The sequence below is a fragment of the Acanthopagrus latus genome, chromosome 2 (assembly GCF_904848185.1).
Source record: "Acanthopagrus latus isolate v.2019 chromosome 2, fAcaLat1.1, whole genome shotgun sequence".
In the NCBI taxonomy this organism is placed as follows: Eukaryota; Metazoa; Chordata; class Actinopteri; order Spariformes; family Sparidae; genus Acanthopagrus; species Acanthopagrus latus.
The window spans coordinates 23,641,154-23,713,242 of record NC_051040.1 but is presented as its reverse complement, the minus strand read 5'-3'; the positions used below and the strand labels follow the sequence as shown (position 1 = coordinate 23,713,242).

The window sequence follows — 72,089 nt, the reverse complement described above, 5'->3', positions numbered from 1 at the left end:
CATTTTCCTCTCCTCGCTCTCTAGCAAACACACTGACTTCATTATTTGTGTTCCATTATGGAGGACAGAGGAGGGAAACCAAGCTCTCACTGAGAATAATCTCCACTGAAGACACGACTCCCTTCATTATCATACAGGATCTTTCTCTTTCTGTGCCTCCCTCTCAGGGATTGTCCCCATTTTAGTAGCATGATTCTAACTCCTCCACTTGTCGCTTCATATTACATCTGATCTCCATCCTCTTCATTTATCCTGCTGCTGGCTGCTGTAGCACCGTTAATCTGCCTTGTGACCTCACAGATCTCCCAGCAGGAGGTTATGATGCAGCATACTGGGCTCTGATCACAGTCACACCAGCAGATCCGCCCTGCTGACAGCAACCACAGCCAGAAGCTAAACATGATCAGTGTGGAGCAAGTTACTTCTAAAAGGTAATGTATTACATATTACTAGTTACTGTGAGTTGAATGTGGTGAAGTTTTTATACAGTATTTTTTTTTTTTCAGGACTACTTCAGTCCTCCTTGTGTTTGTGACAATGTACATAATAAAAAGTAGCCTCATTTGATAATAAAACATATAGCGGCAGTCTAGATTTAAAAACAGTAAAAGTGAAAAAAAAAAAAAAAAAAAACAGGACAGTTTCAATTCTAATTTGACTAAAGTCCATTTCAGAGTGAGTTCTTCTTTTATCCTCAGACACATACAGCATTCAACCCTTGGGCTTGAACATAAAACACAATGATATTATTATATAATTCTATGTGTGGAGGCTCCACATCTTTACTGCCGCAGAACGTAAGAATCACTGTTGTTCATCTCCATGTGAAATGTCAAAGCCACAGGGAGGCGATGCAGAGGGACAAAAGAGCTGCAGGTCTCTCCTGGTCCAGACAGTTGAGTCTAAGCACTTTCTCACTGACAGCTGCCCATTCAAAATGTATCTGTGCAAATGGTTTTCACATTACCAAGCAGCAAACCTATCAACACTGCTGCTGCAGGCACAGCTTGATGGCTCATGTCTAAAGCAAACAGCACACACAACATACTGCAGCCCGATCATGACAGCATGTCAGAGCTACATTCAGAGGTGGTCCAGACCTTTCATATGAGCCACTGTTTGTCAGGGCAATAACACACACACACATGATAACAGTCCTTTCTATCCTCTCTCACAGTCTGCCCCTCTCTCTCTCTCTCTCTCTCTCTCTCTCTCTCTCTCTCTCCCCCTCTCTCTCTCTCTCTCTCTCTCTCTCTCTCTCTCTCTCTCTCTCTCTCTCTCTCCCTCTCTCTCTCTCTCTCTCTCTCTCCCTCTCTCTCTCTCTCCCTCCCTCCCTCCCTCAGCTTGGCTCTCCTTCACTGGTTCTCATCATGTGGCTCGCAGCCCGGCTCGTATCAGAGGAGCTGCTGATTATAAAGGACGGTCAGACCTGAAGAGATGGAGCCCAGTGGAGCAGCATTTCACACTGCAGTGGCTCCACAAGAGGCTGATGGGCAGCTTTCAATGGAAATGTTAAATCTGTGACATGATTTCTGCTTGAGAGCAACAGTTTAACATTCACTGCAGCTCAGCTGGAGGCCTCAGAGCTTTCTTTAAAACATGTCTGAGGAAAATAACCAAACTGCTTCAGTGCTCTGTTCTTATTGGTCACACCAGATTTCATCTCCATTTCAATGAGTGGATGTAACACATGACAGTGTCTGAGTGTCATCCAGTCATATAATAATAATTCAAATGATTCAGTGTCAGTACTGTTCCCATGATAACACTTTCTATCAAGCTGCTCTGTTTGTTACAGAAATGATCCAAACTGTGTTTGTCTACAGAAAGTGCAGCGCTTGCAGAACAGGAACAACTGGCAGTCGGGGACCTCCAAGAAGAAACTCATTCACAATGTCCAACAAACCAGAAGCCTGAGCAAACACTTCCTGCTCTGAATGTGAATCGGTTTCTGTCACTGTGGCACAATCAGTGTTTACTCAGACCCAGAACCAAAAGTGATGAACTCAGTATTTCACGATGAAAGTTACAGTGATGCTCTTTCATGTACTTATGAATTGTGGCAGATATTACTGTGTTAGACAAGAACAAACTGTGTCTTTTAGTTTTATTGTCCTGTTACAAACTGTGAGGTGACAGGATGAGTATCTAACATGAAGCGTGTTGCTGATGTATCTGCTGATCTGCCTCATGCTGGTGATGATCTCACTGCTTCAACACAGCAGACTGTAAATCTCTGCTCACAGCAGATTTAACAACAGATGTCTGATGGCCTGAGCTCATAAGAGATGGAGAGTGAACACTTCTTGTTTACTGACTGAATGCTGCATTAAACTATTGATCCTGTTTGTTTCTTTATATAACTGTAGTTTAACTGTACTGTTCATCCCAACAAGGACTTTATTAAGAGGGAGCCGGAACAAGAGTGTGACGTCCAAACAGTCCCAAGAAAAGTCCATCTCTTCTGCACCTACTAACTCTCACCCATTCTATTCTCCAAGTGATGTTTAGTCAAAACAAAATCTGATTATTTAAATGTCCTCATAAATATTCCTTGTTGAGGTGTGAGGGAGTTCTACTCCTTCCTTCCTGCCCCTGAAAATTATACAAAACAACACCTGAATAACACATATTTGCAGAAAATGAAGGCGACAGTGAATCTCGTAGGACAAAACCCACAACATCCAGACAGGACGAGGCACATCTGAAGCTACGTGTCAGTCCTGGTCTCTGCTGTCAGAGACAGAGGGGTCCTGCAGGCATGTTAAAGGTTTGCTTTTCCTCCATCTCAACACTTCAGCACTGGGTCTGCATCCCCACCTGTCCACAGCTGGACCAGAGACACTGAAGTATTGTGTTTGTTTGCAGATTATTGATGATCACCCATGTGATCACATGATGTGGTGAACAAAACAAAGTCACTGTGTGATGATGGAGGCAGAAAAGTAGCCAGAGTGAAAACAATGTTGGGACCGAACATTTCATGAGTCCTACAGTTGGAGCTCAGCATGGAGCTTCATCACGCCTCTCTGTCTGATCTCATAACAACTGATACTCAAATAAAATCACAATATAAGAGTGGACACATGTTCCTGCTGATGACTAATGTGCAAACATCCCAAACAACAAGTACAGCTCCACAGAATCAGCACGTTAGTTTACAGCACTGCAGTGAATATTAAACTGTCAAACATCACACATAGAGCATCTTCTGTTTTTTGACTATTTGCCAAATATGATGATGTTTCCCTGAGAAATGCAGCATGACATCATGTCCTTATTAAAGTGGAATCAGTGAATCAGGCCGTCTGGCAGCGTTACCTCCCTGAAGGCTCAGAGAGGGAAATGATGCGCTGACTGAGAGGACGACTCTTGTGTACATAAACAAAACCTGCTTGATGTCCTGATTCAGATCAACCTGCTTCAGTAGATACAAATCTGTGTTACTGCCTGTGTGTCTCAGCTGGACAGAAGAAACTAAAAGAGAAAACAACGTGAACACGTAGCAGAAACCTGCAGGAGGACTGGTTTGTTTTTGTTCAGTTTTCTTTTTTTGAAAGTCTTTTGTTTTTTTGTTTTTTTTTCTTTCCTCTTTGTTAAAAACTAATAAGGTTTAAAATCTAGAATTCAGTTCTAATTGATCTCCAATCAGAGGAGGATGATCCTGGTTATATACATGAATTAGTGTGTTTCTGGAATCAGTCGCAATGCAAAAAAAAACACTTTTCCACACATTTAACCTTGAATATAAAAATAATAAATCAAGTCAGTTTAGAAAAATGATAAAAGTGTTTGTGTTTGTACCAAAATCAGTCAAGACACTTAAAGAACGTATGATCACCTTAATGTGGTTTCTCAAGTTACACTTGAAGTCCTGTCAGTGAGAGCTCCTCAGTGTTCTGAGCATCACAGTCTTATAATCAAACACAAAGTCATTAGCAAGGCTGAACAAATCTAAACCCTTCAACAAAGTTTTAGAAACAGCAAAACGCCACGAGAAGATCAGTGTTTGTCTCAGAGCTGTCCGTCATCCTTCAGGCAGGAAGCCAGAGGCTCTCAGAGCATGTAGACAGAATGGAGGACAGTGATCACAGCACAGTAAAGGCTCATCTGTAAGACCTCTGCACAGAGCTGAATAAAACATACTGGATCACCTTTTGTGTGTCTCTCTCTCTCTCCCTCCCTCTCTCTCTCCCTCGTCCAGCCAGTCTGTCTCCTCTGGGACTGAGTCTGGTCCACAGTACCAGGTTGTCTTGTTAAACCTCCATCTCTGCCTGTGTCAGTCTTGTGTCCCTCCTTTGGGACAGATTATGTCTCTTTGCTCCCTCACTGTTCCCACCCTGTCCTCTCCTGCTGTGACCAGCTGCTCCTTGTCCTCTGCCTGTCTTCAGCCTGTTAATGCCAGTCGGTTGCTTCAGCAGTAGAAATCTTTCTTCCGGCCAGCTGAGTAACCTCTGGCAGTGTGGCAGTGTGTGTCTCTGGCAGTGGATTGTATGTGTTGCTCTCTCTCTCTCTCCTGGCCTCCTGCCTGCTGTGTCTCTCTTCACCTCTTTGTGGGTTACGTCCACTGACAATGTCAGCATGACACATGACATTACAACTACAGAGCCTGAAGCCAAACCACCTGTGGTGAGTGAAGCCTGAGTCAGTGTGTCTGCAGCCCTGTCACTGTGTCAGAACACAGAAACATGTGGAATGTAACGTGTCACCATGTGAAAACAAAGTCCCCGTTATAAATAAACTGCTACGGTCGATCAAACGGCTGGAAGCTGATGTCATTTGTGGGCCTTATGGGTGGGCCACAGTGCACCGCCTCAGATAATCATCAGACAGTAAAGATAAGTGAGCATGGCCGTCCCTCTGACATTATCTCTGCTGGGACGCTCCAGTTGACGGGCGTCCTAACAGAGATAATGTCCAACACCGCTGACAAATGTGTGTTTGGACTCACACTCGTGTTACAACGCTGCCAGAATACTTAACTGGAGTTTTGAGGCCAGTTCTCCTCCACTTTTAAACTACCAATTCATCATAGCTGTTCACTTGAGCTGTTACTGGGAGGACAGAAGAGAAACATCACAGACAGACGGCCAGTGAAGAGACTTGGAACGGGCTGTTTTTAGATGTTTATGTGACTGTAGTTGAACCACTTCAGTCTGTGCTGAGTGCAACATTTCCATACCAAGAGAGGCATTAGTCTGATGATCACCTGTCACTGAAATCACAGGGAGGTTTAGACTGCATTGATTAATGCAGGAGGCCAGTGATAATCATACATGTATATAAGCAAAGTCGAGCAGTCTGCAGCACTTCAGCTGCTGAGGGACGTCAGAAATGTTCAGTGAACCTCTAAAGCTCAGGTGCAGGTTTGATCCTCTCAGTGATTTACTCCCAGACACACTGTGACATTTAGAGAAGACAGCTGAGAGATGGAGCAGCCTGCCAAACAGTCCTTCCCACAAATATCAAAAACTGAACATAAGTTGAAACATTTAATGTTTCATTGTCATTATTGGCCCACACCTGTAGATGAGATGTTTAAGTACAGTGTGGACAGAAAGAGGCTATCTGATCTGAACTGTGCTACATATCGACTAATAACATAATCAATGTGAGCTGATATTCCTCTGTTTAATAAAGAGACATAAACAATGAGCTGAGCAGACAAAACAGACCTCTGAACAACACAAATCTTCAATAAGGAGGTCGTGGTCTGAGGTCACCTGTTGATGGTGAGCTGGTCAGATGTTGTTCTGCTTATTTGATGACAGGATGTGAGGCACCGTCAAAATAAGACTCTTGGAGTTGAGTGAAACCTTAAGTGAAATCGTTCTGCAGTAATGAGACAGAGAAGATGAAAACACTGTGGTCCAGCACCTCGGACAGCTCCTCACATGAGAGGGGAACAGAAGCACACAGCTGTGAGGCCGGAGCCACACACTGTTCACATGTGGACAGTTCACTGATGAACACTGTCCTGCAGGTTGATGACGTGTTGATGACTGATGGATTAATCGAGTAATTGATCATGTATGGGTGCTGAAACAGTGCAGAGCTACAGGCTGGAGGACAGGGGACACAAACAAACACAGAGCAAATGTCATCCTCATTCAACTGAAACTCAGCAACAATGGTGCAGTACGTGATGAAAAAACCTTCTTCTTGTGTGTGTGGGTGCCCACCCACAGCCCAAAGACATGTGGGTCAGCTGCAGCCAGGCGTCACCAGGGAGGACATCTTTGTGAGGTTATTAAAGGTCGTGTGTCTTATGAATGGTGACGCATCATCAGGAGGGCATCAAAGGTAGCAGCATATTACTGTGCAACTGTTGCATTTCACCCACATGTGACGTGTCAGTGATGAATCTGCTCCTCTGACTGTCTCCTCTGGAACTTAAAATCATTTTGCTCAATATTTGATATTTTAAAGCCTTGAGGAATCCCCAGTTGATGAAAAGGGTAATATGCAGATATGATGGTAATGTGGTCCTGACTGTATGGCAGGTAGACTGAAAGTTTCTTGAATGCTGCACAGAGAGAGTCAGCTTTAAACTAAATGTCTAATACGCAGCTGAGAGCCAACAACCTGACTGCTCATGACAGATGTGCCACCTTCAGTGTGTCTGACAGCAGGGACAGAAGAGCAGCACAGAAGAGAAATGTTTTAGTTGAGCAGCTCGTATCCTGCCTGAACGTTACACAAGGTCAGTGTGAGACAGCCACACACACACACACACACACACACACACACACACACACACACACACACACACACACACACACACACACACACACACACACACACACACACACACACACAGAGACAAAGTATCTCATTTCTGTTCTACTAAACTGTGGCTACTCTGATGTGTGATGTGTTTCTTTGGTGAATTACCATATAAATAACTGCCACTGCTTATCAAGGTTCATTTTAAAAAGCCTGTGGTGAGAACGAGAGAGAGAGAAAGTGTACGTGGCTCCTGTTAGAGGGAGGCATTCAAATCTATTCCCCTCCATCACATTAGTCAGTCTCTCTCTCTTTATCTGTCTCTGTGTCTCTGTCCTTCTCTCTCACAGCTTCCTCTCCACTCTAAAGGCAACAAATCAGTCCAGCAGTTTGTCGCCTCAGTAAATCATTAACACACTGACAGACTGGAAAACCTTAACGAGCCTGTGAGTACGAGACAGAGGACGAAAGAAGGAAGGACTGGACACAGCAGGATGACAAACAGGAACAAAGTGGACCAAAGTGTCCTCGCTTCATCTGATTGGTCAGTCGAGTCCTGGATGTTTTCCTCTGAGCTGATCTGCTCCATCACAGTGTTTCTTTAATTCACAACACTTCCTCACACACTTTGATTACTGCTGACTGACCAAATCCATCCTCAGTATTCCTCTCTGGCTGTCCTCATCTGCTGTAATAAAGTTTGTCACTGAACTTATTCCATTGTTTGACAAAATGAATGATGGTGAATGGAAAGTGATCGTCTGTAACTACTGAATTACCTCCGTAAAACTTAATGTTATTGTGTAAAAGTTAGTGGAGTTTTAATGAGGCGCAGAGACTTTAGTATAAAATGAAAATGTGCTGCAAGAGCACATTTCAGTTTCTCCAGTAGATAAGAAATCAATGATTCATGCAGTTGGAGCTGATTGGTCTCTGCTGTCTTTGTGTTCTGCTCAGCTCAGCTCTCAAGTCTCAGAGGTCAGAATCACAACAGGCTGGACTTTTCACAAACACACACTGAACTGAAAGAAACGTCTCGCTGGATCGTTTGTGTTCTTACTGCAGCAGAACTGACACTGACGCCGACGTGTACAAGAGCTTTGCTAACAATGTGATAACAGGCAGCGCAGCATCATCTCACATGAGACTCGATGCTTCAGGTGTTTGTCATGAGGAGATGTGGGCCTACAGTGGAGGTCCTGCTGCCGTCTGTCTCCACTGCTGTGTGAGATGGAACTGCTGCAGTCACACTCATTCTTCTCTCTTCACAGGTTTACAGCCACACAGCAGCTGCCACAGTGTCTCACTGGTTCTTATCAGCCTCATCCCTGCAGCAGGAGTCACAGCACATCGCTCGGATGTGATCACGCTCAGCCACAGAAACTCAGGAAACGTGTGGAATGTTCCTCAGTGCAGAGACTGATGTCTGACACATGTCGAAGCAGCGACAGATGATTCGTCTGGCTTCTTATTTCTAAATAAACTTAGTGAAAGATGTTTAGCACAGAGAAACATCTTCATCTCATACATGATGACAGATGGAATCACCTGGTGGGAGAATGCTGCAATGTTCTACAGATAATGGAGCAGTTTAATTAACTGATGAAACATGAAACATGCTGTTTGATAAGAGAGTGATTCAGCTGACTTGCTTCAAATAAAAAGGAGTTGAAGAGAGAAGAGAGGATGAAGAGAGGATGAAGAGAGGAGGAGAAGTTTCCATCATGGCAGCAGATGATGTGACTCACCTGAAGCACATTAAGTCTCGTCTGTCTCAGTGATCCTTTCACATGACTGTGTTCTACAGTGTACAAACATATCGGAGAGACAACTGTCACACTTTATAAATCATTAACTGATCAGGGCGGCCATGTTTAACACAGTCAGCAGAGTTACATGTGGACGTTTGCTTTGACCAGACAGCTTCAGGTGGACGCTACCAAAGTGTAAAACTGTGCAGACAGAACAGACAGACTTCAGAGTTTGAACTGTTCCAGTAAACAGAGGTTTCATTTACTGAACCTTTAGATAAAAAGGAGACAGACGTTCACTGGTGTCAGTGCGGTTCATCAGAGAGGAGCTGATGGAAGATGTCCCAGCATGCACCTGCAGGGGGTTCAACACGTTGTGCTCATCACTCCCCAATATGTCCATGTGAACACACCTGTGGGGAGAGATGAGGGCGGAGCCAAACTCTAAACATGATTTGCTGCTGAAACATTTAAAAAGTCAGTTTGTCAGTTGATTGAAATTCCTGTTGTGTTGATGCTTCCAGGATGATTTTCAGCTGCAGGTCTTGTTTCTTTCTCGGGACATTTTCTCTGCTGCTTCCCTCCGGACAGGCAGGACAATATGGAGGCACAGCACTGCTCCTTAATTACACAGCTACAGGGAATTTTTATTAGTGTTCACTGTCTGTCTTCTTCAGAACCCTCACAAGCAAAATGAAACAGATGTTGCAGATGTTCGTCCCTTCCAGACCTCACGGCTGACGTAGGTCTGATTCCCCTCCTCTCTCTCCAGCTTCGCTGCAGCTCTCTGGAGAGCCTGGTGCTTAAACACCTGCCTGCTTCCCCTGAAATGTAATCCAATCTGTAACCGTGAAGCAGCCGCCTGCACAGCAGTTTCGGACAATTCTCTGGATTTAAACCTCTCAGAGAGCTTGTTCTCAGCTCAGTCTGCTCTGTGGGTCAAACAGGAGAACAGTCTGTGGTGGACAGTTCTATTAAAATACGTACAGTTATATCAACTCAGAACTAAAAACAGATGAAGCCTTTGTGTCAAACAGGACTTAAATCTTCCAGTCAGTGAGAGTCTCAGGATAAAATGTGTCTTTTTGCAGCGTGGAGCTCTGATCCCACAGGAATCAGGCTTATCTCAGCTCCTGACTCTGTAATTCCTTCTTTCTACTTCCCTTTCTCTGCTGCACCTTCCTTCTGTGTGTGAAGAGCAACGCAGCAGTTAATACAACAGCTCCATAACACACTGACATTAACAGGCAGGTTCAAATACAATCTTTAAACCTCAATGTAGACTTTTTAGACAAACACCAAGTTCATTCCAGAGACAATTTGATGCTTTGATTTTATTCATCTGTTTTTATTCTGTGTGCAAACAAGATACTTGATGCTGCTTCAGCCCTAAAAGCTGTTCAGCCTTTTCCAGGATGAGTGAGACTGTTGAGAGATTTCCATCAAATATATTCAGAGCACTTCTCTGATGTCATTACACAACAAATCTGTACTCAGAGCTGCTGTCTTCCTACACACTGAATCCCTCTGTGATCAGTTCAGAGTCATAGTTTTAACATCAGATAGAAAACTGACTGTTTTCCACAGAAACACATCCAGAACCTTCCAGGACACATTCAGCTCTGTGTGACCATGAACATCTGATCATTACTGTTGAAGAGGAAGCAGCCTGTTCCCATGCAGACACCGTCTCATGACACAGAGCACACAAGAGAAGCTGAGAGCTGCAGAACAAGCAGATTCAGGTAAGACTGAACCCACAGTCATTCCTCTGCTCACACATCACACACACCGTCTGTTTATCATCCAAGTGTCTGAGTGATGGAGCTGCTTCTATCAGAGACTCTTACTGTGACCTGTGAGATCAGGCCGTCATCTATGAGCTCATGTTTCAAGGTGGAACCCTGAATGCAAGCTGCTTTCTTTATGGTTTAAATCCTCTCTACAGAAAGGAGTGATGGCTGTCCTCAGAGCCAGTTCAAACAGTGTTACAGTGTCGAGGCTGAACACTTCTCACCATGACACAGAGAGGAAGACCCTCTGCACCTCCTGATGATGTTCAAGTGGTTGTGTAAATTCAAGCTGCTGCAACTAAAGGAAAGTATTGCTCCTCCAGTCTGAACTTCTGACTGTCACTGAGGTGTTTTTCCTGTCATTAGTTCAGCAGCTCTCTAGTGTCAATGTTCCTCTTTTGGTTTATTTTCAGGGATTTCTCTAAATAATTGGCTCATCTTGCTCATCTTAGTCCAAAAAAATTTTTTTCTAAAAAAGTTTTCTTCACCTTTCTTTGTCCTTTTCTCTCAATGTCTCACTGCCTCAGCTGTTTTTTTTCTTTTCACTGTGACTCTTGAGTATTTTTGACTTTGCTTTGAATGTCTCTGTTTTGACGGCTCTCTGATAGTTATCCCCATGTCTTTCACTGTGTCACTTTAGGTAAAGTCCCAACATTTCAATTGTTAGACTGACACATCAGATCACTTATTCAACAACTATTCCATTTCTAACAACAAACACCAAGGAGGTCTTCAGAGAAATCTTCATCATTTTTCTCTCTTGTGTTTTGTGGTAATAATGACTCTGACTGATAAAACTGTACAGTCAGTGTATCTGATCAGTGTTTACTGGTTGATCCCACATCGTGAAGTCGGTGCCTGAAGGAGAGAGGCAACATCATTCAGTTTAAACATCATTCACTACTTTCCATTTTGGTTTGTCCTTTGACTTCCAGCACAGAGCTCCCACTGGGACGACGGTTTGTGTTCGGCTACAAGAAAGAAGAAATAAGTGACGGCAGACTGCTGCTCGATTGTTTCTGGCAGTGGGAAGTTTTCACTGTTCAGACGATGACGTTGGATCCAGAACAAACATTTCTAAGCATTGTTTTTTTTCTCTCAGTCCAATTATACACTGACCTTCTGCTGCTTTTGTGTTGCTGTCCTACAGTCTCTATTCCTGCTGTGTACTTCTATAAAGGGAAATGCAGATAACAATGTAAAACTGAGCCTCATTATACAATTTACTGTATCTGCTGCTTCATGTTGATCTCAGCTGTGGATCTAAATGAGGTTCTGCTGTTAATGACGTAGCTTGTTTTCTTCTCATGGAAGATGATTTCAACAGAAGCTTTTTAAGACCTCACTTTAAAGGATGGTCATCAAATGTAAGCCCGTATGGATACAACCTGCTGCATTAAAGCAGCTCTTTAAAGAGTAAAGTTCCAGTTTAGAAAATGAGCCTCCCTCGCTGACATCTTTATATTGTCAAAGGCTCTCAGAGGTTGCGGTTGAATCCCTGACAGCTGAAACATGTCGGACTCAGTGAAGCGCAGCCTGTACAGCACTTCACCTGTTTAAAGCTGCAGTCAGAGAAAGGAAGACAAGGATGCTCTCATCCTCCACGCTGGGATGTAAAAACTACAACCAGTCATTAAATATCACTTGAGTCCTCACCTCAGAGGAGCTGAGAGCTTCAAATACGTGTTGAATCTGATCTCTGACACACTGATGCTGCTTCACCGTCTCTGTATGTGGCTGGATGGTGCAGGTGAAATATCACTGCCAGGATCAGGACGGCAGAGAAAGTCAGAGTCTTTCCATCCGTCTCCCCCTTCGTACTGTCTCCCACAGTCTGCCCCTCTCTCTCTCTCTCTCTCTCTCTCTCTCTCTCTCTCTCTCTCTCTCCCTCCCCCACCTGGCGCTTCACACCATCCAGGCTGCCTGCCAGCATCAGAGTGGTGTTAAAGTGAATCCAATATGCTTGGTCAGGGTGCTCGCTGCTCTAGGTGGTGTGTTCCTGTGGGAGACAGAAGCAGCTCATTGATTCAACTCTCAGCTCCCTGAGACGGGCCGGATCATCTCTATTAGTGCAGTCATGGTCGGACTGTAGAGACATCTGACGGGTCACAACATGGAAATGAACGCAGAAGAGATTCAGTCTAGACTAAATAAGTCTGTCGGCTATTTTAATGACGGCTAACGTGTTGCTGGATGCTGTTACAGCAGTCACACACAAAAGGCAACACATCGATAACTGGATTCCTGGCCGTCACAGTTACGTTCTCATCTTAGCTTTGCAACCAAGCACAATCTATTGTTGATGATGCTATAAACTTCTCCTCCTCCAAAACAATAAAATCTATGAGGTTTGTATCTCCAGCTCACTGAGCGCTGGCAGTCAGAATCTCACAATAATGCCTGCATCAATCTCACCACACTCCCAACATTTCTCTAACAAACCACATTACTACACGTATGAATGCTTAAAAGAGGAAAGTGACACAGAGGATCCAATCAGTTCTGTCCAGAAACAGTGGCTGACAGTGTTTCATCAGAAATGGTCTCTGAACGCAGGTCACTGTCCACATGCAGTTTATTATGTCTGAAGGTAAAGAGCTCTCCTCTGGAGAGAACGTCACACTGCTCACATTTATTATTTACACTCGCTTCAGAGCTGTGGGGAAATTAAAGCCTTCATCTTGGTAACTCATATCAAGCCCCAGTGAAACATTTTGCAATAGCTCCCATAATCAAATAGTCATTAATAAATACCAAATGATTTGTAACCCATGAATAATTAAAGTGGGCCTGTGTTGTCGAGCACTGTTTACCATTGTGTGAGACAGTTTGGGGGGTTGTCGGGCACCAGAACAGTTTCTCTGCTTCCTGTCGATGATCTCTGGGGCTCCGCTGCTTTACAGACGGCGTTGTGGTTACAGCAAGCAGCGACCTGGAAACTGTTCATAGCAGCTCTGCAGATGTCAGAGCGTCAACCCAGAAAATACTTCATCACCACCAGGTCAACACTTAACGTGTGATCTCCGACATCCAGAACAATGGTCCTTGTTGATAAAAAGACTTCCTGTTTGGGTGTTTGCCAACGGCACCAAATTTTGTTTTTATTATTACATTCTTATTTTCATATGTGCAAAATATAGTCAGGGTGTGAGAGATCTTACCATGAGGTTAAACAATAAAACAAACAGTGTTCAACACGTGTTGTGTTTAGCACAGAGCTTTGTCACAGCATGTTCTGACTCGTCACAGGTGGAACTAATAACACTAACGATGTCCCCGTGTCAGTGAGCCAGCATGCACAGCTCAGTGTCTGTAATCACTGGGATTAATTACACCTGTGCTGTCCACATGGAGACGGTCTCCATCGGATGATGATGATGATGATGATGATGATGATGATGATGATGATCATGATCATGATGATGATTCACAGTTAATATGAGTCAAACAAAAGAAAATGACACAACTTTGTTTTCATCATGTAAATCTGTACAGTGTTGTTTCCCATTAGAATTAGTATATTTCCATGTTTCTTCTGTCACCTGTCCATTGAAACAATAATGAGGACGGCTGTGTGAGCTCACTGTGTGCAGTCTGGTGTCTGTGTGAATGCAACACTGATGATGTTTCAGATATTATTCTCCTCTGCCTCGGTCTGTCTCTAACACTCTCCTCCTCCTCCTGTCCGTCTCGTATAGCTCTGACAGATGTGTGACTGTGAAAGCTTAAAGTGCAGCTCTGAGGCTGCACAGCAGAAACATTTTAACTTTATTAAAGTGTCACACCACAGTTCTTCATGCAGCTCACAGACATCGTGGGTTTGAAGATGGCAGCTGGAGGACTAAATCTCTCCCTGTCTCGCTTCACCTCGTCTCCCTTCCTGTGTCATGTGATCTCTCTCATGTGGCCTGTTAAACTTTACTGCATGTATTAAACACCATGAACACGTCACACACCATCTTCAGTATACTTATAGCATTAAAGACATTTTTAAGAATCAGTGATTTAAACTTTCTGGCGCTCATCTCAGCAGGAGTTAATGATTCAGAATATGAAGTCAGTTTATTGGATAACTGCTGATGTGATTCCTGTTTATTTTACTATTAATTACTTGTGAATAGACACATCTGACACCCTGACAGTGTCGCCCTACTTCTCACTGACTTTCTACAGAGAGAAAGTTTCTTCTGAAGGCAGCATGAAGAAAAGATCCAGCATCAACTATTCACAGAAAGTCAAATGTCTGTTTTTGTGACACTAAATGTTTCTGACAGACTCGGGACGCTTTAGATTGTCTCCTCGTGTTGAAGTTGGCAGTAAAGCTGTGATGGTGTTTCCTCATGCTGTGGTGTGTCAGAGGGGAGAAAGACACAGTGAATCACTAGAAACAGAAGGACAGAGGAGTGGTATGAGCGGGGTTGTATAGAGGTGTGTGTGTGTGTGTGTGTGTGTGTGTGTGTGTTTGCCTACAACATGGACACAGTCCTGTGATGAGGTTGTGTTTAAGGCCACAGACAGAGTGTAACATCTCTGGGCTTCCCAACATGAACGGCTCCTGGTTCTCTGAGGCAGAAATCACACACAGGTACCTGAGTCTCTGAAGAACTTCTGACACTGGATTCAAATCAAACTGCTGACTTCTCCTGAGCAGATGTGACACCTGACACATCTGCTTTGTTAGTTATTGACTGCATCTGTCAGTGAGCTGCAGGGTCGCTGCTACGTCCTGTCTGCTGTGAATGTGGATCTGTCAGGTTGGAGTCCCTGAAGCGTTGACACAAAAGAAGATCTGTAACCTTCCTGTTAGAGAGCAAACTGACAAACTGATCATCTCTCATTCTGTTCTTCAGCTGGTCCTCTAACATGTGTCTGAACACCAGTCATAGTCGGACCTTCTCTAATGTTTCCCTCCACCTCCACACCGGGTCGGTCTCGTCTCTCTCTCTCCTGCATCCAGCTGCTGGATTCAGCTGAATGTCCTGAACTGACTGAACAGAGAGCAGAGACCTCAGCTGCTCTCCTGACGATTCTCCTGCTGAGTCTCTGCAGACTTGTTAGCTCGTTCACGTCCACACTTCCTGTCAGAACAAGTCCTCCCTCCAGATTAAGAGCACCGACCGTGTTGGCCCTGTCGGCCATGTCCAACTGTGTTTCTGATGCTTTATCTGGTTAACATACTGCCATCTTCTCAACTCTTTTTTAAAATATTCTTTTATTTCATCATTTGGATGTGAACAGATGGCACATCAGGATAACAAAATCCCAGTGGTGTGTCACAGGATTTTGTCACAACCATAGATTATTATTGCATCATACAAATATACAATAAGGGATGAATGAGTGTTTGATTTGTTATGTCAGTCCTTTGTACACATTCGTTTCATAATACAGAGGCAAATTTATACCCTAAAAACATCCTTTAAGACCTTTCAAGGAGCCAAAACTAAACATGTACAGAGTGACCAGATAACACGTTATAGTAGCTAGTTTGCAAGGATAACAATAAAGGTGTGCTTTATGATTTTGACTCACCCTTTAGTATGCTTTAGGCACAACACGTTTGAAACCCCTGGATTAAAGGATTAAAGTCTAATCCATTAAAATACATGAGAGGAGTGCATGGACTCTGCCACAACACAGATGCTGAGAGTGAGAAAATGTTGTCAGACTACCTGCCTGTTCACTCTCTTAGCTGGATACTGTGACCTCAGGTTGGTCCACATTTCAGCCTATGAATAAATCTGTAGGCAGCGATGATTTCCAGTGAACCTAAAGAGCTCCGCTTGTTTTACATTTGAGGATGAGATAATGCAGATAAAACACACTGTCAGCCCTCAGACAGAGAAAAACATCATGAACGTCCATTCATCACACAGCAGAGTTTCAGAGCATGGCACAAACACACATCAGTATCTCCCTCTGCAGACTGCTCTGCATTCACACAGCAGCTTGTTATACATGAGCCACACTGCTGTGAAGAATTAAAGAGGCCTCCTGACCAACATTCAAAAAGTCACAGTGAGGCCAAATGTGACCTCCTCTAATGAATAATGAGGAGCTGCTGCTGCTTCTCCTTTGACTTCAGCCCACCTGCAGCAGGAAACACAGGACCCTGCACACACACCTCTTAGCATTGTGACAATGAGCTCTGCTCTGCAGCCGATATTATACACAATCTTTGGGTTTCTGCTGTGAGCCGTTCTGCCAGCAGAGCAGCTGAACCTGACCAATGCAATCCATCACACAAACACAAACTAACCATATGGCCGTCACAACATGGGGGGAGAGAACACAAACAAGCAGCAACTGGTCAAAGTCCACACAGTCCAGTGAGGAAGCTGGGAGGACTGGAACGATCCAGCTACAGGAAACAACCTTTTTAATTCACTGTTCTCCTTCAGAACAACACCGAGAAATCGAACACACATGCAGCCTCTTGTGTCATCTACATAACAACCAGTTGTGTTTTACCTGCATTGAAGATCCACAGATGGACGTTCAGGATGGAGCAGATCAGGAGACAGCATCCCGAAAAAAACAGAGAGAAAAAGACAAATAATTAGCTAACAAACAGGAAACATGAGCACACTCTTATGAGACAATCATGAAACAAAACCCTGACTGAGTCCGTCTCCCTCTCGTCTCCTCTCTTTTCTCTCTCTGTCCTCCTTTGTTCTCTGCAGCTCTACAGTCAGTGGACTGAGCGCTCGTCACCTGGAGGAACTGTACATTTGTCATTTCAAGAAGGGAAACACTTTCCCGTCTTCAGCTACTGAGGAGACAGAATGCAAATGATGTTCTCACACAGCTGCACCAACACAGAGAGAACAACATCATGAGCGGTGATTCATCACATCAGTGTGTTGTCTGATGTGTTCCACTGTTTAAAGGAGGAGAGTGAAGTTTGTGGAGGATTAGAAAACAGCCTCAACTCAATGGTGACAAATGCAGCTCTCAGAAAAGTCAAAGCTGATAATGAAACAAGTTTTTCATCCCCGGTACTGAAGCTGTGCGGGCGTTTGTGAGTGCTGAGAGTTTTTACTGCCTTGAAATATCAGAGAAGCTGAAAAACACTTTTTCTGTGAAAATCTGATCATCTGTGGGCTGTTTGCTTCAGGAAATCCACATCATGCCGACATTCATCTGAATGAAACACTGTTCATGAAAGTATACAGTGTCCACAGTGTTAAATCTGCTGTCAGTGAAGCAGTGTCAGCCACTCAGTTCCAACAGTGCTGTTCACTACAACATTCATCCTCAGTACAGACGGAGAGAATCACAAACAGTCATATTTGGAGGGAGGGTGAAAGAGCTCATGGTGAATATTGTGGAGAAAAGACATTTTCCTTTCCATTCTCTCACTACATTACAGTCTCGTGGGCCATTGAGCCACAGTCACATCATAATCAAACACCATAATCATGGTCAGCAGCTATAAAAAGATCAGGGAGGACATAAAGCTTCTCTTTTTTCTCTCTCTGTTTCCATAATGCATCATTTTTTCTTCCTTTCTAATCCAAGAAACTGACATTTCAGACTCTCTTACAGATGTGAACTAATCCTGCGATCATTTGATCTAATCTGGCATCATGTCTATCTGGTGTGACAGTGTCACAGCCTACATATGATTATCATAGGATTTAAAATGTCACATTTACATTTCCTCATCTCATCTCAGACTGGCTCCCATCTACAGTACAGGGTCTGCTGTCTGAATACATCTAGTGATCTGATTCCATTTATCTGAAGAGATAATCAAACCCATGATGTCTCACACATAACGTATGAACACGATTATGTTCATAGTGGCCTGAAGCTAAATACATGTGAGCTGCTGTGTGAAATCAAACTCACACTAAACTTTCTTTCAGAGACTAAATCTGTATGTGGTTGTTACAGACGTACATGTAGCCTGTGTAGTAAAACACCTCCATCATCCTGACTGACCTGCTTAACTCTGTCTGTGTGCTGTCTGCCTGAGGAGACTCAGATCAAGCTTGCAGATGATGTTTGTATAATTTCCTCTGCTCAGAGTTCTGATCTGATCTCCCGTCAGTATCAATCAACACAGAACAGGTTTTCTCTCAGCAGAGGACTGAACCAATGAAGTAGTGAGATGAGAGGATAAACAGTGTGTGACTGACTCTCAGTGTAATACCACTGCTGTCACTCTGACTGGTGTTTCAATGATCTTCCTCCAACATTCAAATCATCCAGCGACACTGATCTGAGTTCAGCTGATTCAGAAGATGGTCAGCTGGTTACTCAGTCAAAGCAGAGGAATCACAGAAAAATGGAGGGCTGAAGCAACATTATTGTGTTATACTTCATCCAGATACATCTGGCTTCTCTTCACCTTCATGTCCACACACTCAGATTAAGTCCTCTGCAATTCTTGATTGGTGAAGTTTTTAATGTGGACATTTAATTGATGTCTCATTGTAGTGAGTCTTTACTGAGAGGATCAAGTGAATGAAAGAACCGATTAGAGAGGACAGACAGGAAGTGAGAGTTCAGGTGAACAAGGAGACATGCAGCAGGGTTTCACTGAGACACCAAAGACAAAATTACCAACAAAAATAAACTTAAAAATAAATACAATACTTAAAAATAAAAATGTCTGTATTTCCACTCATACACCCTGAGCAGCCCCTGCAGCTCCTTCCTCCTCTTCACTCGTATTGTGTGTTAAACCAACACTGGCAGCTTCCCAGAGCTCCCAGCAGGATGTCATTATGCAACATACTGGGTCCAGTTGACAGTCAGAGCTGGTAGATCTGCCCTGCTGACAACAAACCAGAGGCAGAAGCCCAAAATAATCACCACTAACAGTCGGAGGGAAACAGTCTGACTATAAAGGAGAGATGAGAGCAGTCAGAGCAGATATTCACCAGCATGACAACTGATTACACATGAAGGGTACTGCACCGAGAGGAGGGGAAATAAACAGGCAGTTTACCAATAAGTGACTTTGACAGACAGGAAGTTATCCATCCAGCAGCTGCTCTGTGTCAAGTAATTCATCATCAGCTGCACAGAAATCTATCAGTGACAGAGATTATATGAGAACAAAGAAATGATTCAACATCTACAATCTTGATGTGAACTCACATGTTGCAAAATAGACTTGCTGTATTTTAAAAGATCAACTTGAATCAAAAAATTCAGGAGTAAAATGAAGCTGAATGAAGTTTTGAGTCAAATCTACAAAGGAGTTTATGGATGGATGAACAGCAGCGCTGTCTGAAGCCATCTGCTCTCACTTCATTTCATTAGAATCTGTTGTACAGGTTTTGGGATTTCATCATCCTGGGAGTTAAACCAAGAGAGGAGGAACAAAATCTAAGTTAATGAGAAGAAGAAGAGGAAGACACTCTGTGGGGAGAGAGATCAGACGCTGGACAGCAGAGAGAAGAAGAACAGAGCGACTGTTTGAAACAGACGATGAACAGGATCCTCTGAGGTGGAGAGAAGACCAGCGGCTGATCTGAGTTAGTCAGCCATGAAGCTTTATCCACCACACACACACACACACACACACACACACACACACACACACACACACACACACACACACACACACACACACACACACACACACACACACAGACCACAAAACACACCTGGAGAACACTTGTTGTGTATTTTCTAGCCAGCAGCTCATTAAGCACGTGTCTCTCTCCAAAGTCCAACCTGCTCCAGTGTTTCAGTCGGAGGGTTTCTGTGTAAAACATGAACCTCCAGCATCGACTGCAGCCTGAAAACAAACACACGAAACAAAGTTCCTCTTGACCACCTCAACAGTGAGACAATGTGCTTGTCGTTTCCTGCTTGTCAGTGCTCAGAAATAGTTGCATCATGCAGTGAAATCTTTACACTTCATTTACTTGACTAAGTTTCCTGCATCAGCTGTGGAGCCGATTTTCAATTGTGCAAAGCGATCACCAATTTGTGCCATAAACAGTTGGTGATGTTACTGATGCAGAACACGTTTGAAGGAAGTGCAGCCCACGAGGATGTTACAATGCCTCCTGGTGTGATGCCATGTGTGTGTTTATCAATGTGTTGGACAATCATCCTGCAGAAACAGGTGGTGGAGTAAAAGAAGGAACAAAGTGTAAATGTTCAACAGAAGCTGATCCAGACGACTATTAGTGATGCTCGCCAAGAATTAAAGACTAAGGTAACTTTTTATTATTCCTAAGATTTAACTTTTTCAAATAAAGCAGTGATTTTTGCACAAAGCTTGTGTTGGGGTTTTTGTTGATGTAGGTTTTTAAAGTCCAACAAGACATGGTACAGTACGACTCGACTGTTTCCACACTGTAGCCCTCCAGGTGGCAGAGGTCCAACACCAGTCAGTGTATCAGCAGAACTGACTCATTAACTGAGCTCTGCCTCAACAGCAGAGCATATGACACCCAGTGACTCAGTGTCAAGTCTCTTCTGGATCTTCATGAAGTAGTGACATCAAAGTGACATTTCAATGACTTCACAAAAAAGAAAAAAAACAAAGCCAACATGAGTCCCTCTCTTCTATTAAAGCCGTCAAACTGTCAGATAGAAAATAAAGACCTACTCATCATATTTAACCAATAAACCACAGAAGACGGCAACTTCATTAAGGACGAAGATGTAAAATATATAACCTATTATTTCATGTGGAGGTGTCCTAAGTTAGCAGACAGGAGTGTGTAGCTGCAGTCTGCTCTCCACAGTCAGGATGTCATATTAAACCTCCATCTCTGCCTGTGTCAGTCTTGTGTCTCACCTTTGGGACAGATTATGGCTCTTTGCTCCTTCACTCTTCCCATCCTGGCCTCTCCTGCTGTGACAGGCTGCTGCTCTTCTTTTGCCATGGCTACAGGCTCCTAATGCCATTCAGCTGCTTTAATGGTGGGAGTCTTTGTGCCAGCCAGCTGAGTAACCTCTGGTGGTGTGTAGCTGTGTAGGTGTGTGAGCTTGGCAGTGGATTGTGTTGTGTTTCTGTCTCCTGGCCTCCTGCCTGCTGTGTCTCTCTTCACCTCTTTGTGGGTCACATCCACTCCTGGAGCTTCTCCTGACTCTGCCAGCACCACACGTAACATTAAAACAACAGAGTCTGATGCCAAACAACCTGTGGAGAGTGAACCCTGGGTGGTGCACATAGTGTGTCCTGACCTGTCGCTGTGTCTGCTCACACTATTGCTCTCAGCAACTCACTGCACAGACAGCTACAGGTTCAATTCTCCAACCCAAAAACACAGTCGGTAACATGATATACACCTTTTTTCTTTCAGGCTCAGGAGCAGCATCATGTGGAGACGTGATGGTGAGATAATCAACATCTAAATCTGAGGATAAAGGGAAGTTCTGTGACATTTCAAACAGCAGAAGCAAAAGCCATCTGACCTGTAACAAAGACCTGTTTAGATTCACATGGTGATGTTACAATAATCCTGGACTCAATGGAACAGACTAGAAGTCAAAGTGTTCCCTGTTAAAGATGTTTTTGAAGTAGGAACCAAACTGACTGTATACAGGGATGATCAGGGGACAGAATTGCAGGATGGGTAATCACATGGGACGCACAATCATACAGTGAAAGCGAGTCTAAGTTTTCTAAAAACTCCAAACACCAGTGTTGTCAACATGATAGGAGGTTAGTTTGTGTCATTTTGTAACTGAGAATTACAAACCAACCAAACACAAATTTAATCTGAGGAGACGATACCATCGAACACCATCACCCCCCTTCAGAAACAAAGATCAACAGCAGATTACATGAAGGGCAAAGCAGTGAATGGACACGTCTGATGCACTGACTGAGGTCTGGGAGAGCAGGCAGGGCTCTAGCTGGAGGCTTTGATATGCAGACAAGCCGAGAGGAGGAAGATGAGAAACCAAGATCAAACACCAAACAACAGTCCTCTCCTCACACTAACTGATAGTGAAACTGCTGCAGCACAGACAGACAAATGGATGGATGGATGGCGTTCCTCTGCAGTGTGATCATGTCAGGAATGTGTCATGTGACATTTCATCATTACAGGAACATCGACAGTCTCTAAAATCTCTGAAGGTTCCTCTTCCAAATCTTCTGTTTCATCTCCTGATTCATATCAACATCTGTAAAACCAGAGACAGCACAGTATCTGACCGCAGATATAATTATTTTCTTGTCAAAGTTTTGTATGAACAGCACTTCTGCTGCCTTGAGGTACTCTGGGTCAAACTGTCTGTCTGCCTGATCTCTCTATTAAAAACCTTCCACCATGAAGGCTGTAAATGATCTGCTGATGAATGCCTCTGAAGCTCAATGCAGAGTGTTAGTGCTGCCTGAGAAGTGGATGTGAGCAGAGTGGCAGCAATTCTTGCTTCTCGCTCAATCACAGAATCACTGCTGCCGACTGCTCTGGGTTTTCAATTTGCTGCTTGTTGAAAAAAGTCAACGGGAGTCAAAATCTTTACAAGAATATCCTTCATGTTCTGTCTGAGAGCTCTGAATGCTGGATGAGGGATTGTGACAAAAAGGGCTCCACATTTGAGATAAGAGTTAGGGTTAGGGTTGAGAGAACTTCCTGCCCCGCTGCACTGACAGTTCTCACAGACACCTTGTTTTATCGCACTGTTTTAATGGTTTGCAAATGTATATCAAAGCTGTCCATCTTGTGTTTGAAGACAAAACTCTCAGACTAATATTACTATTCACTGCAGCATTTCAAGAGTGCTCACTAGTGAGGGCCCTGCGATGAGCTGGCGACGCATCCAGTGTGTGTGTGTGTGTGTGTGTGTGTGTGTGTGTGTGTGTGTGTGTGTGTGTGTGTTATTTCCCACCCACTGCTTTTCATGGTGTACTAGTAAAGGTCTCAGAAGTCACTCTGCTTTCTACTGAGGAATGAATAGATAATAATAATAATCATCAGACATGTCTCCTGTAGAAAGAACTGTTGACAACCATTTACTGGATTTTTATATTTTATTCTATACTCACTATTGATGAGTTCAAGGTCTTTACCTCTGCTCTGAACAGTCACTCATTCACTCTTTATACAGAGTGCATACAGTGTGTATCTATGACAGATGAATAGCATGTCTTACACACAAACTCATTACACTCGCATTTGTGTTGTACAAGTAGAGCAGCGTAAGAAGCTCATAGAATTAAATTGGGTCCCTTTCAACCACATTAGGTCGAGTTAGCATGGTCGAGTCATAACTTCATCGATGGAGAGATCTGAAGGTGTGTATAAGCTCAGTAAGCAATGACAAGTGTAACTTTTGTTTTATTTCATACCTCTTTAAACTTAAATGTTATGTCAATGTCAGTTATGATCAACACATCGGTCTTCATTCCAAATGGAAACCAGTGAAATATGGTATTTTTTCTAAAGCTGAATTAATCAGTGAAAACAAAATTCGGGAAACTGCACCAAACATCATCGTTCTGAAACAGTTTTGTGCTCCATCTGCAGGTTTTCACCTGCAGACCAGCTGGGTCTTATCTGCTTCACCTTCTGGTGTCAAAGCTGCAGCGTTCACATCTGATCTCATATACACAGAAACTAGCTTGGAATATAATGTCACTAAACATTGAGTTGTCTCTCTTCTCTGAGGGGTTGGACTTCAGGATATAGTATATATTTCTGAAAAAAAAACAACATAAGACTTGGAATACAAGCCTTGAAATGTTGAGTATGAAAATATTCTATAAGACGGATAACATGAAGAACTGATGACTTCTTATCGCAGATCTCATCTCCACTGAAAATGGGAAAATGTCAGGGGTTGAATGAGGTTTAGCACAAAGAAACAGCTTAGTGCTGCATGGCTGAGAGCAGAAGGACCTGGCATATGGAAGAGACATGATCTCACCAAGTGGAAGATTCTGCAACATTGATATTAATAATAGAGCATTTCCGGGTCTGTGAGGGGCTACAAGAGATGAGAGAAGCATGCAGTGCATCCATATTTCAATTGGATAGTACAGGCCTGAAGATACAGCTGCTGCCATAATATATTAGAGCTACGTATCGGCAAGGTCTTCATGATGCGATACGTGTCACAATTTGATTATATCGTGATACATTGCATATTGCGATATATTGCAGTATTCCACATAGTTCACTGAAAATCAAAAAACAAAAAAAAAAAAAAAAACAGAGTTGAAATACAAGTTGCTGTGTAGTCTTAACACATCATATTACATTATATTGATAATTCAGTAAAAATGTGCACAGTTGCAAACTGTGTTACCAAACAAACTGATGGAGCCCCAATAACAATTTCACTTCACTTCAACTGGACAATTTGAAAGATTCTTACTGTGTCCATGAACACACTATGAACATTATATAAACATAAATTGCTTATAATAGTTTCTTGTGTCATTGTGAACACAGTGAACTGAAATGGCGACCTATGAAAATAAAGTGCACATGATAATGACTCGTTAACGTCACCACGGTTTTAACCCCACTTGCCTGGAGCCGGTGTTTTCAACCACACTATAAAATCATGACAAATAGCAGAACGGGTCAGTAGCTGCAGGTTATTTAGCACGGCTAAATGTTCCAGAGGGAACGCAACAGACATTTGTCTGTGTCGCGTGATGTTTCACTTGTGAATACTCAGTTTGATACACACAGTAATGATCGGCCTCACATCCTGGTTGTTTACTGGTATTGTTAATCCGTCAATGAGGACAAACGATCAGGACCAGCTTGCTGGAAGCACGACAACAATAGCAGCTTCAACTTTCTGCAACTGATCAGCGGGGGTCCTCAACACGTCACACATATGCACCCCAAGGTGACACCCACAGAAATATATAACTACACCGCTGCACAAATATGTGGCTTTCACAGCACCTCTGAACGTCATGTGACTGTACCCTCGTTTGTCAGCCGAGTTGTTCAAGCTGCTTCCTGCTTCTCTGACTGACTCATTCACTCTGCCAGAAATGGTACCAGACAATTCAAGGCAACTAGTTGTGACATCTACAGGAGCAGAGGTTGTTGGCTATTCACAACACGTTTAGACACACATAATTTATTTCAAAATATTGATATTTTGATCTTGAAAATAGATGCAGTATGTTGTGAAATTACTACTGCAATATATTGCAATATCGATTTCTTAGCACAGCTCCAGATGAGATGTTGAAAGACCACATGTTGTTGTTGCTGCATTTGAATTGTGAAGCTGAGCAACTGTAACTTTCAGGCTTCACTCAGTTTGTAAAAGATGATTCAAAGACAGTTTATATTTAGATTCTAGCAGAACAGAAATCAACCAAAAGCGATGTTGGCTGGTCCAACACTTGATGAGGTATCTTTTATCGGAGATGCCATCGTTTCAATAATCAGCATGTCGTCGTCATGAATATTCATTTGTGTGTAGGACTGTTTCAGTGAAAGGCCTCTCTGTAGAGTCTCTACAATACTCTCAGTAATCAACCAACACAGCAAGTGTCAGGTGGGAGTCAATGCAGAGCAAATACTGTAGAGTCTGTATTCTATTCTGTTATTAATGGAAGCACTTGTCAGAGCTGCACCGACTGTAAATAGACCAGAACTCACTCAGAGTCCTCTGTGTGTGTCGTCTGCTCTGCTTGGTTAAAGACACTTTGTGATGAAACACATTTCAATCTAAATTTGGCAATAAGCCAGAGAACAGACGAGGAGATGATTCTGACATCAGTCTTCCACAACTGTCTGTAGTCCGTCTGTCTCGAGGACCTTTCCTTTCCTTTCAGGTGACCGACTCCCTTCAGACTTCTAAAAGTCAAATTTGAGAGAGGAGCTGCATCCTGTCAAAGTTGGAAGACCCAATGTGTGTGTCCTGACTGCATGTTACATAACCAACACCCTCACTAAATAAACCTCACACACGTCTGTAGTCCCGTGCGCAGACTCTTCTACAGCTTCATGTTGTAGATTTCTTGCTTGTTCAGATCAGCTTATCAGCCATGTTTGGATAACGGGCCCCCTGTCAGCTGACTCCAGAGGTCCCCCTCCATCAATCAGTCTGTACTCGTGGTGTGGGGAACTCTAGTGAGAGCCCGGCTCTGCGTGCCAGGCCTGTACTGCCCGAACACTCGTCCTTCTCAACAACCACCTGCCTGTCCAGCTGTCACCGTCCTGTCGTCATCACCATGCAGCCTGCTCCTGCTGAACACTGAACATTTAGTTTGACAATTATCTACTGAACACAAACTCACATTCTGAGGAGGAAAGAGAATTTTAAATTGGAAAAACAAATCGCACCGCTGTGTGTGTGTGTGTGTGTGTGTGTGTGTGTGTGTGTGGGTGCAGTAGAGCTGATGATAACCTGGAGGAGGAGCCTTCTAATATCTCCACCACACTTCATTTGTCCTGTTAATTAACACTTAATCTGCAGACTCAAAGGACTTCAGAGACACATGCCACATTCTGATTGGTCCGTTTAAAGGCTCATGTCTTTTATTAAGACAGGGACTTTACTGCTCCTGTGAATACAGCTCTGTACTCCGTCACTGATCACTTCTTACTGTGTTCTGGACGTCTTGTGCTGATGAAGCAGATATTTGGATGGTAGGAAGTCACACAGCAGCACCTCAAACATCAGACTCACTGCAGTGATGACGGGACATGAGGGACAAACTTTTCTTTCCTCTTTCTTTGTCTCTGTCACTTCATTGACTTTTTCATTCTTCTAAGCACCTTTGCTGTAGATTTCTAAACATCCTGCTCATTAAAAACTTTTCTTTAAATCACAGATCAGCGATGCACCCTGAGTTCTGTCTCTGTTTCACAGAAAGCCTTCAGAGCAGCTGCTTTCCTGCATAACACACCTCACAATGTAACAACACAAACTGCCAACACATGGTTTGACCTTCTCCTTCTGCTCTAAACCTCACTCAAAAATCAGAATTTTAACAGTAGCCGCTAGAAAAAGGCTGATGAAAAGTCTTCGAAAAATTTGAAACTTCAAATTGTCTCATTCTCCTGTAATCCCTTTTGCGCTGCACTTCAGAGTAGTTCAGAATATGTTCTACCAGAAGAATGGAAAGAAAATAATCTTCAGTGTGTAATAGCAGCAATTATATCGAAAGGGAACAATTAAAGATTTCTTTTCAAATATTAAATATGCTGACAGACACACAGAGCAACATGTAGCAACAAAAATCAACCTCAGAGGTGACGAGAGGACCTTCAGTTACACAATCAATCTCTGCTTGTCTCTGTATTTACTCTGAACGTCTTCACACAGGTCTCTCACAGAGATGGCTACATTACATGATGTTACATCATCTGACACTGATCGTCTTTTATTCCTGGTAAACAAGTCTTTGTCTTTATTTTCTTCTCTCCGTCACTCTGCCTTTTTATCTGTTTTCTGCTCCTCCCCCTCAAACAAATTACCAGGACTGAGCCTCATTTTTCTTTTGCTTCTAACCAAAGTTTACTTATAAAAGACGATCTGACTGCAGCATAATGGTCGTGATAAATGAGACGGAACTTCAGCGAGACTGAAGAAAGTAATGAAGCATCGATGCATCCGTCTGTCACCGCAGGGAGGAAGACAGAGACGCAAATAAATAAACAAACACTGAGCACAGTTTCCTCCGTCCAAGTTTCTGAACAGAGTCCACAGTCAAGGGAGACCATCAAATCAGTCTGACACCAAGACCAGCATCACTATCACTGCATCTCAAGTCCAAATATAGTGCACTATAATTAATACCTATAATACCTGCTGCTCAGTGTCTCTGTCTGTCTGTCTGCTGCTGCTTTCCTTGTCTCTGATTTCAACACACAGTTACGTCCTCAGACTGAAAACTGTCCCAGAGACACAAACATTCTGTCTGGAACAGTTTTCACCACAGTGGGAAGTAAATGAGACCCAACACCACTGAGAACAACTTACAAACAGTCAGATCCATCAGAATCATTTCCCTGCGACCTCATCCTTTCCTTTTAACGATGATTCAGAGAATTTCACATCACAAAACAATGATGTCAAACTCATGTGAAGCTAACGACACGAAGGAGTCATGGTGGAGAGAAGGAAACAGTCCAAAATGTGGCCTCAGTGAAAACGAATGCTGCACAAATATTCTCTCATTTCATCTGATTTAGATGACAGACATGTACCTTACCACAGCTGGCTCTCAGGCTACAGCCAGCTCAACACAAGTCAAAACTAGTCTCAGAATCAATAAGAAGATCAACAAAGAATGAGACCAATAAGCAGAATCAATAAAGACATTAGTATCAATACACTCTTATCAGCTCCCATCCACAGTGTGAAGCTGCACTGAGCCCTCAGATCTGCTTCCAGAGATTTGTGGGGATGAAGTGGAAATCTGAGGACTTTGAGACAAATCTCAGATCATGAGCTCGGTGCTGCATTATTATTTTCCCTCGTTTGCCTAAAGTCATGATTATTTTTCATGATACATTATTATCATCTACCACCGTCTGTGACTGTGAAGCCATGCTCAATAATATAGAATTACACTTGTGTTTTCATTTAAAACACCATTACATATCGTTCTGCTTTGTAACTCCTCTCTTTGTGCCCTTCGGCTTCACCTTCCTGCTTGTACCAGGTCAGAACAGTCAGTCACTTTACATTCATGTTGATTTCACAGCCTTTTAAATGGGATGTGAGTCAGGGAGGATGTTCAGCACCTTGGACAGCGACTCTGAACACATCATCCCTGAATACTGTTGGACAAACATCCTGTGAGACAGCACACACTCTGATCCCGACCAGAACACTGACCCTGAACATGAAGAACATCAAGGACTTCATCAGCTTGTAGGTGGAGACAGTCGCACAGAGACTTCCTGATTCAGTCTGTTCGTTCTCTAAACCACAATGTTTCCCCACCTCACATTATGAGCAGGTGAACCTCTTGTGTGGAGAATCAGAACAGTTCAGGCTTTACTGCATCACATGTCAGAGTTGGTTAGTGGGACTAGTGTCAACATAAATGCAGCCAATGTGCTCATTCATCTCTGACTGCTTGGAGGGTCTCAGTCATGAGCAGGACTCACGTAAGACACATCATTCACTCAGATTCTCTTTAGTACAGACACTTACGTCAATACGAGCTGCTCTCTGTTTGCATTCAGAGTGGAAAACACTTTCTAGACTAAATCTGGTTCTTTGGAGTCGAAGAAACAAGCTCCATAAAACCACGTTTGTTACAAACTGATACAATAATGTGAGGCTTATTTAATCTTAAACACAACCCTGCACTGACCTCACTCTGACTGAGGTTGACCACGACTCACACTTTGAACAGTGCTGACACAACAACACATCGCACTCACTCAGATGAGTACAGTGATTCAGTCCTGGGCTCCAGAACGTTGCTGTGATGACTTTACTGACACTTTCTGTATGAGGGAAAGACTGGTTTTATTCTATAGAAGCAGAAAGGTCACCAGAGCTGGACTGACAGCGGATGATCCACAGAGACCGAGGACAAAGTGATTCACGAGCATGTGTCTTTGTGTAATGAGTCGGTGCCTTCTGTCCAGTTTTCAATAAAATACAGAGCAGCACAGAGAACATGAGACCTGCTGGTCCTCTCAGCTCTTCTCCATACAGGCGAAGGATCAACAAAGACCGCCAGTGGAGCAGTCGAGATCCACAGAGCACAAGGTGCAATTTTCTCTATTTTGACCCTGAAAAAAGAAAAAAAATAAACCATAGGAGCAGAAATGTGCTCTTATATTGATCAGCGACCTTTGTGAGACAACTTACAAACTAACAAAAGGCTCCTCTCACAGTGAAAGTGATCTTTTGTTTGTCTGGATCTCTGTGTGTTGAACTCTCTGACAACACAGAGTTCAGCTACCAGCTGCATCAGAAGACAAACTTCAGTCCCAACGCTATTTTAATCTCACAACTTTGTAGAAACAAAAGTCATCCACCTTCATACTGATCCACAGATCACGTATTTTATCTTGTAATGTTTCCTCTTCATGTTTCTGCACATACATGATACTTTATTTAAGCTACATGCAGTTCTGAGTGAACACAGACAACACAAGCAACACAACCAAGAAACTAGCTGTGATGATGTGATGCTACAATCAGTTACAACACAACAGTGTTACTGCAGGCAGAGCAGAGGAGGCTGCTGTTAGTGTCAGATAGAGGCGAGCACTGATGTACATGCTGCACCTTCAATACACATTCTGTACACAGTACACGTACTGTGTGTTTTTCTACACAAGCTGCTGATTCACAAACCAACTTGATGATTGTGTTCAAACTTTAACAGCAGAAACTCCTTTAAATCTTGACTCAGTTGAGTGGATTCATTGACTAAACAGGTAACAGACATGTATCCAACCAGGCAGGGGTTGTAGTTCATTCAGCAAGAGAGGGAAGTTTTAACCAGACGACAAATCAGAGACTTTAAATGAGATGGATGAGGTCACACACCAGCGATGGGTCTTTACTTTGGGGAAAAAAAATAAACTAGTTTTAGTGTAAGTTTAGTGACTTTATGTAGATGGAGGAGCGGGGCTGAACCTCCAGAGGGTTTTACATCCACCCACTGTGTGTTCACCATCTGACTACAACTGAACACCAGCAGCCGGCCAATCAGGATAAGAAACACATCAAAAGAGTCAAACACAACATGATGGAGACAATATTTCATGATGCAGATTATTTTAAACAACATGACTGGAAGAGCACAACTCTCAATACTACCTGTCATTGTTTAGGGTCACAGTCTATAACTATTAATGTCCTCAGTGTTAAACAATGCAAGACGAATCATGTTGTGCTAACAGTGGTCAGCCATGCTGATGATGCTGATAGCAGGGGGCTCATTAAAGATGGAGAGCTGGTTGGAGCTCTGGAGCTGTGAGGCTGTTCAGGCTGGATGAAGTGTGTGATATCACTTTATTATCTTAATGTAGCTCACACAGCTGAAGCCCAGGGTGGGGGTGTGAACGTGTACAAGAGTGTGTGTGCATGAACAAGCTGCATATACGTGTGTATGTATGTGTGCTCACTGGATGTAATGGAGGTCGTGGTTTAGAGTGCAGCAGTGAACAGGTGAGTGTCTGGCTGTGGACTGACTGCTGATGTTATTATTACAGTAGATTTCCTAACTGTCACTCAGTCACTGTGTATCAGACGGCTGAATCCCCTCATGGATCAAAGTGGACCGACAGCATGGAGGCTGCAGAGACGGACAGATGACGGTCAGGCTGTGGACAGACAGCTGTCTAAGAAGAGACTCCATCAATCTACTGAGCTCCACCTGAACGTGTCACTGCCCGCCGAGCAGAGCGACTGATGAGCCACAGTCACAGTGAACGGCAGAAACATGGCCGCCGTCACTCAGCTGATGGTGAGAAGTTGTTGTGTTCATGAAGTGACACAGTGGATCATTACTGTGAGACAACAGCATCACTGGAGTTAGTTCTGATACATCATGTTAGCACAGAGCTGCTCCCACCCTCACTGACTTTGCTCTAATGTTACACTGATGACAGATCAACTGTGACCAACGTGTCCCTGCTGACAGTCAGCCGTCAGTGGAACGCTTTGGTTCACAGAACAAACACACGAGAACCTCCATTGTTGGACCCGTGTACTTAAAAAACATGCTGTCAGTCAGTCAGTGAAGGTCACAATAATGATGTTATCAGTCTAAACAATGTCTAATTAATGCATCGTCTCTGTTGGTCATTAAAGTTTTCAACATCCAGACACAACAATTAGTTGTTCAGTAACGTGTTCCATTGTTTGTTGTAAATCAATTTCAACCTTGTGTGAAGAAAATAAATGAATCTCAGTCAGAGAAACGTGTCAGAGGAGACTGGAGCATTTATAGCAACACAAGGTGACACAGTTGTGTTTGACTGATGATGCTCTGCTCTCTGAGAATCTCTCTCAATGAATCCAGGTGGCAGATTAAAGATATTGCTAACTCTCCAACACAGGTGAACAGAACAGAACCAAACACACACACACACACACACACACACACACACACACCACTGAGATATGACGAGAACATAATGCACACAGCGAGGGACGAATGTGGTCGAGATCCTCAGACTGCAGAATGAAGCAGGGAGATGTAGAAAACATCAGGAGAGGCATGAACGGACTGTGAGTGTCGACTGAACGGAGCTGTGCATCTGTACATAAACTACCCACACACACACACACACGCACGCACACACACACACACACACACACACACACACACACACACACACACACACACACACACACACACACACACGCACACACACACACACACATTTTCAGTCCCGTGCGCTTTTACAATTTCTCGTGATATTTTCCTCAATCCAGTTCTTCAGTTTGACTTGACACACACACACAAGCACACAAACATACACACTCATGTCTGGCAGGATGCCATTAAAATCCTCCTGCAGGTGCTGCTGCACTTGAACTGTAGAGCAGATGTCACACAAACACACACACACACACACACACACACAGAAGGCAGTGCTGATGAACATTTAAATAAACGTATATCTTCATCTTCATGTTGTGTTTGTGTTGATTAAATCTGGCGTTCTAATAGTGTAACACAGGACGCTGCCATCAGCTTAACTGACCTCTGATCGACTTTACTTCCTGTTTGAAAAGCCGTATGAACTCAGGTGAGATCACTGATGTGATCCAGAATGACTGGGAGAGAGCATTCCTCTGCTGCTCTGCACAAACACACTCCCTGTATCAAAGATTCATCTATTTTCATCTTCATCAAGGTTTTTCTTCTGGAGACATTTTTAGTGTTAGAACAAATCTGCAGCTCAAACATCAAATATGTGATTAGAGAACAGCTCACATGGCTGCAGCAGCACTGACACTCATTAAAGAAGAAAAGTTTGAAGGTCTGATGGAAGCAGTTCTTGGACTTGATGAAACCCTGCAGTGGATAAATGTGACAGAGCTGACATGATGTGACTAATAATTAGTGGGCTGTGCTCGCCAGCCCACTATTACTATTCCTCGCGCCTCTTCTTAATAATATTTTTCATCCTCCCGCTCTTTTTTGGCACTTAACTTGTCTCGCACCGTTTGTCGCACACAAACAAACAAATATATCAAAACGTGCGTCTCGATCTGACTTGGTGTACTATCATTCAGATTTTTGAAATTCTAATTTTTCGCGGCATGAGACGCGAAAAACTATAAAAAATTTCCCATAAGGAATGAATGGGACGAGGTCAATAATGTCGCAAATCTGCAACGTTTTTCCAAACATCTCCTGCTCTGGCAAACGTTGACCTAGAAACACCTTTCAAACTTTAAAACGTAGGCACAGGTGTCGTCTATTTAAGCTGGGCCAACAGAGAGAGTCTCTCTCTCTATCTGTCTGTCTGTCTCTCTCTCTCTCTCTCTCTCTCTATCTGTCTATCTGTCTGTCTGTCTCTCTCTCTATATCTATCTGTCTCTCTCTCTCTCTCTCTCTATCTGTCTGTCTCTGTCTCTCTCTCTCTCTCTATCTGTCTGTCTCTCTCTATATATACATCTCTCTCTATCTGTCTGTCTCTGTCTCTCTCTCTCTTTCTATCTGTCTGTGTCTCTCTCTCTCTCTCTCTTTCTGTCTGTCTCTCTCTATATATATCTATCTGTCTGTCTGCCCCTCTCTCTCTCTCTATCTGTCTCTCTCTCTCTCTATCTGTCTGTCTCTTACTGTCTGTCTTTCTGTCTGTCTGTCTCTCTCTCTCTCTGTCTGTCTATCTCTCTCTCCATCTCTCTGTTTATTTGACAATCCACTGTACATTGAGTGACAGTTTTTCTGTCGCTAACTCGTCCCACACCGTTGAGTGCACACAAACAAACAATACATCAAAACGTGTGGTTCGGTCTGACTCGGTATGCTATCATTCAGTTTTTCACAATATCAATTTTTCGCGTCGTAAGACGTGAAAAACTGCCAAACATTTCCCATAAGGAATGAATGGGACGAGGTCAAAAAAGTCGCAAATCTGCAACGTTTTTCAAACATCTCCTGCTCTGGCATACATTCACCTAGAAACACCATTCAAACTTTAAAATGTTGGCACAAATCTCGTCAATTTAAATTGTATTTGAACTTTTTTCCTATACTGTGTAGTTTTTGAACACTGGCCCTTGAATGATCGTGAGTGAAATTTTCTATTTACATGACGCTCCCAGCTACAAATTTCACTCAAAAACAGTGAAATTTTCTAGAGTTGTAGCCACACTTGTCTTCTTTCTCACAATGTGTCCGCTTTTTCGGTTGGATTTTACGGTTTTTGAATTATCTGCCCCAGTCCGTTACCGGGGCGGGGGTCAGCAACGATCACTGTGGCAACCGAGATCAGCTGGGCCAGCACAGACAGTCTGTCTCTTTCTCCATCTCTCTGTTTATTTTACAATCCACTGTACATTGAGAGCCAGTTTTTCTGTCACTAACTCGTCCCGCACCGTTGAGCGCACACAAACAAACAATACATCAAAACGTGCGGTTCGATCTGACTCGGTATGCTATCATTCAGTTTTTCGGAATATCAATTTTGATAAAAAACTGCCAAACATTTCCCATAAGGAATGAATGGGACGAGATAAAAAAGTCGCAAATCTGCAATGTTTTTCAAACATCTCCTGCTCTGGCATACGTTGACCTAGACACACCATTCGAACTTTAAAACGTAGATACAAGTCCAAATTATATTTTTCCATCAGGGGGCAAAGCGCACAGCCCACTCTCGCGATTCCCCGGCGGGGAATTGTCTAGTATTATTTTTCATCCTTCCGCTCTTTTTTGGCAGCTAACTCGTACCGTTTGTCGCACATAAACAAAAAATATATCAAAACGTGCGTCTCGATCTGACTCGGTATGCTATCATTCAGATTTTCAAAATTTTGACTTACGTCGCGAAAAACTGCGAAAAATTTCCCATAAGGAATGAATGGGACGGGGTCAAAAACGTCGCAAATCTGCAATGTTTTTCAAAGTTGTATTTGAACTTTTTTCCTACGATGTACAGTTTTTGAACTCTGACCCTTTAACGATGATGAGTGATTTGGGGAAAATTCAGGGTTTTCAATGAGTGTGTATGGCGGAATGTTCGTGCAGCAGAGTGCAGGAGACCAACTGACAGAGTGAGAGAGCCTCAAAAATTAGCTCAGAAATGTTCTCTTTCCGTGACGATCCCGGCCCCAAATAACACTCAAAAGTAGTGATATTTTCTAGAGTTGTAGTCACACTTGTCTTGTCTCTCACAATGTGTGCGCTTTTTCGGTCGGATTTACGGTTTTTGAATTATCTGCCTCTGACCGACCAGAGTAGCTCTCACTGGCTCCATTCACTCCAATGTTAACCGGGAAGAGGATTTTCAAAACTGCACCCCTTTTTCAACTCGCTCCTGTTACCACATTTCTGACACGAGGACCACGAAACTTGGTGAGCGTGTCCTTTCTCGCTTGATCGTGGAAAAATTTTGCTGCTATCATTTATGGTTTTGAAGATATAGCACCAGTTTGACGTCCTGCATGTGAGGCTGAAAGGGCTGAGAAATCAGCTTATTTTACAATCCACTGTACATTGAGAGCCATTTTTTCTGTTGCTAACTCGTCCCACACCGTTGAGTGCACACAAACAAACAATACATCAAAACGTGCGGTTCGATCTGACTCGGTATGCTATCATTCAGTTTTTCAGAATATCAATTTTTCGCGTCATGAGACGCAAAAAACTGCCAAACATTTCCCATAAGGAATGAATGCGACAAGGTAAAAAACGTCGCAAATCTGCAACGTTATTCAAACATCTCCTGCTCGGGCATAAATTCGCCTAGAAACACCATTCTAACTTTAAAACGTAGGCACAAGTCTCGACTATTTAAGTTGTATTTGAACTTTTTTCCTACAATGTATAGTTTTTGAACTCTGACCCTTTAACGATGATGAGTGATTTGGGGAAAATTCAGGGTTTTCAATGAGTGTGTATGGCAGAATGTTCGCGCAGCAGAGTGCAGGAGACCAACTGACAGAGTGAGAGAGCCTCAAAAAAAAAACTCAGAAATTTTCTCTTTCCATGATGATCCCGGCCACAAATTACGCTCAAAAACAGTGATATTTTCCAGAGTTGTAGCCACACTTGTCTTCTCTCTCACAATGTGTCCGCTTTTTCAGTCGGATTTACGGTTTTTGAATTATCTGCCTCTGACTGACCAGAGTAGCTCTCACTGGCTCCATTCACTCCAATGTTAATCGGGAAGAGGATTTTCGAAACTGCACCCTTTTTCAACTCGCTCCTGTTACCACATTCCTGACACGAGGACCACGAAACTTGGTGAGCGTGTTCTTTACATCCTTTCTGGCTTGATCGTGAAAAAATTTTGCTGCTATCATTTATGGTTTTGAAGATATAGCACCAGTTTGACATCCTGCATGTGAGGCTGAAAGGGCTGAGAAATCAGCTTATTTTACAATCCACTGTACACACAAACAAACAATACATCAAAACGTGTGGTTCGGTCTGACTCGGTATGCTATCATTCAGTTTTTCACAATATCAATTTTTCACGTCGTGAGACGCGAAAAACTGCCAAACATTTCCTATAAGGAATGAATGCAACAAGGTAAAAAAAGTCGCAAATCTTTAATGCTTTTCAGACATCTCCTGCTCTGGCATACATTCACCTAGAAACCCCATTCAAACTTTAAAATGTAGGCACACGTCTCATCTATTTAAGTTGTATTTGAACTTTTTTCCTATGATGTATAGTTTTTGAACGCTGGCCCTTGAATGATGGTGAGTGATATTTTCTTTTTGCATGATGCTCCCAGCCACAAATTTCACTCAAAAACAGTAAAATTTAGCCACACTTGTCACCTTTCTCCCAATGTGTCTATGTTCTCGGTGGGATTCATGGTTTTTGAATTATCGGCCTCTAACCAACAAGAGTAGGTCTCAATTGTCCAATTAACTCCATTGTAAATCAGGAAGAGGATTTGCGAAACTGCACCCTTCTCCAACTTGCTCCTATTACCACATTTCTCAAAGTGGGACCACAAAAGTTGGTGAATGTGTTCTTTAAGGCATTTCCCGCTTGATGGTGGAGAAATTTTGCTGATACCATGTTTGCTTTTTCGTCACGGGGCAAAGCGCACAGCCCACTCTCGCAATTGTCTAGTTAACATTAGCGCGTGCAACTGCTAGCGTAAGCAGCATCCTCTCCCTGAGAGGGGCGTGTAGCAGGCAAGGCAGGCGTTGACAGACAGAGCTTGTTAGTATTTAAAGGTGCAGGCGCAGAAAGGTGTGCTGCCGCCCTGCACATTTCCAGGGCTACTGTGTGAGTCATCAGTTTGAGTCAAGCATGGAATATGCAACTAATAAAGCCAACACAGCCGAGGTGTCTCTGGGCTCGTGGCAGAGCAGGGACAGGCCAGTCGCAACTGTCAATGGGCTATTCCACCTAACCCTAACATTTTATGGAGATGTTATCATGGAAGGAAACCGGGACACCCAGTAAACCCATACACTCATAAACAGAACATGCAAACTCAACGTAATTTAATTGAATGATTAATTGATTTAATACAGTTTGCACATTGCATATATGCACAGTTTAAACAGATATTTAAATTACTTTGTTTATTGAATATTTATTAGACCTTGTGACCGCAGGTGACGGCATGTCTTCAGGCAGGTGCAGCCTACAAGAGAGGAGAGCAAAGTTGAGCTCCGACGAAAGACTGTGTCTCATTGAAATGATAACGTAGTGTGAAGAGTGTGCAGATTGTGCAGAGTTTTACTGGTAAATATGTGCAATATCAGGTGGTAGAAGTGTTAGTGAGTGCTGACAAGTGAAGTTGTTTGTGTCAGCACTTACTTGTCTGGTCCTGTGTCTGCTTTAGGGTGCGCGGCCAAAAGAGGCCCCTGGAGACACGGGCACCATGTTTAATGTTGTGGGGGGGGGGGGACTATCATTTTGTTTTCTCAGGATCTCAAATTAATTATATTGTTATCTTGGGAGAACAAAATTTTCTTAACTCGAGATCTCGAGAAAATAAAATGATAGTGTAGTATATTAAATCATTGCAGAAAACATCATTCAGTATAGCATGTCAGAGGAACAGGAGCATATCGATCACCGCCTCACATATCTTTTCAGTCAAAGGCCTGACACAGGCTGAAATAGCATTATGCCTTGCGATTACAGCTAATATACACATTTGTGTGCGTAATCTATAAAGACAGTTAGCAAGGCTTCAGCCATACCGGGCGTCTCCATGGATACCGGATGCCCAGGACCTTGTAGCTGGTCAGCTATGTAGTTAACAACGACATCAGCCTTACTTCACCCATATAGCTGAAGCTTTGCTAACTGTCTTTTTAGATTACCACACTAATGTCTATATTATCTGTAAACCAATCGGTCAGCATGCCATGGCACGTGTGTGATGGAAATCTCAGGTCTATCATATCACAGTCACTATCTCAAGATCTCGAGAAAATTATCCCTTTATCTCAGGAAAACAGCAGTTGTTATTTCAAGATAATAGCTTGAGATCTCGAGAAAACAAATGAAATGAACTTGTTATCATGGGAAAACGGAGGAAATAAAATGTATGACGCTTCCGGCAGTTAACACAGATTTGGCAGTAATATATTGAAAGTGATTAAGAACATGCCTTTAAGAAATGTGGTGATGCTTCCCCTTTAAGGGACTTATTGCCACTTGTTTACGCATGCTCTGGTCAGAGCCGAGCAGAGAAGTTAACAAGTGAAATAGTTTCAAAATGAGTTGGTTTAAAATACTATCTACTTCCTTGGTGTTTCATGAAGACCATGTTTAAATAAGCCACAATGTTTTTGGTCCGATTTTTTGGTTGCACCTCGTTGAGGTGGCGAGCCAAACCCACAGACTTCATTCATAAAAGAAATCTTCATCTTCACCTTCACATTCATTGCTTCAATGACGATTTACTGGATAGATTAACAATAAACTCACTGCCAGTGCGGTAGGAGCATTGGAAATATTTATTTTGAACTGAACTGAGTTGCAAAAATAACTGAACTGAACTAAAACCTTATGGAACTTGAACTTAAGTGTTACATGTTTACATTCTGTTTCATAATTGTCAATATCGTGATTTAAGGTATAATATTGTTTCACTTTATTTGGATTTAGATACTTTAAAATGGTGAAAAGGGTTTTCTTCCTAGGGAAATAAGGGAAAAAGGGTTAAAGGGATATTTCGAGGTAAATTTAATCCATGGTCTAACACATCGTGAAACCGTGTTAGACTCCCTCTCGAGAGATCAGGGTAGCATACTGCTAATTTACGGAGTTTTATCAACCTCAGAAAAAGACTGCATGATAACAATATATTGCAGTATGCGGCTCCAACAAGAAACCGCCATCAAAAAGCCAGGTTAGATGCCCCGGACTATGTGCTGAGACCCTATATGTACAGTTGCTGAAGTTTGGTGTTGTTCTTAGCATTATTTGTGGCTTTTTGGTGGCGGTTTATAGTTGGATCCATTTACTGCGGTGTATTGTTGTTGTGCGGTTGTTTCTGAGGATGCTAAATCTACGAGAGCTAGCGCTCTGCAAACTTCTGGGCTTATGGTGGAGCAGGGACAGGTTAGCCACCAATGTCTAGAGGCTATTCCACCTACACCCTAACATTTTTTTAGATATTATCATGGGCGAACCGGAGCACCCGGAGTAAACCCTAACACTGATGAGCAAAACATGAAAAACTCTGGATTTGTTCAGAGGAGCAGAAAGGTGGCTGCCACCACACTGGCCTGCTGCTTCTCCGCCAACTGGCCTGGCCTGTCTCTATCAAAAGATCTTACTCCACACTTCACTCAAACTGTTAAATCAGACAGTCACACTCTCCCATTACCAGAGCTACTGTAGGGCAGGCTGTTGCAGTTGCAGTGTCTCTGGGCTCATGGTGGAGTAGGGACAGGTTAGCCACTAATGTCTAGTGGCTATTCCACCTACACCCTAAAATCTTTTTTAGATATTATCGTGGGCGAACCGGAGCACCCGGAGTAAACCCATACACTCATGAGCAGAACATGCACACTCCTCACAGTGAGGTCGAGCCTAAACCAGAACCTAACTGTTAGGCACCAGTGCTAATCACTGATCCTACGTGGTGTCCTAGGAAAAGGTCCTCTGCTGCTCCTGTGGAGTTCACTTATCCTTTGGAGCTGCTCCTCACTGTCAGTGTCTCTGGATTTGTTCAGAGGATCAGAAAGGTGGCTGCAACCACACTGGCCCGCTGCTGCTCCGCCAACTGGCCTGGCCTGTCTCTAACAAAAGATCTTACTCCACACTTCACTCAAACTGTTAAATCAGACATTCACACTCTCCCATTACCAGAACTACTGTATGAGTTAAATTAGTTTAAGCCAAGCAAGAAAATGCAAGTCACAAAGCCAACCAGTCAGAGGCAAAGTAGGGGGGGCTGTTGCAGTTGCAGTGTCTCTGGGCTCATGGTGGAGCAGGGACAGGTTAGCCACTAATATCTAATGGCTATTCCACCTACACCCTAACATTTTTTTTTTTTTTTTTTTTTTAGATATTATCGTGGGCGAACCGGAGCACCCGGCGTAAACCCATGCACTCATGAGCAGAACATGCAAGCTCCGCACAGTGAGGTCTGGCCTGAGCTAGAACCTGACTAGTGCTAATCACTGAGTCTACATGGTGTCCTAGGAAAAGGTGTTTTGCTGCTCCTATGGAGGAGGTCCCTCGTCCCCTGTCCCCTGCTGCTTTTCATTGTTAGTTTCTCTGGATTTGTTCAGAAGTGTGGAAAGGTGGGCTGTGACCGCATTTTCATGTGATTCTCATGTTTTCAGTACTTTAGGTACTCAGTGAAGCAGAAATTTTGAGTAGGTTCTATTCTCTGATAGGCCTCAATGTTCTTGCGACACTGCAGCAGTTTAGTGGCCTGAGGTTTAGCAGTCCTGGGCAGTGGCTGGCATGTAGCCTTGATAAGTCTTGGCCCCTTCATCAGAGCCACCATGGCTTGCTCCTCTTGTGCAGCGTCCTGTTCATCCTCAACAATTTGTGTGGATGTTGCAATCTTCCTGGTTGCATCAGTTGCTGCTGAGGTGATTTCGTAATCAGGTGGGAGGTAGGAGGGTTCAAAAGGATACTCAGTTGCTTCCATCTGCTGATGGTGAGTACGCCGCTGAGCTGCCAGTTTGACATTGTCTTTGACTATTCTGATTTTTTCTTCCCTTATCTTCTGAGCCTTCAATCTTTCTTCTTCCCAGAATAATTCATCAGCTTCTACGTTAGCACGACATTCATCCGCTTTGCTCTGAAGCTCTGCCTTTTCCTTCAGTTTTTTCTCCCGCACCACCTGTAGTCGATGGGAAGAAATGGAATCAAGCATTGCGGTCCTCTTCTCCTCATTTGCCTTCATCTGCTTCTTAGCTAAAGCCTTGGCAAATCGTGGCTCCTTCATAAGAGCCATCATGTCTTGTTCCTCCTTTGCGGTGTCCTGTTCATCCCCAACAATTCGTGTGGATGTCTCAAGTGTACAGGTCGCATCAGTCGCCGGTCGGGTGGCTTCAAACACCGGTGGGAGGTACGAAGGATCAAACGGGACCTCAATAGCTTCCATCTGCTGACGGTGAGCACGGCGTTGAGCAGCCAGTTTGACATTGTCATTGACTATTCTGATTTTTTCTTCCCTTATCTTCTGAGCCTTCAATCTTTCTTCTTCCCAGAATAATTCATCAGCTTCTACGTTAGCACGACGTTCATCCACTTTGCTCTGGCATTCCGCCTTTTCCCTCAGTTTTTTCTCCCGTACCACCTGTAGCCGGTGGGAAGAAATGGAATCAAGCATTGCGGTCCTCTTCTCCGCATTTGCCATCATCTGCTTCTTAGCTAAAGCCTTGGCAAATCGTGGCTCCTTCATAAGAGCCATCATGGCTAGTTCCTCCTTTGCGGTGTCCTGTTCATCCCCAACAATTTGTGTGGATGTCTCAAGTGTACAGGTCACATCAGTTACCGCTTGGGTGGCTTCATAAACTGGTGGGAGATACGAGGGCTCAAAAGGGACGTCGATAGCTTCCATCTGCTGACGGTGAGCACGGCGTTGAGCAGCCAGTTTAACATTGTCATTGACTATTCTGATATTTTCTTCTCTTTTCTTCTGAGCCTTTAACCTTTCTTCTTCCCAGAATAATTCCTCAGCTTCCATGTTAGCCCGACGTTCATCTGTTTTGCTCTGGCATTCCGCCTTCTCTTTCAGCTTTTTCTCCTGTATCACCTGTAGCCGGTGGGAAGAAATGGAATCAAGCATTGCGGTCCTCTTCTCCGCATTTGCCATCATCTGCTTCTTAGCTAAAGCCTTGGCAAATCGTGGCTCCTCCATAAGAGCCATCATGGCTAGTTCCTCCTTTGCGGTGTCCTGTTCATCCCCAACAATTTGTGTGGATGTCTCAAGTGTACAGGTCGCATCAGTCACCGGTCGGGTGGCTTCAAACACCGGTGGGAGGTATGAGGGATCAAAAGGGACCTCAATAGCTTCCATCTGCTGATGGTGAGCACGGCGTTGAGCAGCCAGTTTGACATTGTCATTGACTATTCTGATTTTTTCTTCTCTTATCTTCTGAGCCTTCAATCTTTCTTCTTCCCAGAATAATTCATCAGCTTCCACGTTAGCACGACGTTCATCTGCTTTGCTCTGGCATTCCGCCTTCTCTTTCAGCTTTTTCTCCTGTATCACCTGTAGCCGGTGGGAAGAAATGGAATCAAGCATTGCGGTCCTCTTCTCCGCATTTGCCATCATCTGCTTCTTAGCTAAAGCCTTGGCAAATCGTGGCTCCTCCATAAGAGCCATCATGGCTAGTTCCTCCTTTGCGGTGTCCTGTTCATCCCCAACAATTTGTGTGGATGTCTCAAGTGTACAGGTCACATCAGTTACCACTTGGGTGGCTTCATAAACTGGTGGGAGATACGAGGGCTCAAAAGGGACGTCGATAGCTTCCATCTGCTGACGGTGAGCACGGCGTTGAGCAGCCAGTTTAACATTGTCTTTGACTATTCTGATTTTTTCTTCTCTTTTCTTCTGAGCCTTTAACCTTTCTTCTTCCCAGAATAATTCCTCAGCTTCCATGTTAGCCCGACGTTCATCTGTTTTGCTCTGGCATTCCGCCTTCTCTTTCAGCTTTTTCTCCTGTATCACCTGTAGCCGGTGGGAAGAAATGGAATCAAGCATTGCGGTCCTCTTCTCCGCATTTGCCATCATCTGCTTCTTAGCTAAAGCCTTGACAAATCTTGGCTCCTTCATAAGAGCCATCATGTCTTGTTCCTCCTTTGCGGTGTCCTGTTCATCCCCAACAATTCGTGTGGATGTCTCAAGTGTACAGGTCGTATCAGTCGCCGGTCGGGTGGCTTCAAACACCGGTGGGAGGTATGAAGGATCAAAAGGGACCTCAATAGCTTCTATCTGCTGATGGTGAGCACGGCGTTGAGCAGCCAGTTTGACATTGTCATTGACTATTCTGATTTTTTCTTTTCTTATCTTCTGAGCCTTCAATCTTTCTTCTTCCCAAAATAACTCATCAGCTTCCACGTTAGCACGACGTTCATCTGCTTTGCTCTGGCATTCTGCCTTTTCCCTCAGTTTTTTCTCCCGTACCACCTGTAGCCGGTGGGAAGAAATGGAATCAAGCATTGCGGTCCTCTTCTCCGCATTTGCCATCATCTGCTTCTTAGCTAAAGCCTTGGCAAATCTTGGCTTCTCCGCCAGAGCCATCGTAGCTTGTTCTTCATTTGCGGCATCCTGCTCATCCCCGACAATTTGTGTGGATGTCACAAGCTTCCTGGTTGCATCAGTTTCTGCTAAGGTGGTTTCATAAATTGGTGGGAGGTACAAGGGATCAAAAGGGACCTCAATAGCTTCCATCTGCTGACGGTGAGCACGGCGTTGAGCTGCCAGCTTTTTGTTGTCTTTGACTATTCTGATATTTTCTTCTCTTTTCCTCTGAGCCTTTAATCTTTCCTCTTCCCAGAATAATTCATCCGCTTCCGTGTTAGCCCAAAGTTCATCAGCTTTGCTCTGCCTCTCTGCCTTTTCTTTCAGCTTTTTCTCCCGTATCACCTGTAGCCGGTGGGAGGAAATAGACGCAAGCATTGCGGTCCTCTTCTCCGCATTTGCCATCATCTGCTTCTTAGCTAAAGCCTTGGCAAATCTTGGCTTCTCCGCCAGAGCCATCGTAGCTTGTTCTTCATTTGCGGCATCCTGCTCATCCCCGACAATTTGTGTGGATGTCACAAGCTTCCTGGTTGCATCAGTTTCTGCTAAGGTGGTTTCATAAATTGGTGGGAGGTACAAGGGATCAAAAGGGACCTCAATAGCTTCCATCTGCTGACGGTGAGCACGGCGTTGAGCTGCCAGCTTTTTGTTGTCTTTGACTATTCTGATATTTTCTTCTCTTTTCCTCTGAGCCTTTAATCTTTCCTCTTCCCAGAATAATTCATCAGCTTCCACGTTAGTCCGAAGTTCAGCTGCTTTGCTCTGCCTCTCTGCCTTTTCTTTCAGCTTTTTCTCCTGTATCACCTGTAGTCGGTGGGAAGAAATAGACGCAAGCATTGCGGTCCTTTTCTCCTCATTTGTCTTCATCTGCTTCTTAGCTAAAGCTTTGATAAATCTTGGCTCCTTTGCCCCGTCTTGCTCGCCCCTAACAATTGGTGTGGATGCTTCAAGCTTCCTGGTTGCATCAGTTGATACTAAGGTGGTTTCTTGAGCAGGTGGGAGGTACGACGGCTCAAAAGGGACCTCAATAGCTTCCATCTGCCGACGGTGAGCACGTTTTTGAGCCGCCAGGTTGATTTTTTCCTTGAGTATTCTGGCTAGCTCTTTGTTTTTCGCCTGAGCATTTAATTCTTGCTCTTCCTGGTATAATTCAGGATTTTTCTCATTCTCCACTGCTGTCCTCCACTCCTCCATGTCCAATAAAGACATTGTGACTTCTTCCAACTCTGTGGCTTCCTATTTGTCCTTAAGCTTCTCGGGCTGGATGACGTTCCTGTGAGAGATCTTCCTAGAAATGACTCCAAAACAAATCCTTTACTATCCAACTTGTGTATCACCTGTGATGGCTTCTGTCCTGAAGCTTGCAGCTTGCAGTGGTACTAAACATCAGAAAAGCATACCAGCTGTAGGTTTTATCACATTCCATTGCTTTGATCTTTTAATCTATATTTTGACATCATCACATTCCATTGCTTTGATCTTTTAATCTATATTTTGACATCATCACATTCCATTGCTTTGATCTTTTCTTCCTTTCATGTGACATCACATTCTATCACTGGTTGACCCGGTGACATCATCACATTCCATTGCTTTGTTGTTTTTTTCTTCAATGTGACATCATTAGCCCCTTTCATGCTGCTCTTTGAGTGTGGGGATCCTGTGCCAATTCTCCACATCCTCCTCTTGGTGAAAGTTTCAGATGTTGGAGAGGGATGAAATCTCGCTGCGGTTCTGATGCACCTCTGGAGGTAGCATCTGAGCCGCAGCAGAGGTAAACCATAGCTGTTTGAATGGATAAGCCGGCAGTATGGAGTGGGGGCATGTCGATCTGATGACTAAACAGATTTTTCGCTCAACAAAATAAAGATACATTTTTCACAAAGCAATGTTACAGGAGCGAACAGCAGTAATAATATAGAATAGAATAGAATAGAATAGAATAGAATAGAATAGAAACAAACAATACATCAAAATGTGCGTCTCGATCTGACTCGGTATGCTATCATTCAGATTTTCAAAATTTTAATTGCTAAACATTTCCCATAAGGCTAAACATTTCCCATAAGGCTAAACATTTCCCATAAGGAATGAATGGGACGGGGTAAAAAAAGTTGCAAATCTTCAACATTTTTCAAACATCTCCTACTCTGGCATATGTTGACCTAGAAACACCATTCGAACTTTAAAATGTAGATACAAGTCCAAATTATCAACGTGGGATTCAACTTTTGCTTTAGCTTTCATAATTTTTTCGTCACGGGGCAAAGAGAGAGAGGCACAGAGAGAGTCTGTCTGTCTGTCTCTCTCTCTCTATCTGTCTCTCTCTCTCTCTCTCTCTCTCTCTCTATCTGTGTGTCTGTCTGCCTCGCTCTCTCTCTCTCTCTCTCTCTCTCTCTCTCTCTCTCTCTCTCTCTCTATCTATCTGTCTCTGTCTCTCTCTATCTGTCTGTCTGCTTCTCTCTCTCTCTCCATGTGTCTGTCTGTCTCTCTCTCTCTCTGTGTGTGTTTATTTTACAATCCACTGTACATTGAGAGCCATTTTGAGAGCCATTTGTTAACCCACTCCGTTGAGCGCACACAAACAAACAATACATCAAAACATGCAGCTCGATCTGACTCGGTATGCTGTCGTTCAGTTTTTCAGAATATCAATATCAATAACAACTGCCCAACATTTCCCGTAAGGAATGAATGGGACAAGGAAATGGGACCCCTCTATAGCAAAGCAATAGGTTTTTATAGAGGGCTGTGCGGAGCACAGCACCACTAATAAGAAGAGAGAGTGACAGATTCATTAATGAGTCAGTTTAATACACACACACAAATGGACACACACACAGTATGTTTCCCAACATTTAAACCATATTTAATGATTAATTTTTCATATGCTATAAAATGCTATATGCTATATGCTATAATTCAACTCTATAGAATATGAATGTTTCGCGACATCAGTCGCGAAAAACTGCGAAAAATTTCCCAAAAGGAATGAATGGGATGAGGAAATGAGACCCCTCTATAGCAAAGCAATAGGGGCCTATAGAGGGCTGTGCGGAGCACAGCACCACTAATAAGAAGAAAGAGTGACAGATTAATTAATGAGTCAGTTTGATACACAGACAGACAGACAGACAGAGAGAGACACACACACACAAACACAGACACACACACACATGCACACAAACACAGTATATATCCCAACTTTTAAACTATATTTAACGATTATCTTTTCACTCATTCAAGCCTTCATAATCCATCCGCTGAAAAAAATAAACTGGAATGCTGTCTTAAATTTGTGTCGTAAAGCACTTTTAAGGTATTAATATTATCAATAATATTAATTAATTCATAGTAACATTTTCATTAATGTATTTTATCATGATACGCAAATAAAATAAATAAAACATATATTGTTTATGTTATTTAATAATATATAACATAATAATTCAACATCAGTCAATTAATATCATTATTAATTAAATGTTCTAATTAACATTGATGGTTTGTAACTGTATTATATTCTAATACATTCATAAAAATATATATAAATAATGGATGCAGCAAAGTATGGTCTTCCGGAGTCTGTGTCAAGTGCACAGATTATCAGCCATGTCATTGGACAAATCACCTCGGATACAGATGACAGACAACACAGGAGAACTCTGATTGGACAGTTGTGTGTGCATTATTTTTGGCCTTCATATAAAACCACTGATCCGGCTCTGCTCGATACCCTTTGACCTCATCGTAGGTAAGTACCTGTTACGTCTGATATTAGAATACTGAAATCGTCAATAAAAATGGATTTTATTGAAGCTAGACATTACTGTCTCTCTCATGATCACGATAACTCATGATTTCGGGAAAAAAATGAATGTAATTGTTAATGATCGGTCTGTTTCAGCAATATTAATCCGGAGGTACTTGGCTCAAAGTCACCGCTGTTGGCTTCGATGTATCTAATGTGTTATATACCGGAGCCGAGTAGCGCCGTTAGCTCGTCCTAATATTGTTGTATTGAAACAGACTGACGGAGCTCCGTTAGTGGAGTTTCAAGTGCACAGATAGCTAACGTTAGCTGTTAGCTCCGCTACCCGGAGCCCACTAGCTCCGGGCCAACAGCGGAGTGTCAAGTGCACAGATAGCTAACAGCTAACGGACCTCCATTAGCTGTTAGCTCCGCTACCCGGAGCCCCGTAGATCCAGGCCAACAGCGGTTAGCAAAGCTATAGGGGTCCATAAGTATATAATATGTCTGTCTCGGTAACAGTAACGGGGCTCCATCAGTCTGTTTCAATACAACAATATTAAGACGAGTTAATGGCGCTACTCGGCTCTGGTATGTAAAACATTAGGCCGCGATCTAAGCCAACAGCGGTGACTTTGCTTTTTCTATAAAGACACATTAACCGGATCGAAAAGCTAACTGTGCTAACATCCGTACACCTTTAACAAAGTGAGGTAATTGAATCTAAACATTACTATCTCGTGATTTTGGGAAGATTAATTAATGGTCGATGTGTTTCTATATAAGGTCGATCTGTTTATATATAAGATCACTGAGCTAAAACGTTAGGCCGCGCCAGATGCCAACGGCGCGAACCTTGTGTTTGTTCTCTCGCAGCGCGAAGGATAGCCATTAGCTAGATGCTAACTGCGCGAACCTTCGCCTTTTGTTCTCTCGCGGCGCGAACGGTAGCCATTAGCTAGATGCTAACTGCGCGAACCTTCGCCCTTTGTTCTCTCACGGCGCGAACGGTAGCCATTTTTCTCTCCGGGTGCGAACTGTACTGTCATGTCTAGATCCTTAACACGGGTCAGATTTGTACTTGGAGATAATACACTCATTATTTTGGGATATTTTTCTTTTTGTTTTTTCTGTTTTCATACAAGAATATTAACACAAGTTAAAAGCTGTATTTCATATCTAATTGTGTAGATTGTGACTAGTATTTAATACTCCCTTCTGTCTACTGAAAAACTCATTTCTCCTTGTTTGTGATAAGATGTGATTAAATGCCTTTCTGTGTAGTTAGATACATATCATACTTTAGATGTACCATAGACTTTTACAATCTACCTTGATTAAATGGAAAAGGAAGCATTTTCATACATGACTATTTTTGCTTTTGGTAATAAATGTGCATTCAGATGTTGTTAAAATCCTGTACATTTGATGAAGTTATTGTTATCTTGTGTGTTATATTTATCTTGTCATAGTTATTCTTTGTTCTTAGGAATAAACTATTTGATACTGTGTAGTATAAAATTGATATAGTATTTTAATTATCATTTATAGTAATTATTATAACATAGAATTATTTGAAGAAATACTGTGCCCAAAAACACACAAATTATGACAAGTACAGATGTTTAACTTGTGTCTGTTATGATATTAACTTGTTGCTAACACTGACTCGTAACATTTGAGAGACATTTATCTTTTTATTGCCTATTGTCTTTGATAAGATTAAAGGGTTCCTGTGCTGAGAGTGACCGCTGATAGCTGAGAGTGATCCATTGCCCTCAACCTTCACAGAGCAGTATCACCACATCACCTACACACACACAATCACCACATCTTCATCCTTTTTCTCAAATTTCATTCTATATATAAGATTATATTAGGTTGTCTTAGATTAGTTTAGTTTACATTAGGTGGTTTAGGTTTAGGTCAGTTTGACAAGTATTTCTCTTGTTGTTTCTCTTGTCTTGAACTTCTGTCAGCAGGATGCCAAGGAAGTCGAGGCGGTCTGTGGTGTTGAAGCAGCGCTGGAAGAAGCTCAACCTGGAAGAGCTGAGGTCTGAGACAGGTCAGAGACAGCCCTGGAAAGTATGCCTCATGCATCTTTCCAGAGCTGTAGACCATTGTTAACGTTTTTGAAATCTATACAACAAACGCCAAAGGGTTTGACAATTGTCCACCACAACACGCAGGGTCTGCCATGTCACATGGTGGACCTGAAAGCACATCACGAGCTCCAACAAACAGATGTGCTTTGCCTTACAGAGACACATTTGTCAGGGTCCTCTGTAGCTGAAATTTTTCAATTGGAGGGGTACACCATGTTCACACGTAGCAGACGGCTGTCCTACAACAGCTGTGTGAACATGGCCAAAAAAGAGGGAGGTGGAGTTGCGATGTACTGTAGAGACACTGTGCAAGCAGAGCCTCGCAGGTACATGCAACAGGTCACTGATTTGGAGTTTGTTGTCCTTAAAATTGAAGCTCCAGTCAAAGTGCTAATAGCGACTGTGTACAAACCGCCAAGTTTTCAACTGGGAATCTTTCTCCAAAACTTGAAAAACCTCTTGGACTCATTGGACATGTTAAATCACAAGCCCATCATTGTTTGTGGCGATTTTAATGAGGACCACCTTTCAAAGGGGAAAAAAAGTATCAAAGATTTGTTTCAGTCCAGAGGTTACACTCAATTAGTAGCAAATTCGACAACCGAAAAGAACACACTGATCACATTTACATTTCACATCCTGATAAATGTCTTCAATCAGGTGTTCTCCAAACATATTACAGTTACCACAGTCCAGTTTATTGTATTTTGACTGAGTAATGACTTATCTCCAGCTGTTACGTCCAAGACCTGTTGTGCCACGTTTTTACAGTGTACCAGGAGCTGTGGTCTTCTCCGGGTGAGTATAGCATCTGAGTGTGGTTGATCTCCCTAGTTAGTTAGGGAGTGTGCCAGCTGGGCAGAGCAATCTGTCCTTCCATCGGTGTACTATTTGTTATTTTGCCTTTTTTATTTTCGAGGCAATCCTGGGTGGAGACATGTTTCTCTGGTGGGGGCGAGCATTTCAGGGCCTTGGTCATTTGGCTGAGGTTTACTGAAGTTTTGCTTTAAAGAAGCCTCGAGCCCAGCACGTCTCAGAAGATAGTTAGGTTTAGTTTGGAGTTAGGCAGGTACCAGGGGGCTTGCTTGGATAATCATTTGCACTCGGAGATTTGCTCACTAGTGATGTCATTTATTTCACTATTTGGTCTTGTTTAGTCTTTTAGTGTGTTTAGTCTTATGTAATTGTTTTTCATATGTATGTGGTTGCAGTGGCATGTCTTGGCTGGAAATAATTTAATTGTTTAATGTAAATGTGTATGTATGTATGTATTTGTTTATTTTAGAATGGGGTCAGCAACTTTTTTCATGTTCCTATTATCTCTTGAGATGATGAGAACGACCGGGCCAGTGTGTTAAATGTTTTGTAATTAATAATTTTGTAAATGCCTTTAAACATTTTTTTAAATATATTTATCATGTATTTATTGACATTGTGTGTAAAATCTTAACTCATGATGTTCTCATCTATTTAGATGAGAATGGCATGTGTAAGATATGATGTAAGCTGCAATGTAATAGCTAAGCTCATGTAAGAATTACATTAGCTAAGCTAAACTTACGCAAGTTATCAAGTAATTATGTAATTTAAGGATGTATATTTAATGAATCGTGTTTTTTTTTATTTTGTATCATGTAATGTAATTGTATTTTTTTATTGTGTTTTTTTATTTGTTTGGGGTTTTTTTTCTGCTGGGTTGTTGTCACTTCGCTAATGTTGTGCAGAAGTGTCAGGGAGGGAGCTGAACATCCAGCTGAGATGCAGACCAAGCTGCATGTCAAACCAGGTGCATAACAAAGTAAGTATGTCTCTTTTTTTTTAAAGTGATTCACTTGCATTGAGTGATTTAACTCAATGATGATGTCATTGTCTTTCTAGCATGATCCAGTGAGAAGGACCCTCTCTCCAGCAAAGACAACAACCCAGAGGAAAATAAGGGAAGTAATATTTAATTAAATTCTCAGCTTTCACTTCAGATGTTTACATCAGTCTTTTGAACCTGTAACTAATTTATGTCTTTTAAATGTGGCAAAATGTATACAGACTACAGGAAGAAGACCTCCAGAGGACTGCAGCAACAATAAGGGAAGTGATACTGTTTTCTTTTCAAATGTTTACGCGATGACTTTGAACTAATTCGTGTCTCACTCTCCACTGAAGAGGCAACAACTCTCAGACTCGGGATGAAGACCTCCAGGAAGAAGGCCTCCTGTGCTTGTTTTTTGGAGAGAAATAAATATCATCTCTGTTACAAGATGTCGGTGTATGCCTGTTGAATTATTATTGTTGAATTATTATTATTATTATTATTATTATTATTATTATTATTATCATTATTTGCAAGTTTAGTTTTAGTTTTTAACAATGAAAAGATGAAGATGCTGAGAATGAATGGTAGGTGGTGAAATGAACACATTGTAGCATTGCATTGTAGTATCATAGCATTGACAATCCTCATTTCCCATTGACAGTGAATGGGGCTGAGTGGAAAAAATGAAACTTTGTTTTTCAAACATCGACATCTCTGGCATACTTTAACCTGGACACACCATTCAAAGTTTAAAATGTAAATAAAACTCCAAATTATCAACATGATGTCATACTTTTGCCTTGGCTTTCATAGTTTTTTCCGTCACGGGGCAAAGCGCACAGCCCACTCTCGCGATTCCCCGGCGGGGAATTGTCTAGTCATTATGTTATAATCTCAGTCATGTCTAATAGTGGATATTTAATCTTATTTCATATCATTAAGTTACAACTGCTTCCTGTTTAAGTTGTCATCACATGACACAAACACAGTGTGAGACGCAGCAGGGCTGCACCAGGGAGTGTGTTCAATAAAAGTGTCACGGCAGACACACACACACACACACACATCAAATTCACACTGGGCCTGTAGGTTACATACAGTGTGACATCATCACCATGACTTCTGTCCCTCAGTAATGACATCACAGCTCCACCGTCGCAATAACACACTGATAGGAAAGAGGCCGAAAACCAGTCAGTTCACCAACAGATGGCGATGATATGATAGAAAGCATGTTGATGAAGAGGAAGAGATGATGATTCTGTCACAAACAGAGCAGCATGTCAGCACTGGAGCACATGTAGAAACAGGCTGTTCCCTCACAGCCACTAACAGCACCAACATTTCTGTCCATATGTCCATCAGTCCCTGCAGTCAGAGGAAAGAAGCCACTAAACCAGGCCAGACTCGCTCATTCTCACTGTTCAGCTGAGAGTCGGTGCTTTGGAGCAGCAGCAGGCAGAGAGATGGACCGCTGACGACACGTCAAGAAACAACAACAGTCTCGTCTCAGACTAAAGACACAGCAGTTCTGCCCCCAACCAGGTTTGTTCCATCAAACACAGAGGAAACAGCTTCACCATCACTGTACAGCAGCCTCCCACCACTGTGTGATGAGAGAGCAACCAGCTGAGCTGCGTCAGGAGGCAGATGTGATGGTGGAAAACCAAAGAGACAAAGAGAGAAAACACAGCCAGAGAGATTCTGTAAAGCTCAGACCTCCATCTGTGTGTCTCCGTGGTGTGTGACCAGCTCAGGAGGAGGAGGAGTCACCAGCTGTGACCCTACACACACACACACACACACACACACACACACACACACACACACACACACACACACATTCTGATTGTAGAGTCTTCTCTGAGGTCCAGTGTCAAGGTCAGGAGGTGGTGTCCTCATCACACACACACAGACACACACACACACACACACACACACACACACACACACACACACACACACACACACACACACACACTGCAGGGTCAGACGACTCTTACCTGAAAGACAGAAAAAGAGGAGAGCAGACGGTGAATGAATGTTTCACTTTGAGGTTTCATGTATTCAGATGTTTCCCACAAACTTCCATCTCATGTTATTTGTTTGTTAGCTGAACAACTTTCAACGTCGGCACTTTACATCCAGCTGAACTGAGACTTCCAGGCTCCTCCAGGAAGAACAAACAGAGCTGACAGATTTACAATCTGTTGATTTTGATGAAAAGTCAACAATCTTTACTGCTGCACAGACACTGAGAGATGAGGAATGATGGAAAATAAGATGCAGTTTGACCACATTCATCACCTTTCTTCACCTCACCATGTCAGATCACACACTTAAACTACAGCTGAACTAGCTCCTGATAAAGAACTGAATCAGTGACACTGTGTTTAACTGATAGTGATGCTGTGCCTTCACTACAGCTGCTGATGTGACTCATCAGTTGTTGCCTCTGAGTACAAAAACATCCCACTAAATCCAAAAAGCAAGGAATAATCCATAAACACATCAGAGCTGTGGCTACATCTTCCTGTGGAGGATATAAAAGACTACAAACATGACTAACAGTGACTCCACACAGCGATCAGCTGCCTCCTGTGCTGACTGGGACTTCCACCTGTCAGGAATCAGTTTCAACTTTTCACCTCTACCAACGCTCCTCTACAGGTAGAGAGAGGATCAAGACGGGCCGACACCAAGCTGATTTACAACCTGACTGGAAATGTGACAGAACTAAAGTGAGATTAAATGAACTAAATGAGATAAATGCAATCATCTCCAGCCGCGGTAATTATTATTAAAGACTTAGATTCATTTAGAAATACTGTCAATAGCAGCTAAGCAGCTATAACGTGTGCAGACGTCATGCTAATGCACACTGATAATCATGATCAACACATCCAAATTACAAACCATGAACTGAAGGGAGAAAGGCAGTAATTACTGATGGCAGCGTGAATTAAAGAGCTGATACAAACTCTGATTAAATGGTTGGAAAATGTGTGGATTTTAAAGGAAGAAGGGAACACGGTCTCAAAGTGTGACACTACACAGCTGCACAGGTGGATGAAGAAGAGGTCAGGAAATCCTCCCTGAGGCTGTGTGGCTACACAGGCTTGTTGATGCCTTCAGGCTCCTCTGCTGCACTTCAGCTGCTGCTTTTTAGACGGAAACTAGAGAAGATACTACAGAGCGTCTGCTGCTGTCAAACTCTGTCCATCCCTCCTCAATCCCCTGTTATTTCATAGCTCTGCTACAACAACATGTGGGACGTTAAACCCTCCAACCAACCAGTCCAGAAGAGTAGAAGCCCTGCAGACTCTCAAACACATCGTCCCCCCTCTGTGGGTGGAGACAGCATCACATGAGGCTGTTCAACACAGCTGTGTCCATCTGATGTAAAGATGTTTAAAGTCAGAGCTTCACAGTCGGCTTCAAACCAAACCAATCACTGAATAAAGCTGATGTTGTGTTCAGAGGCCGTGATGAAGATCAGCTGCTCACCAAACCCACACACAGCTTAGAGCGAATTAGTCAGGGAGAGTTACTGAACTGACAGCAAGTAAAAACTGCTCAAACTTAACATGATGTACTGACCCTGGAACACATCATGTGTTGACTTCATGTGGTGCAGGGAGCAGAGAGTAACAGGTCAGGAGAGGTTCAACAGGTTCAGACTGGAACTGACAAGACGAACAACCAAAGCAGGCTGAGCACAGAAACATCTGTAGCTCTACTGACAAGGTGCATTGTGGGACAGCATGATGATATGAGGGGTGGGGTGATCCATGAAGCACAAATACAGCAGGTTCAATCAGCTGCTCGCTGATCATTAGAGTCGTGTCTGTGTTTGTCTTCACTGTCTCTACTTCAGCTTGCTGGCTGCCATCAACACAACACAACACAACACAACACAGCACAGCACAACACAACACAGTACAGCACAACACAGCACAGCACAACACAACACAGCACAGCACACCAACACAACACAACACAACACAACACAGCACAGCACAGCAACACAACACAGCACAACACAACACAACACAACACAACACAGCACAGCACAACACAGCACAGCACAACACAGCACAACACAACACAACACAGCACAGCACAGCACAGCACAACACAGCACAGCACAACACAGTACAGCACAACACAGCACAACACAACACAACACAACACAACACAGCACAGCACAACACAATACAGCACAGCACAACACAGCACAACACTTTCAGTGGTTTTTAAAGGCACAAATAATGAATGCTGAGACACAACACACACGTGTGTGTTCTATTAGATTAAGAGCTATGAAGGAAAGTAACTCCACACAAATGTGTGTGTGTGTGTGTGTGTGTGTGTGTGTGTGTGTGTGTGTGTGTGTGTGTGTGTGTGTGTGTGTGTGTGTGTGTGACATTCAATACCAAAGTGTAAAAAGGATCAAACCCAGGCCTCCACACACACTTTGACTCCCACACACAGATTGTAACAAAGCTCTCTTTGTCCTCTGCCTTCAGTCAGAGATCCCATTGAGATCCGACTGTAAACACACTGAACGAGTGAACACAACGTTCCTCTCATCAGACCATGTCCACACTACAGTGGATACAGACGACACGTCTGAAGAGACACATGATTCAACATGAAAATGTTTTAACATGTCGGTCACTTTCCTTCCTCCCCTCCATCCACAAACTCTGGTCCTGGAGATCCACACTGAGCTGTCTGTCCAGCTGGCAGCTTTGAGAGGCAAAAAGCAGGAAATACGCCCGACTGGTTTGATCAGTGCAATGAGTGCAGGCTGTCTGACTGAACTGAACCATGTCACTGATCTATGTTGATTCCTCCTTCGTCAGCTGCTGGACATCATTAAAGGAACAGACCTGCAGTTATTATAGTGCCACATATTCAACAACAGATCGACAGACTGGAGATATACTGTTGTCTTCAGTCCTCTGTCTCTTCTGTAAACATCTGAATCCACTGATCAGACAGAAAAAGACAGATTCACTGAAATGTGACTCCAGCAGCATGACACAGTATCAGAGGTGTTTCCTCCAACAGGATTACCTGTTTGAATGGAGGATTCATAGAAACCACATGTGTGGATGTATTTAATGGGGGAACACTTAAGCCGAGCACAAAGCTTAAACCCTGTAATCCTATAATACACTCACCTCTGATTGTATTGACTCTTAAATACAGAAACAAACATCCAGTCATGTATTTGCTCAGCGTTACAGAAAGAAACTCTTTCAGCACTGTGCTGTTTGCTGACAAAGACACTCTGATGACGTGACGTCGATAAATAAAATGTGTTTTTCTGTTTCCGAGCTCTTCAGCAATGAATGTGTTGGTCACAGGCAGCAGGAACTTGTTAGAAGCACCTGACAATCACAGCTGAAGGGAGGACGCCTCTCCTTCTGTTGTCCGCCTCATTGTCACGTACAGCGTCAGGATTCATTTACTGCACCGCAGTCTGTAAACACCCTGGGTTATTATGGGATGCTTCACTGTAATCAGTTTCTGTTTCATCAGAGGAAACAAACACTTTATTTCTGAAGGTGTTAAAGGCCAATTTACCAAAATGTGTTGAATATCAATTTAATCAGAGCTGTTCAGTACTGCTCCTCTGTTATCACATTACAGCAGCTAGTCGAGTTTGAGCGGCTCGACTGTGTGGTGACATCGTTCAACCCGAGTCAGGTGACGTTATGTGTCTGGAAACATGCTGACTCAGGCTAAAACAGACCGTGAGCATCCTCCAGCTGCAGACACAGCATCATCCACACACACACACACACACACACGCACGAGTTTTCCATCACAGTGGACATGTGACCACACAGCCACAAAGGACACAGCTCTGATGTTCTCTCACCTGTGGTTTGTTCACCCCGACTGAGAAATCCTTTAAACTAACAGACCTTCAACAGCACGAGCCTTTCAGCTGCCGTCTCTTCTTCTGAAAGAGCTCCAACATACAGCAGCCTGGACCAGACAGGATGAAGAGCACAGCTGAAACAGTGTGAGTACTTCTTCTGTGTACAGCTATGTGTCGCTCGTCCAACCAAATCAACTAAAAACATCCAGTTTTACAGAAAATGCTCCAAACTAGCAGCTCCACACAGACCTGGAGGCATTCAGAGCAGACACATATAATTCCATCCATCAGAGAGTAAATGTACTCTCACATCCCATCAGCGCCTCAGGACAGAGTCAAATGTCATCGCAAGAAGTTCAAACAACATGAAGCAAGACAAAGAGAGACCTCACCGATGAATACAACCTTGTTTCTGTAAAGAAAGATGGAAACAAGTGGCACTAAAATCAGAACCACTCGTCAGAACCACTGAAGCACAACTCTGACAGCACATTATCTGTTGAAAGCTGCAGCCGAGGGAGGAAGATGAGGACGTTTGTATCCACTCTGGGATGAAAACAAAACTGATCAACGCGACTGAACACCACAAACTGAACCTGAAACTGTTCCCAGTTTACTCAGAGAAACAACATCATGGAAGAATGTGCAGGAATCCCAACAGAGCAGCAGACGACCAGTTTATCTAAACGTCTCTTCATACAAAGTGTTGAAACATTATCCGTTTCCAAACGGCGTTAAAACTCATGAGAACCTTGTGAAGATAAGTTTCATCTGCAGTTTAAACTGAGGGAGCGCTGAGCGACTTCTGCATTTATCTTCTTTATTAAAGAGAAATATTCATACAACATCTGCAGCAGTATCTCTTTAACAATTATCATAAAGGAGGTTTATTTGACATTCATTTGTTCAACTTACTGAAGAAAACTGATGAGAAACCAAACAGAGCAGTGAGAATAAATTATGATTCACACTTTGTCAGGTTTGTCTTGTTAGAGGGAGAGCGAGGAGGTGAACAGTGATCTACCTGTGTGATTAGAGCTGATGCTCATTAGGAAGAAGTGCTCGCTGTAAAACAAGCAGCTGAGCTGATTACCTACTTCACTTATTAATGAAAAAGCAAAACGTCCCATCAAACACCAGCTCGGTGTTTCCTGCACAGAGACTGTACTCGGTCAGTCCGCCCGACTATATTGATGTTCATTTCCTCCATCATCTTATCCTCCGTCTCTCTCTCCAGCTCATCGGCTGCACTTTGACAAGACGAACAGGGTCGACGTCTGAATCGATGAAGTCTGAGCGGACGACGAGTTTAAAGACGCTCTGCAGAGAGACGGGCGTCAGCGCTGCCCTCAGAGGAAACAACGGCTCAGCCACAGATTCATGATTCCACTGTCAGTCATGTGCAGCTTTGGGGAAATGATGCCAGGAGAGATCTAAACAAAGGAAATAAGAATCAGGAGAGCTGTAAAGTAAGAGGTGATGGAGGACGAGGCGAAGTAAAGAGAGTGATGTGAGTGTGGTGAGAAGAGGGAGATGAGAGGGAGGTTTACTGTGCGTGTCAACTAATGAGAGGAAAGTTAGCAGCTGTGAAAAGAATTCAGCACGTCACTGAGGAAGGATTTAGTGTGAGAGCTGCTGATGGGAATCTTAACTTGTCAACTCTTTCATGTTCCCTCTCTCAGTTTTTAGTGTGGACAGTGAAGAAGACCTGTTGGTCAGAACTATTTCATCACACAACACTGTAAATGTAGACAGACTTGGAAAGATTCAGAGAAGATTCTTTAAATGTTTTACTGAGGTCTGAAATACATCCAGCGTGTTTGTTGAGCTTCAGTGTGTGAATGGAAAGTGGAACACAGAGACTCTCTGCCAGGCTCTCTCTGCTCTGTCTGCAGTCACCAGGTCGACACTGTCAGGAGGCTCGTTAACACGTCATTAGTTTCACCTGCTCATGTGGCTGTTGGATCAGTTCAGAGTCGACACTCTCCCTCAATAATCATCTGATAATCTTCTTATTGTTCTCTGTTCAAAGCTGTTATGTTCTCACTTCTTTGGTTCACTCATTTTGTTTATTCAGTACTTCACGACCCCATTGTGACACTTTACACTGTTTACCTCCATTCTGTAACCGTTTCTCTTCAAAAACCTATAAAGTGCATGAGATTGTAATTCCTCCATGAAAACAAAAGTTACCCACAGTGCACTCTGCCTGCGTCTGTAGAGTGAATCAGAGATGTGGTTTAGTGTTTTCCTGAGAGGAGATGGAGGAGGACGTTCTGGAGAACAACAAAACAGAAGATGATCAGATCCTCTACAAGTTTACAGTTCATCTTTGAGATAAAAATGGTTGACGTCATTTTGACTTCAAGCAAGTTCCAACAATGACGTGTTTTCATGGCAAAAGAGGTCGATATCAACTGAAACGTCTCAAACGTCTCTTGTAACCAGTCCACTGTCCGTCTGGGAGCTGCCCAGTACGACCACAGTCTGACCACAGCACTGACCCTGAACGCCTCATGGTGTCACAGGCTGGAATTTCCTGGAGGAAACTTCAAAACTCAAAGAGTTCCAGGAGCGAGATGACAAAAGTGAACCCAAGATATGATTCTGTTAATGACTGAGATAAAATGATGTCTCTCTGGCAAGTGGACACACACCTGCAGCCTCAGCAGTGCAGCCTCAGAGCATTAAAAATGAGCCAGAGGACACATGAGGTTACAGACCCCATGATGTGTTTTATCTTACAGCACTTTAACACTTGGAAACATATCTACACATTTCCTTCACGAGCCTTTTACAAATACTGCTGTCTACACCCTACCACCCTCCCATGGGTGCTCCCAGCATTGTGTGACGTCAGACGACTGCTCCCTCGTGAAGTCAGGGGAGATAAATGTACCCAGAGTTCACCAGGAGGAATTCCTCCTTCCAGTGGCGCTCCATTGCACTTTTCCCGGGAGGACGTCGCACATTTCCAAGTCACGAATCGTCCTGAACGCAGCATTACAGTGTGGAGAGCGTCATCACTTACTGCTGACATTTAATTCCAAAAGCAGACGAGAGAGAAGACATGAAAACTACATCTTTCTTCTCCTCCATCATCCACCCTTCCTGCTGCCACCGTCTCTCCTGCTCACTACAGCTGGATCTCACTGCTGTTTCACACCACACACTGTGTCTGCTTTCTGCCTTCATCCACGTGTATCACACACACACACACACACACACACACACACACACACACACACACACATACACAACACTAATAAGACTCTTTGCCAGCAGAAAAGCAGCACCAGAGAGAATCCAATAAAACGGACTGATCCATGATGTGTGCATCGTAGATGGATCAGAGTCAGAGATGTGTGTGAAGATATGAAGGGATTTCAAGCTTAGAGCCAAAATGGAGACATCACTTCACTTATTAGACAGTTTACACAAACTAACTGGCACTGAGCTGCACACACACACACACACACACACACACACACACACACACACACACACACACACACACACACACACACACTCTGGATGAGAGGCCAGCATACTGAAGCAAGTGTCAGAGTGCAGCTGAGAGATGAACAGCCTCCACATGTTGGTCACTGCTCTCCTCCTCAGCTGAGAGGAGACTCTCCTGAAGCTGGGAGCTGGACCATCAGCCTCTGCGGCTCTTCTCTTCTCTCCTCTGTGTCTCACACTGCTACTGTACATGCACACTGATGTCACTAAGTTGCCTGAGAGCAAACACAGCTCCACTGTAACAGTCGGCAGCTTCTCCATGAGGAGCTCTCTCCGTCATGTCAGCTGTTTTCAGGAAGGGAAGTCACTTCACATACCTTCAGAACTCGAGTCAGCAGCGGACGGACAGAAGCACAATAAAGCTCCACGGTAGCTGTCATTTCCCTCTCAGCTCCGGGCTTTCCTAGTGGAAAACGTCAGCACATGAAATGAAAAGAATGAAACGATCCCTTGCCTTGAAATCCAAAGAGGAGAGCGACGCCGGGGATCCACACGGTGTGTATCCAGAAGGAAAGCATGGTGTCCTTTAATCAGCTGCAAAAGCTCCGCGCTCTTCCCGACCGAGCTCCGTCTCCAGCGGCTAATTTCCAGAAGAGAAAGCTGCAAATGAAGCCGAGCGGAGGAAGAAATCCCGGTGTGAACGGTGCTGATGAACACAAGAGCTGGAGACTCTGTCACTGCTCCATCTGCTGCTTTACACGGACAGTAGCGACCCCTACCGACACTCTCCTCCACAGAGGGAGACAGACTGGGAGTGTGTGTGTGTGTGTGTGTGTGTGTGTGTGTGTGTGTGTGTCATGGTCCAGCACTGACAGCAGGACTAATGAGGACAAAGCCAACACATTTGATTGAGCAGCACAACCAGGATGTTTCACATGGAGCCTCTCAGCAGCTTTACTGAAGAGGAGCAGACGCACTGCTGGAAAGTCCCACTGGATTCAAAGTAAACACGTCATGTTAAAGTCTTACTGTGGTCACAGTGAGAGGCCATCATACCAACAGTACTTGAGTAAAACTCTTAGTGTCTGATATTAAATATACTTAAGTACGCAGAGTAATTGTGTTGCATTTAATGCACTTCATCATCAAAAGTAAAAGGGAATTAAACACACAGTATTTCTACATGTATGTCTGTACTGTATACCAGGGGTCAGCCTATTTATTTTAATCATCAGAGTCATTGTTTGTTTAATCTGAGTGGTGATAAAATGAATTAATTTAAACACTTCCTCCTTTGGCTCTGATGTACTGTAAGATAAATGTAGTGAAGGAAAAAATACAATGTCTGCCTACAAAATGTAATAAAGTGGGAGTAAAGTGCCAGTATATGTACCTTATACTGTAACTTACATACTGTATTTTAGTAGATATAGTTAGTTACATTCCATCACAGGGGAAATGCAGGAAACAACATGAACTTGTCAAAAGTATCTTTTAATCTGAGAAGTGATAAAATACATTATTTTTTAAATGTCCTCATTTGGCTCTGATGTAGTGTAATCTGTTACTAAATTTATCAGATAAATATAGTGGAGGTAAAAGTACAATACAAACTAAAGTTACGGGGCAAAATATGTAAATAAATGTGAATAAATAAAGTAACTTGCCAACCATATTCTAGTAAATGTACTTACTTACTCAGCTGACTGGGGAAATGCAGGAAACAACATGAACTTGTCACAAGTATCTGTCTTTAAAATGATAATCAGATGAAGTGAGGACAGACAGTGAAGACGTCAGCTCATCTGGAATATTTGCACATTTAGAAAAGTTGTGTTTCTGTGTGAATAATATCAAGAAAAACTTGTTTTATAACAAACTTCTGCTGAGAGCTGATGGTGAGATCTGATCTGTAAACGTGGCCACAGTAAAGCTCCAGTAAGAATCCCACTCAGAAACGTCCTCACGTGTTCATATTATAGCAGACGTCTCTACTGTAGACACACATGACGTCTCCAAACATCACCAGATCACACTGAAGTCATCTGAATGCAAAGAAAACAGCAGCGCTGCTCATAAAGAGGAGACACATTCAGTGGAGTCAGCTGTTCAGTGTTATCTGTACACCACAACATGGTAGGGCTGAATTATAGGCTCAGATGACGGCTGTTACATAAAGAAGATAATGGTTCATGAATCAGCGTCAGTCATTTTCAACACAGCAGCAGCTCTGGTCAGTAAACAGCAGTTAGCAGCAGCAGTGATGAGACGTTCAGGGGACCAGTTTCATCGTCTGACTGTTGATACTCAGAGAGATAAACTGATGATTTCATACGACTGATAATAAACCTTTACTACCGGCTGTTCTCTGTGATGTCACCACATTAAATGGGTTTTAATTGTTTGTGGATCTTTGCCCTCACACAGAAGGAGCGAGCTGCTCGGAGCCACATTTTCTATTATATTTGCATTTTTGTGCATTTGCACTCTCAGTTTTGTTTCCTTTTAGCCTCCATCTGTGTTTAGCCTCCACCCACGAGACCTTCTGGCTCAGCTGACTGTGTTTGGAGGGTTTATTTACATTCCCCGCCCGTTTCACACTGCTCATTTGTATTTCAGGCACAGAGGAGAAGAATACTGTTTTCATTATAACATGCCAGCAGCAAGAGAAACAAAGCAAAGGTGAGATTGACTCCCATCAAAACAATCTGATGAAAAATAGAGTTTGTTGTCTCAGTCAGAGGAGAGAGACTGTTGACTCTCAGAGAGACGTCAGCTCTGGTTTCATGTTGAAGTCGTCGGTCAGGTGGATGGAATGTAAATGATGTCTGCGTGATGTCACAATTCAAAGTGACACAATGATGATGCCAGTTTTCAGTCTGAGTCACATCAGTTAACCACAGAGCATCTCACAGCCCACTGTGTGAGTTATACACACAGCATGAACACATCACAGATCATTTAGATACACACTGAAAAGTCGGCAGAAGGAAAACAGAATCAGTTTGAATGATGCTCCGTGCAACAAACTGCATGAACATTCAAAGCTTCCAGCAGACGACTGTTCGTAACCACTCATTGTTTGTGGGCAGATGGCAGAAAATGATTCTACATTAGCTCGTGTCAGTAACTGATTTTGAAAACACTAAAATCTTCCCAGTGTTAGAAGAAGACATGGACATCATGCTACACATGTAGCAGTTTATTTCAGTCTGTAACGTCAGACAGTTTCTTCAGTTTTTACTCTTCTGCCATCAGAGACAGAAGCACTGCAGGTGGAAACACATCCTCCTCATTACATTCTCTCATCAGAGAAAAAAACACCCTGATTCATTTTACAGAGAGCAGTCGGCTCATGTGTTATCATACTGAACACTGAGTTCAGAGCTCCTGACCTCTGAGTGTCTACATTCATAGTTCATGTCCAGCCCACAGTGTTTGTGTCCTGCAGCAAACCTGTGGATGTCAGTGTGAAAGCCTCAGCTAATGTTGGTGAATGTGGCAGAGGACGAGACATCACTCTGAGGAGGAGACATGGAGACATGTGGGAGTGACACGAGACGAGGTCATCTGTTCTCTCAGATCATCTGATGTACTGGCTTTACTTTTCTATAGATCAGCTGTTCACCATGAACACAGCTAAACAAAGACAATATGAGGGTGAAGCTGAAGTGGTCTGTGTTGATCAGCAGCTACACAGCAAGAACACAGTTTTCTAGTAGAGTTCAGTTTGTGTTGAAGCAGCAGCATCAAACTGGAGTCCAGTGAGTTGATCCGTCCTCCCAGTCAGCACCATGGACAGAGACAGAGCAGCAGCAGAGCACAGAGCCTGGTTCACTGTGGAGACAGAGCTCTACAGAGCACCCTGCTGCTCTCACTACATTACTGAACATCTGTCACTGTCACACAGAGCATCAGCACGTATCTGTGCCACCATATAAGTCTGCTCTGCTTCATTGCTGTGCTTCATTTAAAAACAAACTCACTTCACTTTGTATATTTCTCATCAGGTCTCCTGCGCTGCAGTCTGGTCACAGATGAACTCCTCTGTCGGCTCTGTGACGCTGCAGACAAACAGATTTCTCCTTCCATACACAGCTGCTTCTTCTCAGCTGGCAGAGAGGAGCTTCACCAGGTCGTGATGTACTCACAGAGTTCACACTGCACGTTTGTGCACACAGCTGCAGGAGGACAACCCAGAAATATAAATGTCACATCACTTTTTATTGAGTATTGTTTCCTTCACAGCAGGTCTGACTCTCACCACTTACTGTGAGATGTAAAAGTCTGAGAGTGAAGTTTACTGCTTGACTTTCCATCCATCACGTGTGAGGATGCAGCTCAGATCTGATCTGTATTGATCTGACTTGTAAAAATGACACCACATCACACAGCACCGTCTCCACTCTGAGCCGTGACCTCCAGAAGTGGATCGTTCACAGTAAAGTTGCAGATACTCTGTGGTACTTGTACTCTGATGCTATAATGACTCCTGGAGCTCTAGTTTCCTCTGCTGTTGCTCTCTGTCCTGAATAAAGAGCTCCTCTGTCTATTTCTAGTGACTCCATCCCAGTGGTTTCATCACAGCAGACCCCCAGCTGATTACCTGAGACTCTGCTGACAGCGTTGATTTATGACTGTTTGGCTCTTATTGTGCTCTATATTAAAGCCCTCTGCTGCAACACTGCAGCTCTCAGCTGGCATCCAAACATGTGGAAGCTTCCCTCAAGACGTTGGTCTGGTAACAGTTTGCCTCTGACGGAGAGCCAAATGCCTGCAGAGCAGAGCGTCACTTTCTGGTTCAGATCCAATTAAAAAGTGTTAAAATATCTCACTGCTGAGAGAAAAAGTCCTAAATACACTGACAGAGAGAAGAAGTGAGGCTGTGTAAGATTAATGAAAAGTAAACAGCAGTGATAAAGAAGATCTGTTTCTCTTTTCACGTCTGTGTAACGTCTGTAGCTACAGTGCAAACATTAACAAAGAAAGAAAGATGAGCGGATAATTGACCTTTTTAATTCTGACCTTTGTCTGCAGTCTGTCATAATACTGGTGATCACATGTGTCTTATAATAACGCCAACTGCAGATTTACGTGCTAATCACAGGCTGATTGTCCTCACACTAACTGAACTAATTGCTCCACATCATTTCCATGAGTGTCCCTGACTGTCAGTAACCATCAGAGCTGATTAACAGGACAGCTGATCACCGTGTAGCATCACAGGCTGCTGGCCAGGTTTGATAAATCACACTTTACTGTGGCCGCTCTGTAAACATGACGGAGCAATCTCAGCTGTTGTTCACTGTGTTGTTAGCATAGCTAAACTGACAGAGCAAACTGTGTACACTGGAAGGAACAGTGTGTGTGTGTGTGTGTGTGTGTGTGTGTGTGTGTGTGTGTGTGTGTGTGTGTGTGTGTGTGTGTGTGTGTGTGTGTGTGTGTGTGTGTGTGTGTTTTAACATTAGATGAATGGCTGCCTCTGGTACAGCAGGTGTCCTTATCCAACATTTACTGATGATAATTACTCCAGACCTCAGAGAGACTTCCTGTAATTTACTAACAGCCACTGCATCAGAATTAAGTTACAACATCAGAAGTGTAACACACACACACACACACCCAGGACAAGATACTGTGTCATGTTCCCTGATCCATCCTGTCTGTCTCGTTCACATCCTGTGGGACCTTGTCAATAACTGGACCATCATGAATGATGGTCTGTCCTCTCTGAGGATGAGGAGCAGAACTGCACACATGTGCACCTTCACATCTCATGAACATCAGAGCTGCTCGTGTCTGAACTGTGTTTTAAGATCCACATGTAGCTTCAGGATGGAGCAGATCAGAAGACAGAGAGACAAAGACACAATCAGACAGCAGGTCTGAACTGAACCATCTGATAACCACAACAAAGAAGCTCCATTACAAATAACTAGAAGGTCAAAACTATGAGAGAGCAATTAAAAGTCTGAGAGAAGTGTTAAATCTGGATGAAGGGACAAAGGCTGAAGGTTCACTTCAGTCCAGCTGCTGAAAACAGAGCAGGTCTATTCCCAATCATGTCCATGAAGAGGAACAACAAGAGTGAATAGTGTCGGTGTGAAACATGGAGAATATTACTTCTAACAGAGAAGCTGAATACTTCTCACAGAAAATGACAGTATGTGTCAGTGACAAAGAGACTAATGAGAGGGAGAGAAAGTGGGAGGACAGAGAGAGAAAAGCAGATTTTATACAAATCTCAGTGCTGACTCAGCGCTGAAACTCTCTGAAACTTGTGAGGACAGTGAGACGAAGAGACATTGTAAATCCAACAGTGAGTCAAAATGATCAGTCCAAACTCTCTGATACTTGTCTTGAGTGTTCAGTCAGTGAACATGCAGATCTGGACCACCGGTGGCCCATAATTCATTGCTGCATGTGGGCTGAACTGGGTCGGATCCAAGCTGATGTGTGTGTCCTCACACATCCTTCTTCACACACTGTGGTGGATTTTAAGTGAATTACAACACAGCCAGATAAGTCTGAGCTGAGTCCAGTTCAAACACAGTCAATAGAAGACAAAACCCTGACTGATGGAGCGTCTGCTCCTCCTCCTCCTCCTCCTCCTCCTCTGTTCTCTCAGCTCTACAGTCAGTGGATTGTGTGTTTGTTAACTAGTGGAAGTTAAAGTGATTATAAGTTATTGTACTGTTGGAAACATCTTGTTCATTGACAAACATTGAGCTTTGATTGAACTGTGCTGATCTCAGACCTGCTGTAGGACACTTTGTGGGTTTGGGGAAGACAGCACTGAGATGATGTTTTCAAACAGCTGCACCAGCACAGAGGAATAATCATCATCAGTGGTAATTTATCATAATTCATTCAACAATATCAATGTGATGTTGCTGTAGTTTAACCAGCAGAGCTAAAGACTACAGTGAGCTGTGGAGAGCTTCTTCTATTGTTCCTTATATATCACAGGACAGAGATGAAGTGGACGTGTGAGTCTGATGACGGCTCATGAACGTGGCAGAGTTGCTGTGAAGACGGAACCTTTCTTGTTCTCAAATATCACATGTAGACTGAATAAAAAGGAACAAACTTGTGACTGATCTTTTCATGGGATTCAATGCAGCTGATGTCAGTCAGACTGTTCAGTGAGAGGTGAGGAAGACTGAACAGAGGAGCAGGTGGTAGAAGAAAAGAAGAAAAGAGAGAAATGATCACTCGTTCTCCAGAATTGCACCAATTAAATCTAAAAGGCAAATCATCAAAAGCCCAACGGCACAAAGACCATTTATATAAAGAACAGCAATAAAAGAAAATGAAAAGAAAAGATAAATCACTTTGATTCATGATGATGATCTTCACACCTGGAGGTGTTAAATAAATGTAATAATCAGTGAGACTTCTGAACAGATTCAGTCCAATCTGAACAAACAGCTGTGATGGATCCTGTTTTAAAGTCTCCTGATCTGCTGCAGCAGACAGCAGGACAGACACAATGACACCACTGGAGGACACGTGAACTTTTGTCCTGTTTGAAGGACAGAAGATGGAGGTCAGTCTGTGTGTGGTCGCTCTGTCTGTGGAGTCTGGTGGAGAAGAGACAGACAGCTGAGCTCCACCCACTGACAGGACACAAGAGAGCAGCTGCAGCCCTCTGGCTCTGACAGAAGACAGGCTGGGAGGGAGGACAGGTCTCCTGCTCTGGATCAGCTGCAGGACAACATGGAAACATGTGAGAGGACGGGACCAAGGACCGGACACTGAGGGTGTGAAGCTGCAGAGAGCTGCATTTCTCAGCTGCTTCTGGAGGAACGTCCACAATGAGAGAAGTCACAGGTGTAATTAATAACATTAACGATGGCTGCACCTCAGTGGAGCACCACTCTCGTTAGTGTTATCAGTGACACCTGTACAGGTGTCACTGATAACACTAATAGCACTTTAGCATGCACAACTTTACAGTTAGTGCTCCACAGTTCTGGTCCACTTCAGACACATTCACATAGAACTGAGTTGTTATTTTAGAAGGAATTCTCTCTGGTTCTCCTGACAGAAGTAAAAGTCAGTCTGATTTCTATTATCAGCTGAAGTTATGATCATTTTCACCATTATGAGCGATCATCAGCTCACCATCTGTTGGGCCACAGTGTTCATCAGCTCAGCAGACGTGTTGTGATCTAATAGGATCAGACAGGTGTGAGACACACAGGATGAAACACTGCTCTGCTCCACTGAGGGTAGCTGGTCTGGAAACAGTACAGAAACCTGCTGTGTGGACGTCCTGAGCACTAACAGACACACACACGTGCAGTACTACTTCTTGTCCATCTTGTCTTCAAGGTTCAAATCAAAGATAATTCATGGGCTCAGAAAACAACATATGAACATGAACAAGGATTCCTAAAATGCTCTGAATGAGATCATAACATTTCTCTCCCTCCCTCCTCCTGACCCCGTCTCAATTCTCATTCCAGTTTCTTCAGCATTAATACACACTAATGCAAAAGCAGCATGAAGCAAAGATGCTCATATTGTTCTTCGTCAGACTGCTCACACTCCTACACACTGTCCTCACTGCTGCTCTGTCTCCATCAAATCACTCCACGACACTTTGTTCCTCCAAACATGACTTTGATAATTCATTTCTGTACAATGATGTGTCACCAAACTAACACACTGGTTGTATGAGCAGTGGTGTGTGAGTGTTGTGTGAGGAGTGTGTGAAGTGTGGAGGCGAACGTCACGGTGACTGACGTCTCCTCTCTGCTTGGTTCCACTCAGCTGCCTGTCACTGACTCTTCATCACAAAGTGTTGGAGGTTACAGATCTATTTACTGGAGCTTTAACAGTCCACATTAGGACAAACAGGGAGAGCTGCACAACAGATGAAGAAGAGAGTCGACAATCTGAGAAAGCAGAGAGTCATCGCTCTGATCCTTCAAACCTCCCTGAACTGAACAAGTCAACAGGCTGAGTGATGAAACTCTGTCTCACCTGAATCTGTGTCAGTGAAAAAGTTCCAGAGCTTTGAGTGAATGTGAGAGGACTTATTATGGACTGACAGGGACACACAGACACTTGACAGTCATTTGTACCTGCAGCCAGCAGACACACACTCCTCAGAAGGTCTCTTCACCTCGCTCTGACAAAGAGATGCAGCCCTGTTCAGCCTCTGTACAACTCTGAAGAACAAGTGATGTGAACACTGCTGTGATGGAGGTCCACTCAGCTGATTACAAGTCCTACTCAAGCTGTATATCTACTATGGAGTGTTTTCAAGGAGTATACTTTGAACCTGAGGCTCATATTGTTGGTGCTGTTGTTTGTGTGAGTGTGTGTGTGTGTGTGTGTGTGTGTGTGTGTGTGTGTGTGTGTGTGTGTGTGTGTGTGTGTCTCACCTTTATCTACACTATAGTGTTGACACAGTTGATGGTTCCTTATCTGGCTGAAGTTTTTGTCTTTAAATGTGTTTGAGCTTCAGCTGCTGCTGTCCTGACAAAACGCAGTGTGACACATTTTATTAAATAAAGCTTGTTTCAGCTTTATGAATAAAAATATTTGACTGCGTCTTCACTTGCTGGATAGTCTGTGTGACACGACAGTCGTCCTCCAGTTCTATAGCCGAGCAGTAAAGTCATCTCAGCCACTGAAGGAAAGAGATGGAGCAGTGGTGTTCCTGCTGCCACTGTACAGAGGAAAGCCCTGGAAGGTTGAATGGGCTCGTCATGGCTGAGCATTAGCATGCAGATTGCAGTGAGCTGAGCTGACAGGATGAGTGGCTCAGCCAATAAAGCCATGTTTGAGAGTGAAGGCTGCTCTTAACTACTTAAAGCTCTCTGGCAGCGTTAGAATTGGGAGTCAAATAATGGGAGTTAAACAGGGGAAGACAAAATGACTCAGCTCAGGTGTTAATGTTTCTACTGATGTTCTCAAACTGAACGTGTGTGCATGTGTGAGGGAGAGATGGTGTACACACACACACACACACACACACTCATATTCCTGTACACTGTACAGCACAGACGTCAGTACTCACTTCAGTACAGACTCCTAGTATAACAACTGCAGTGGTCCACTCAGTGATTGTTGTTCTCTCCGTCCGTCTCTGTGTCCCTCTGTTCACTGTCGTCTCTGCACTCCTTCACTGTGAGCGCTCCCTGCAGCTCTGTCCTCCTGCATGCTGGCTCACACAGTGCTGTGGAAGTGCTGTGTGAGCTCACAGAGCTCCCAGCAGAACAGGATGTCATGATGCAGCAGACAGGACCCAGTTCACACTCAGACCAGCACATCTGTCCTGCTGCCAGCAGCCACAGCTGGAAGATACAAACTACACAACACTTTTGGTTTTCCTCCTATTTTTCACAATTTTAAATAAATTAATTTCACATATAAAATAATATCTCTCAGAGTACAAATTAGCTGAAAGCCTTGTTAGTGATGACTTCAAGATAATCCATCCAGCCGACAGGTGTGGCAAATAGAGATGCTGATCAAACAACATGATCAGTGTACAGGTGTGCTTTAGACTATCATAAAAAGACACTAGCATGCAAAGTTTTATCACACAATGACACAAGTGTCACAGGTTTTGAGGGAACATGTCCACCAGAGCTGTTACCCATCAGTTGATTAAAAACAAATAAAACAAACAGGATGAGACATGAAGAACACCGGTGCTTCTCTGCTGTGTGCAGCTGATACATAGCAAACCACAGTGGAGCATAAAATCAATAATCCTGCTTATTTAATTTGACCCATTAATTGAATGTTTATTCCACTATGAAAAGCCATCTTAAAGTTCCACAGGCCACAATCCACAACCTGATCAACTGCATGCTGCATGCAAACAAGATGTGTCGCACTGCACGAGACAAATGGTCACACCACTCACTGACCCTTGTTCTTTCAGGAAACAGCAGGAGCATTCATTAGATTGAATAAAATATGAGAGCAGTTTAGTGTTTTGTTTGGTTACTGTGAACAGGGATGGTGATGATTGAAGTTAAGTTATTTATTAGTACTCAGAGGTAGATTCTGTA

General features: G+C 43.3%; 4 long non-coding RNA genes across 6 annotated transcripts in view; 2 read left to right on the top strand and 2 right to left on the bottom strand.

Moving 5' to 3' along the window:
* The window catches only part of LOC119012070, a 4,802-nt gene extending 2,363 nt beyond the window's left edge, over window positions 1–2,439 (top strand). The window contains exons 2-3 of one of the 2 annotated variants that reach the window (XR_005072358.1): window positions 301–431; window positions 1,827–2,439. This is a non-coding gene — a long non-coding RNA (uncharacterized LOC119012070). Of the gene's footprint in view, window positions 1–300; window positions 432–1,798 lie in introns of both variants that reach the window. The other variant, XR_005072359.1, reaches the window with a different exon arrangement.
* A 44,822-nt stretch (window positions 2,440–47,261) lies between these two features.
* On the top strand, window positions 47,262–52,132 carry LOC119012029. Of its 2 annotated transcripts, none has more exons than XR_005072336.1 (3): window positions 47,262–47,783; window positions 49,502–51,683; window positions 51,764–52,132. It is a non-coding gene; the product is annotated as an uncharacterized LOC119012029 (long non-coding RNA). The 2 variants fall into 2 exon arrangements; XR_005072337.1 differs by lacking the exon at window positions 47,262–47,783 and adding an exon at window positions 48,045–48,493.
* A 6,265-nt stretch (window positions 52,133–58,397) lies between these two features.
* LOC119012063 lies at window positions 58,398–62,200 on the bottom strand. The gene is made up of 2 exons (XR_005072356.1): window positions 60,623–62,200; window positions 58,398–59,024 (listed from the first exon to the last, which is right to left on the bottom strand). It is a non-coding gene; the product is annotated as an uncharacterized LOC119012063 (long non-coding RNA).
* A 5,697-nt stretch (window positions 62,201–67,897) lies between these two features.
* Window positions 67,898–70,399, bottom strand: LOC119012087. Its single transcript, XR_005072365.1, has 2 exons — window positions 70,146–70,399; window positions 67,898–68,760 (listed from the first exon to the last, which is right to left on the bottom strand). It is a non-coding gene; the product is annotated as an uncharacterized LOC119012087 (long non-coding RNA).
* Window positions 70,400–72,089: the final 1,690 nt, after the last annotated feature.